Below are 72,089 nucleotides of genomic sequence, written 5' to 3'. Positions count from 1 at the left end.
TAAGCTTGCAGGGAACATAAAAGCTGACTGCAAAAGCTTCTATAGATATGTGAAGAGTAAAAAATTAGTGAAGACTAATGTAGGTCCCTTGCATTCAGAATCAGGTGAATTCATAATGGGGAACAAGGGAATGGCAGACCAATTGAACAAATACTTTGGTTCTGTCTTCACTAAGGAAGACACGAATAACCTCCCAAAAATACTAGGTTACCGAGGGTCTAGCAGGAAGGAGGAACTGAGGGAAATGCTTATTAATCAGGAAATGGTGTCAGGGAAACTGATGGGACTGAAGGCCGATAAATCCCCAGAGCCTGATAGTCTGCATCCCAGAGTACTTACGGAAGTGGCCCTAGAAATAGTAGATGCATTGGTGATCATTTTCCAAAATTCCAAGCACTCTGGATCAGTACCTATGGATTGGAAGGTAGCTAATGTAACCCCACTTTTAAAAAAAGGAGGGAGAGAGAAAACAGGGAATTATAAACCGGTTAGCCTGACATCGGTGGTGGGGAAAATGCTGGAATCAATTATTAAAGATGTAATAGCAGTGCATTTGGAAAGCAGTGACAGGATTGGTCCAAGTCAGCATGCTTAGACATGCATGGCTTAATTTTTGAGACATGCATATGCTACTGGCAGGAAAGAGAAATCATGCTTGACAAATCTTCTAGAGTTTTTTGAGGATGTAACTAGTAGTGGATAAGGGAGAACCAGTGGATGTGGTGTATTTGGATTTTCAAAAAACTTTTGACAAGGTCCCACACAAGAGATGAGTGTACAAAATTGAGGCATATGGTATTGGGGGTAATGTATTGAAGTTGATGGAGAACAGATTGGCAGAGAGGAAGCAAAGAGTGGGAATAAGCGAGTCCTTTTCAGAATGGCAAGCAGTAACTAGTGGGGTGCCGCAAGGTTCAGTGGTGGGACCCCAGCTATTTACAATATACATTAACGATTTAGATGAAGGAATTGAATGTAATATCTCCAAGTTTGCAGATGGCACTAAGCTGGGTGGTGGTGTGAGCTGTGAGGAGGATGCTAAGAGGCTGCAGGGTGACTTGGACAGGTTAGATGAATGGGCAAATGCATGGCAAATGCAGTATAATGTGGATAAATGTGAGATTATCCACTTTGGTGGCAAAGACAGGAAGGCAGATTATTATCTGAATGGTGACAGATTAGTAAAAGGGGAGATGCAACGAGAGCTGGGTGTCATGGTACATCAGTCACTGAAGGTAGGCATGCAGGTACAGCAGGTAGTAAAGAAAGAAAATGGCATGCTCACCTTCATAGTGAGAGGGTTTGAGTATAGGAGCAGGGAGGTCTTACTGCAGTTGTACAGGGCCTTGGTGAGACCACACCTTGAGTATTGTGTGCAGTTTTGGTCTCCTAATCTGAGGAAGGACGTGCTTGCTATTGAGGGAGTGAAGTGAAGGTTCATCAGACTAATTCCCGGGATGGCAGGACTGACATATGAAGAAAGACTGGATTGGCTAGGCTTATACTCACTGGAATTTAGAAGAATGGGAGTGGATCTCATAGAAACATATAAAATTATGATGGGACTGGACAGGTTAGATGCAGGAAGAATGTTCCCGATGTTGGGGAAGTCAAGAACCAGGGGTCACAGTCTAAGGGATAAGGGGTAAACCATATAGGACCGAGATGAGGAGAAACTTTTTCAACCAGGGAGTGGTGAACCTGTGGAATTCTCTACCACAGAAAATTGATGAGTCAAGTTCGTTGGATATATTCAGCAGGGAGTTAGATATGGCCCTTCCGGCTAAGGGGATCAGGAGGTATGGAGAGAAGGCAGGAGTGGGGTACTGAAGCTGCATGATCAGCCATTATCATATTGAAACGCGGTACAGGCTCGAAGTGCTGAATGGCCTGCTCCTGCACCTATTTTCTATGTTTTCCAAATCCTACTGTATCTCATTTGTCCCCTTCTCGTCCATGAATGGATTCAAATGTTGTTGATACTGGAGCTGCAATAATCCAGTGTTTACAATTTAATTGAGGAATTTGCTGAGAACTGCACTGGGTGCAATTAAATTGTCTCCTTTAGTCCTTCCATGTTAATGTCTTTTTTATTCGTTCTGGGATGTGGGTGCCACTGACAAGGCCAGCATTTATTGCCTTCACTAATTGCCCTTGATAAGGTTGTGGTGAGCCGTCTTCTGTAACTACTGCAGTCCTTGTGGTGAAGGTACTCCTACAGTACTGTTAAGGAGGGAGTTACATGATTTTGTCCCAGCAACGATGAAGGAACAGTGATATATTTCCCAGTCAGGATGGTGTGTAACTTGGAGGGGAACATGCAGGTGATGGTGTTCCCATGCGCGTGCTGCCCGTGCCGTTCTAGTTGGTAGAGCTCATGGGTTGGCTGAAGTAACCTTGGTGAGTTGCTGCAGTGCATCTTGTAGATGGTACAAACTGCAGCCATGTTGGCCGGTGATGGAGGCAGTGAACGTTGAAGGTGGTGGATGGGGTGCCAATCAAGCGGGCTACTTTGTTGTGGATGGTGTCGAGCTTCTTGAGAATTGTTGGAGCTGCACTGATCCAGGCAAGTGGAGAGTACTCCATCACACTCCTGACTTGTGCCTTGTAGATGGTGGAAAGGCTTTGGGGAGTCAGGAGCTGAGACATTCGGCACAGAATACCCAGCCTCTGACCCGCTCTTGTTACCACAGTATATATGTGGCTGGTCCAGTTTCTGGTCAATGGTGACCTCCAGGAGTTGATGGTGGGGGATTCCATGATGGTAATGCTGTTGACTGTCCAGGGGCAGGTGGTTAGACTTGTTGGAGATAGTCATTTCCTCGTACTTATGTGGCACAAATGTTACTTGCCACTTATTAGCCCAACCCTGAATGTCGTCCAGGTTTTGCTGCATGCGGGTGTGGACTGCTTCATTTTCTGAGGGGTTGCAAATGGAACTGAACACTGTGCGATCATCAGCGAACATCCTCACTTCTGACCTTATGATGCAGGGAAGGTCATTGATGAAGCAGCTGAAGATGGTTGGGCCTGGGTCACTGCCCTGAGGAACTCTTGGGGCTGAGAAGATTGACCTCCAACAATCCCAACTATCTTCCTGAGCTAAGTATTACTCCAGCTAGTGGACAGTTTCACCACTGATTTCCATTGACTTCAATTTTACTCGGGCTCCTTGACGCCACACCAGAAGGTACAGAATTAATGTGATTAGCAAAAGAACCAGAGGCGACATGACAAAAAACTTTTTAACTCAACGAGTGATTAGGATTTGGAATCACGGCCTGATAGGGTGGTGGAAACAGATTCAATAGTAGCCTTCAAAAGGGAAATTAATAAATATTTGAAGGGGAAAGAATTGCAAGGATTATGGGGAAAGAACCGGGGAGTGGGTCTTATTTGATTGCTCTTCGAATGAGCCGGCACAGACTCAATGGGCCGAATGGTCTCCTTGTATGCTGTACTATTCTGTGATTCTATATAAATCTGAGGAGACCAGAACTGTGCACAGCACTCCAAGTGTTGTCTAGCTAAGGTTCTATACAAATTTAACATGCTGAACACAGAAGTGGAACTGAGCACGAGATCAGATCAGCTATGATCTTATTAAATGGCAGAACAGGCTCGAGGGGCCAATGGCCTACTCCTGCTCTTATTTCTTATATTCTTATGTTATGTCCCTGGAGAGGGAGCATGTGGTGTCTGCTTGAGGCTTTCCATGACCAGCGGGCATCAGAGGAACTGGAGTGCAGCATGGATACAGGGAATTAAATTATAATTTGAAACGTTTTTATGTTCGTTTTGTCAGATTTGGAACATAGTTTATTCCCCCTCATAAAGGGGCACTTATAAGTTTTTCCCAATTGATTAGCCTAAAGAGTGGAGGATTCATTTAAATCTGTGATTCTGGATATTTAAACTGTGTTTGAGGAAAGTTAGGACAGTTGAGATCCTCATTGAGTTGTCAGCCAATGATGCTCATTCTTCAAAGATCCGACTGACTCTGGGAATCCATCTCCCCTCCTCCCTTTACTTGATTGGTGCTCTGAGAGGCTGCAACTTCTGATTGGATAATGAGGACTGTCACTCATTATCTAGATTGCCACGCCCTGGATTATCCCTCAGTATAAATACAAGAGTTTGCAATTAGTTAAATTTTAGTTTGTTGCTTCAACAAAGTTTAGATTTGCAAAAAATAAAGAATAAGGATGGCTTTGCAAGTGTGTCAGAACTACCACCAGGACTGTGAGGATGCTGTCAACAAGCAGATCAACATGGAGCTCTATTCCTCTTATGTTTATCTCTCTATGGTGAGTTTTGTATTGTTGACCACTTCACAATAGAGACTATGTAATGTGAATTTACTAAATTCTATGCTGTACACAGTCCACCTATTCTGAGTATCTTGAATCTAAATGACTCACTTTCCTGGGCTCTTTTGAGATTGTTGTTGGAATACATTCTGCACTCAATGCATCAATTCAGAATTCATATTCTCATTCTAAATCACTCTATGGACTTTCCCTATCTTTCCTTTGCAATGAGGGGATGTAATAAAATTAGAGCTAGGACATTCAGGAGGGAAGACATATTATTTCCTGCAAGTTTGTTGGCAGTCTGGAAATGCTTACTTTCCCATTCCCCACCCCCCAAAAAGGCATTGATATTGGGCCAAGATTTTTCATTCAGTAAGGGTATCAAAAGATTGTTTCTGTTGTGTATATGGAGAGAGTCAGACTGAACACTGACTTCAAATTAAATTGTGACCTTAGTCTTTTTTTGCAGGTCTTAAGAGTGCCTCTCCAACCTGTGATGCTTCCTTTAGCACCTGTGCTCCCAAGTGATTATGGGATCCCTTGGGACTGCAGGGAATGAGCCCTTTGGTGGCTGTACAGAGTAAATACAAGTCCACATACATAACACCCCCTGCCACCCCTGCCCCCCCTCCCACCAAAATCAATAGTGTAACTATTTACAATGTGAGTCGATCTGGGGCTCTTGCCCTGGTTGATCGTCTCGGTGTGAAAGCTGGTGGTATTGAATTATTTGGGCCTTCGCTGGGCTGCTGTGCAGCTGCTCTTGCTAGGCTACTTGGCGTGTTGGGCGCTGCAGGGCTGCTGTGGATAATGGGTTCTGCTTCGTGGGCAACAGTGGTGCCGGTTGCCACTGGTGTGTATGTTGGGATCAAAAAAGGTGGGTTGCTCAGGGTAGTCTGTGAATCTGAGTTTGATTTGGACCAAGTGCTTCCGGTGAAGGAGTCCATTTGAAAGTTTGACCCGAAACACCCTGCTCCCCTCTTTGGCCACGACAGTGCCGGGAAGCCACTTGGGACCTTGTCAATAATTTAATACAAATACAGGATCATTGACTTCAATTTCGCTTGACACATTTGCGCTATCATGGTATGCACTTTGTTCAAGCCGCCTGCTCTCTACCTGCTAGTGCACCCTGATCTTCATGAATGTGAGCCTTGTCTTAAGTGCTCTTTTCATGAGCAGTTCAGCAGGTAGGATCCCAGTGAGTGTGGTCTCGTGCAGTAGCTAACCAGGACTCTGGATAGGTGAGCCTTCAATTACCCTCTTCAAGCCGCCTTGATGGTTTGTACTGCTCTCTCTGCCTGACCATTGGACGCTGGCTTAAACGGGGTAGATGTGACATGTTTGATCCCGTTATGGGTCATGAATTCTTTGAACTCTGCACTAGTAAAACGTGGCCCATTGTCGCTCACCAGGACATCAGGTAAGCTGTGTGGCAAGCATGGCCCGCAGGCTTTCAGTAGTGGCAGCGGACGTGCTAGCCAACATCTCATTCAATCCGCTTGGAGTATGCGTCTACAACCATAAGGAACATTTTAACAAAGAAGGGTCCTGCATAGTCGATGTATACCACGGTTTGGAGGGCCAAGACCATAAGCTTAGCGGTGCCTCCCTGGGTACATTGCTTAACTGCGAGCATGTATTACATCTGTGAATGCAGGACTCTAAGTCTGCATCGATACCGGGCCACCAGATGTGGGATCTGGCAATCGCTTTCATCATTACGATGCCTGGGTGGGTACTATGGAGGTCAATGAAGCTGTCTCTGCCCTTCTTGGGACCACTACTCAATTGCCCCACAGAAGGCAGTCTGCCTGTATCGAGCTTTTATATTTGTGCTGCTGGAATGGCTTTATCTTCCTGCATTTTTACTGGGACACTGGACCAGCTCTGGTGAAGCGCACAGCTTTTGACTAGAGATAATAAGGGGTCCTGGCTTGTCCAGGTTTTGATCTGCTGGGCAGTGATGGGTGACTGCTCGCTCATGTTTCCATAACCATGCCTAGATCTGCGGGCTGTGCCATTCCCACCCCAGTGGTGGGCAATGGCAGCCTACTGAGAACATCGGTGCAGTTTTCTGTGGCGGATGGCGTAGTTGTATGCGGACAACGTGAGCGTCCATCTGTGGATGCGGGCCGATGCATTGGTGTTTATCCCTTTACACTCTGTAAACAGGGATATGAGGCTTATGGTCAGTTTCCAATTCGAATTTAGCCCAAACAGGTATTGATGCATTTTCTTTACCCCATAGCCACATGCTAATGCTGCTTTTTCAGTCATGCTGTAGGCTCTCTCGGCCTTAGACCGACTCCTGGATGCACAAGCAACCAGTTGCAGTTTCCTGAAATCATTAGCTTGTTGCAATGCACACCTGACTCCATATGACGATGCATCACCTGCTAGTACCAAATGCTTACATGGATCATACAACACAAGCAATTTGTTTGAGCAGAACAATTTTCTTGCTCTTACAAAGGCATTTTCTTGGCTTTTGCCCCAAACCCATTCTCCTCCTTTTCGTAGTAAGACATGTCGTGGTTCCAGCAGGGTGCTGAGACCTGGGAAGAAGTTACCAAAGTAGTTCTGTGGTCTTAGTGCATTCTCGATTGCCTCAGTCTTGGCATTGGTGGACCTGATGACATCTGCCACAATCCTCCTTCCCAAGAACTCTACTTCAGGCGCCAGGAAAATGCACTTCACGTATTTTAACCTGAGCCCCATGTGCTTGAGTCGACTAAGAACCTCCTCCAGGTTCTGCAGGTGCTCAACTGTGTTCCGACCTGTGACCAAGATGTCATCCTGGAAGACCACACTGGGCGGGACCGACTTCAGTAAACTTTCAATGTTTCTCTGGAATATCGTTGCTGCTGATCGGATTCCAAACGGGCATCTGTAATAAACAAAAAAGACCTTTGTGTGTTGCTGCAGGTAAGGGCCTTTGATGATTCCTCCAGTTCCTGCGTCATGTAGGCTGAAGTCAGATCCAGCTTAGTGAACGTCTTTCCTCCTGCCAGTGTTGCAAAGAGGTCGTCTGCCATTGGTAGTGAGTATTGGTCCTGCAGGGAGAAATGATTGATAGTTACTTTGTAATTACCACAGATTCTGATGGTGCCGTCTCCCTTGAGGACTGGGACAACAGGACTGGCCCACTCGCTGAACTTGATCTGTGAAATGATGCCCTTGCTTTGCAGCTGGTCTAGCTCTATCTCTACCCTTTCTCTCATGTACGCTACTGCTCTCACCTTGTGATGGATGGGTCTCACCCCTGGAACTAGGTGGATCTGCACTTTTCCTGATGCCTGGTTCGAACAGCAAAGTTTAAGACTTGAAGTGTCGTCAGCAGGTGATAGCGCTCCGGTGTCATCCCAGTTCCAGTGTATCTTTCCCAGCCAGTTCCTGCCAAGCATCATGGGACCATTGCCTGGTACCACTGAGTGGTAGCTTGTGCACTGTTCCATTGTCGGAGACCTTTACGGCAGCACCACTGATTACTGAAATCAGTTCTTTCGTGTAAGTTCTTAGTCTCGTGCAAACTGGAGTTAAGACAGGCCTTGCACCACAACCTTTCAAAAGTCTTTTTGGCCATGATGGACTGGCTTGTGCCTGTATCCAGCTCTATTGACACCAGGAGACCCTTTAGTTCAACATTCAGCAATATCTAGGGACAATTTGTGGTGAATGTGTGCATGCCATATACCTCTGCCTCCTATCTGAAGCTCTGGTTTGTTGTGATCTTCTGTGGATCTGTCCTCCTCTGCAACATGGTGGTTTGCAGGTTTTGCAACTCCTGCACACTTGTTGGTGTCCCACTGTTCCACAGCCCTTGCAAAAGTATTCTTTGAATCAGCATGAATGGAAATGATATGCCAACAAAGTGTTAATGGCCTTGCATTCATCACCCTTGATGGTGGACTCTGACATCTGTGGATGTGCAGCTGCAGGTATGTGTGACCTGCCCTGTACATTGTGATTCAAAAACATCACTTTGTTCACAGTACTTGTAGCAGCACTCGTGTGCTGAGATTTGCTTCATATGGTCATTGGTGGCAATGAACAACTGGGCTATTGCTATAGCCTTACTCAAGATTGGGGTCTCCAGTCAAAATGTGCAAAGTGTGGTTTCGTGGCCAATGCCAAGTACAAAAGTCTGAGAATGTGCTCCAAATGTCCTGCAAGGCATCTTAGCTCGGTGACATAACTCCCCACTTCCTGGCCTTGAGACCTTTTGTAGATATAGAACTGGTACCTTGCCATCAGAATGCTTTCCTTTGGGCTCAAATGCTCTCTGACTAATGTGCACAAATTGTTGTGATTTCTCCGTGGGTTTTGCTGGAGTGAGCAGTTTCTTGAGGCCATACGTTGATGCCCCACAGATGGTGAGGAGGCTCGTCCTGTGTTTGGCAGCTTTTTTTTTTTTTTTTTTCTTCCTCCCCATCTAGCTCATTGGCCACGAAGTATTGGTTGAGTTGTTCCACAAGTTTCCCATCTCCCCCAGAAAATTTCTCCATGATGCCCACTTCTCCCATCTTTGGGTTTGCTATCTGTATCTTGTCTCCAGCTGTTTATGGAGAACGAGTCAGACTGAACATTGAGCTCAAAGTAAAGTGTGACCTTGGTCTTTTATTGTAGGTCTCCAGAGTGTCTCCAACCTGTGAAGCCTCCTTAAATAGCTCTGCTCCAAGGGATTATGGGATCCCTTGGGACTCCAGGGGATGAGCCCTCTGGTGGCTGTACAGAATAAATACAAGTCCACATATATAACAGTTTCCATGATTTACATACCATTTCAGGTGAGACTTTGAACCCTTGAACGAAAGTGAAATTTTGATGTTGAATTTATGTACTTTACACATTATGATGGGGCTGTGATATAATACCCAAATACTCTTCTGATCTCTCCATAGTCCTTCTACTTTGACCGGGATGTTGCCCTGCGTCACTTTGCGGCCGCCTTTAAGGAGCAGTCACTAGGAACGTGAGCATGCTGAGACTGATGGAATTCCAGAATCGTAGTGGAGGATGGATCATCTTGGCGGACATAAAGGTTGGATTCAATAAAGGAGTGGCCTTCTGTCTCGGTCCCCTTAGACTGATTGTTCCCATATGTGCTAAAGCAATTATTTCCAATTTACATGACAAACCATTCAACAAACTAGTCTTTGCTGGTGTTTATACTCCACACGAGCCTCCTCCCACCTTACTTCACCTCACCCTCAACATATTGTTCTATTCCTGCCTCCCCTTAACTGCATCTCTGCTTTGTGCTTCATCAATATGACTGCAATGGTTGCGATAGAACATAAAATTGCCATTAACATAGATTCATGGTAAAGTAGACTTTTGATTGCACCCCTAATTTGCTTCAAATGTTTAGTTAATCCATTGTAAATGAACTGTTGGACTTTCCTTTCCAGAAACCAGAGCAGGATGAGTGGAGCAATGGTCTGGAGGCGATGCAGATGGAGAAGAATGTGAACGAGAGTCTGCTGGATCTGCACAAACTCCACTGAGGACAGACCCTCGTGAGTTCTTAATGATTTAATACGGGCTGAGATTGTGGAGCCTTGTTGTCCTTGAGCCTAATTATAATGATCTACATGCCCAATAGCTTTGTTTGTTTTGGGGAGCAGTGGGAAGGGATGGGGGAATTTGGCTTACTGTGGACAGTGACTAGTACATGTTTGTGATCCCAGGATCTATGCACCTGTTGTGCAGTAAGTTTAATCTAATGATGCAGTAATTCCATCAATCTCAATTGCACCACTTGACTATCCTCCAGTTCAAGAGGATTCAAATCCAAACTCCTGAAGGGGAAGCTGACATTGCTTGATGTCTGCTGCTGGACATAACTAGTTTCCCTCTTTCAGTTGTGTGACTTCCTGGAGACCCACTACTTGGATAAACAAGTGAAGATGATCAAGAAGCTTGGAGATCACATCACCAACCTGAAGAGACTGGGAGCCCCTGAGAATGGCCTGGGAGAGTACCTGTTTGACAAGCACACCCTGGGGGAGAGTGACTAAACTGACTGGGATCAAGCTTATTGTGTTTAGTATTTGTATTTATATAATTAGGATCCCTGTCCTGCAGGCAATGATGGCTTGTGACTTTGTACAGAGCTGTGAGACCCGGGCTCTTGATGTGACATGTAACATAACTGTAAATAAACTGTTCAATATTGGACTGGGATTTGTCTCCTTGTAAGTTTGGAGTGGTTGCTTATTTTCTATTAACACAACTTGATTTACATTGAGAATTGCACTGAGCTGTGCAACAGTTATGGGATACTGAAATTTAAGAACATCAGTACATAAGAAATTGGAGTAGGCCATTTGGCTCCTTGAGTCTGATGATCTGATCATGGATTCAACTCCACTTCCCTGGCCACTCCTCATACTCCTTTACTCCTTTTATTGTTTAAAAATCTGTATTTCTGCCTTAAATATATTCAATGACCCAGCCTCCACAGCTCAGGCAGAGAATAAGGGGCCATCTATTTAGAACTGAGATGAGGAGGAATTTTGATGCTGTTGTAAATCTAACACTCCGAGTTTTAGTTCCCCATGAGTGGCAATATTCTCCATCTACCTTGTCGTGCCCCCTCATTATCTTGTGTTTCAATAAATCACCATTCTTCTGCACTCTAATGATAGGTTGGGCATCTCTAGAATCAACCTAGTGAACCTTCTCTCCAGCCTCCAATGTAAGTCTATCTTTCCTTTTTTTAAATAGAGACCACAACTGCACACAGTACACTAGGTGTGGCCTCACCTCACCAATACCTGTACAATTGTAGCAGGATTTTTTTTTTTTCCCCTGCAATAAAGGTCGACATTCCATTTGCCTTCCTAATTATGTACTGTACCTGCATACTAACCGTGTGTGTTTCATACACAAGCACCCCCAGGTCCTGTCCTCTGTACTGCAACACTTTATATAAAAAAAAAAAAAAATTCTCCATTTAAATTATAATTTGCTTTTCTATTTCTGCCAAAGTGGATAACCCCACATTATGTTCCATCTGGCAAATTTTTGCCCACTCATTTAGCCTGTCTATAGACCTTGGCAGATTTTGTGTCCCCCTCTCAATTTGCTTTCCCACCCATCTTTATCAGCAAATGTGGCTACATTACACTCAGTCCCTTCATCCAAATGATTAATATAGATTGTAAATATTTGAGGACCCAGCACTGATCCCTGTGGCACCCCACTAGTCAGTTTGCAACTGGAAAATGACCCATTTCTCCTGACTGTTTTCTGTTAGTTAGCCAATCTTTTATCCATGCTAATATATTGCTCCCCAACCCCCTGACCTTTTATCTTGTACAGTAACATCTTATGTGGCACCTTTTCAAATGCCTTCTGGAAATCCAAATACACTACAATCCACTGGTTCACCCTCATCCACCCTGCTCATTACATCCTCAAAGAACTCCAGCAAATTTGTCAAATGTGATTTGCCTTTCACAAAATTATGCTGACTCTGCTTGATTTATGCTTTTCCAAATGTCCTACTACTGCTTCCTTAATGGACTCCTGCATTTTTCCAACAAATGTTTGGCTAACTGGTCTATAGTTTTCTGCTTTTATCTGCCTCCTTTTTTTTAAAAAATAGGAGTGTTATATTTGCAGTTTTCCAATCTGCTGGTACTGTCCCACAATACAGGGAATTTTGGTAGATTATAACCGATGCATCTACTTTCTCTGCAGCCACTGCTTTAAGATCCTAGGATGTAAGCTATCTGGTCCAGGGGACTTGACCACCTTTTAGTCCCATTGTTTTACTGAGTACTACTTCATTAGTGATTGTAATAAGTTGCTGCCTCCCTACAGCCCCTTGATTATTCACAATTGGGATGTTTTTAATGTCTTCTACTGTGAAGACTGATACAAAATATTTGTTCAACATCTCTGCCATTTCTCTATTCTCCATTATTCATTCCCTAGTCTCATCCTCTAGTGTATCAACATTTACTTTAGTCTCTTTTTTTTTTCCTTTTTGATGTACCTGTAGAAACTCTTAATTTTTACACCAGTTTACTTTCATAATCAATCTTTTGTTTTTATTTTGTTCTTTGCTGGCTTTATAAAAAAAAAAAAAAAAAAAAAATTCCCAATCCTCTGGCCTCTCTCCAGTGTGGGCCACATTGTATGTCCTGGTTTTCAATTTGTTATCCCTTATTTCCTTTAGTTAACCATGGATGGTTATCCCTTCTCTTAGTCTTTCCTGCTGTAGGTGTTTTTCCTTCTGTGGTTGCTGGTGACCGGGTGCAACCTTCAGACTATGGTGACTTGAGTTGCTATCACCAGTGGACTTTTTTCTTGTTTATACCCAATTACAGCTTTGATATGTTTGATACCTCCAATATGTCTGCGGCCACTTATATCCAATCGCAACCTTGATTGTTTTTGAGGTGTCCTGTACCCTCTATCTGGTTCTGACCTCAGAATTTAGGTGGATAGTGAGCTTCCCACAATAAAACACAGATGCAAAAGACAAGAAATGTTCCTGGGAAATTCAAGTAAGTCCTTTTTTTATTAAAACCCAGGTGAGAGTTTAAACAAGGTTACATTGCTAAAACAACACACAGGCTCATAAAAACATGTATATTTGGTACGAGCCCCCAAAGTGTGGACCAAGTGGAATACAAGGTTGACTCACTGGCTTGTTGAACCACCTTGAACTAAGAAAAGGTCTATGGGAGGAACGGACACATCGGAAGTTTTACACAAATTTAAAATCCTTACACCCACTCTATCACCTACCCCCTCCTTTACACCTAAGCTGCAGTTGAGAAAAGACCAGGGTGATACTCAGTTTCCCTTTTGACAGGTATAGTGGGTCCCATCTTAAATCGGGCTTCTCCAGTCGTTCTCGGAGGTTTTATCTGCTGCGAGGCTGAGTCCCTCTCTTTGCGGAGTTGTCTGTCCTTCTGTGCGTCTCCTTCTCCGCCAGTGTCCTACTTGCTCTTGCCTTTATATTCGGTTCAGTTCCGGCCCCTTTTGCGCCCAAACTGAATCAATGTTTCATTGTTTGAGTCGAGGTGGGGATGAGGTGTTAAATATAAAGCATTGTTTCTTGTGCACCTTGGTGCCCAATTGTCTGGCTGGCTATTGTCAGGGTTGCGATGTACTGAGGTGTGAGGCTTTCCTATTGTCTTTATGTACATGGGTAATGGGCTGGTAATAGGCCCATCTCCTTGATTAGATCCAGGTAAGCTGTTCTTTACAAAATGAGCTGGGTATTCCCCATTGGTCGATGATTTCCCTGCTTCTGACCCAGCACGATTCACTGGCTGGCCCAGGATGCACTTTCCCAGGATTGGCTGGCTTCTCAGCCTGCCTGTGGCCCTCAAATTCAAAGTGTCCACCCACAGACATCCTTCCCAGCCTGCCTTTCTTCCTGTGGCTTGCCTTGGCCAAAGTTCGATTAGAGGATGATCCCATGCTCTGTTTCCTTGTTACCGGGTGCACTTTTTTAAAAATAGTGTAGCACTGGATTTTTGACCCTTGCACTTCTCATTGTGATATATTTTTGTTGCGAGTTATGAAATATCTCCTTAAATGTCTGCCACTGCTCATCAACCGTCCCATACTTTAGTCTATTTTCCAATCCACTTTAGTCAACTATGCCCTCATACCTTTGCAGTCTCCTTTTTTATTTAAGCTTAGGACCCTATTTTGAGAACCAACTTTCTTAACCTCCAACTGCATTTGAAATTCAACCATGTTATGGTTACGCATTCTGAGGAGATCCTTTTATTATGAGATCATTTATTAATCCTGTCTCATTACACGGTACCAGATCTAATAACATGCTCCCTGATTGGTTCTGCAATATACTGTTGGAGGAAAGAATCCAGGATACATGCTATATATTCCTCAAGGCTATCCTGGCCAATTTGCTTTGACCAATAAGATTAAAATTGCCCATGATTATTACTGTTCCTTCATTACAAGCCTCCATAATTTCTTGATTTATACTCCATCCAACAATGTAAACTGCTGTTAGGGGCCTATAGATGATGTCCACCTGTGACTTTTCCCCTTATTCCTTATCTCCACCCAAACTGATTCAACATTGAGATCTGCTGAACCAATGTCGTTTCACTAATGCACTGATCCCATCCTTTATTAACAGTGCTACCCCACCTCATTTTCTTTTCTGTCTGTCCTTCCAAATTGTTAAATACCCCTGAATATTTACTTCCCAGTCCTGGTCACCTTGCAACCACATCTCTGTAATGGCTGTCAGATCATACCCATTTGTATCTAATTGTGCTGTCAACTCATCTATTTTATGAATGCTACGTGCATTTAGACCAAGAGCTTTTACATTTTTTTACCATTTTTTTTCCTGCTTGTTTCCTCTATCTACATTTTTGCTTTCCAATTCCAGCTTTATTCCCCTCCCTACTGACTCTCTTCTCGGGTTCCCATCCCCCTCCCCAACAGCACAAGCAACTACCCCGCCCCACACTGCGAAGATATTGGTCCCGGTGCTGTTGAGGTGCAACCGGTTTGGCTTGTACAGATCCCACCTCCCCCAGAAGCGGTCCCAGTGTCTCTGGAATCCAAAGCCCTCCCTCCTGCACCATCTCTCAAGCCAAGTATTCATCTGCTCTATCCTCTTATTTCTGTACTCACTAGCTTGTGGCACCGCAAGTAATCCGGAGATTGCTACCTTTTTGAGGTCCTGCTTTTTAATCTCTCTCCTAGCTCCCTAAACTCTGCCCACAGGACCTTATCCCTCTTTTTACCTATGTCATTGGTCCTGATATAGACCACGACCACTGGATGTTCACCCTCTCCCCTTAGAATTTTATGTTTCCTCCGGTGTAATGTTGGATATTCGGACACATGTTGTCAGATCTATAATGTTCAGACAATTGACTGCCACATGCGGTATTGAGGAGGGACAAAGCATGGTCAGAGGTAAGTTTTAAGAAGTGTATTAAAGGGGGTACTGAGGTTTAGAAAGGGAACCATAGAGCTTGCTCTTGACAGCTGAATAAAAATACCTGTTCCCACGAGTGAACATTCTCTCTGCTCTTACATAAATGTAAAATCCATATGACAAAATACAGGTTGCCATAACACGTGTTAAACACAGGAATGATTTACAGTTATGCCATTTTAGGCCTGTATTAGCATCCTATTTAATAAGGGTATCAGCCCTGAAATTAGCAGTTTGTATTCAGTAGCTGCTGCAGATCCTGTTCAGTAACTAAACTCACTACTGCTGCTGTAGACTTTCTGTTAAGCTTTGTAGGCAGAGCAGCAACTGCTGTACAGACCAGCAATATCCAAGTGCATTGAAACCCTGGGGACTACAATTGGGTGAGGGAAAGCAACAGGTGACATCAGCTTACTGTTAGTGTGGATACCCGACTGTGGTGGTTCTGGGACAGATTCTCTTCCATTCGCTCCCCTCATGGTTGAATAACTTACTAGCACAAGTTAGATTCACACATGAATAAGGAATTGGGTAAGGTATTGAAGGAATACTTGTGCAACTGTACTCCAACACATATTATCCTTCTGCAAGGAGTAAATGTATTTCATTCTGGAAGTAAAAAGATTTATGTAAATTATGCATTTAGGGTTAGGGTTATGTAAATGACCAAAGCAAAAGGCCCAAAATTTAAACACATTTATCTTGACAAGCATTCCCCCCTCCCCCAAAACCTGGGCCTAATCCCTCAATTCATCAACCCAATGTATCAATTTATATTTCGTCCCATTTTGTATTTCATACCAAATAGCAATTAATCTGTCCAAATCCTCCTGGATCTCCATTTCTCGCCTTCACCCCTATTCAGCTACAGCTGTAATAATCCAGCGTTTACAAGTTAGTTTTAGGAATTTAGTTGAGAAAATGAATTGGGTGCAATTAGATTGCCATCTTCAGCCATTCCATGTTAATGTCTTTGCAACTCTCAAGGGCACTTTTGGGTTGTTGATGTCACAAAATTTCATACATTGATGAGCCACAATTCCACGAGTCAGCCTGGTTTTGCGTGTTGATGGGTTTGACAATTTCATGTTTGACAGTCTTCAGCTCACTCAATGTGAAGCACTTCACAAGTGCCCGTGTTTTAAGAATTACATTGAATTTACAGCACAGAAAAAGACCATTTGGTCCAACTGGGCCATGCTGTGGTTTATGCTCCATGTGAGCCTCCTCATTCCCACTTCATCTAGACCTATCAGCATATCCTTCTGTACCTTTCTCCCTCGTGTTTATCTAGCTTTCCCTTAAATGCATCTGTGCTCTTGGCATTCACAGTTATTACTGCGGGTAGCTCAGTAAACCACTGCTGCTATAGACTTCCTGTTAAGCTGCGTGGGCAAAGAGCAAGTAACTGCCATACAGACCAGTAATGTCTGAGCTCAAGGCCAGCATTTATGACCCATATCTAATTGCCTTTGAAGGTGAACCGCCTTGTAGCACTGAGTGCCGTGCTGGGCCATTTCAGAGGGCCGTTAAGTGTGAACCACATTGCTGTGGGCCTTGAGTCAAATATAGGCCAGACCGGGTAAGGACAGTAGATTATCCCCGGATAAGGGGGCATAATCTTAAAATAATGGGCCGCCCATTTAAAACTGAGGAGGAATTTCTTCTCTCAGAGGCTTGTAATTCTATGGAATTCGCTGCCTCAAAGAGCTGTGGAAGCTGGGTCATTGAATAAATATAAGACAGGGATAGACAGTTTCTTAACCGATAAGGGAATAAGGGGTTATAGGGAGCGGGCAGGGAAGTGGACGAGTCCATGATCGGATCAGCCATGATCGTATTAAATGGCGGAGCAGGCTCGAGGGGCCTTGTGGCCTGCTTCTGCTTCTATTTCTTATGTTCTTATTTCCTTCCCTAAAGGAGATTAGTGAACCAGATGATCACCAGGACTAGCTTTTTATTCCAGATGTATTTAATTGATTAACTGAATTTAAATTCCCCAGCTGCTGTGCTGGGATTTTGTCTCTGGATCATTAGTCCAGGCCTTTGAATTATCCAGTAACATAACCACTATTCTATCGTACCCCACATAGGAAACCCTATTGGGCTTGGTTCTGTGACCCCTCCCACCTCATCTCATGGTTGACTAACTTGCCAATACTCACTGACTAGGCTCCCACATGAATAAGGAATTGGGCAAAGAATACACGTGGGACAGTAGTCCAACAAAGTATAATCCGCCTGGAATGAGAAAATGTATTTCATTAAATGCATAAAGGAAAACTCCCAAGTTAAATAGATACTTCTCCTGAAACTCTTCCCCTCCTCAACTACACCTTGCATGCCTTTTCCATCAATTTATAACCCAATACCAGCAGCTCCTTCATAAATATATCCATTTGTATTTTGTTCCATTGTACATTTCATACAAATAGCAATCATCCTTTCCAAATCCTACTGGATCTCCATTTGTCCCCTTCTCGTCCATGAATGGATTCAAATGTTGTTGATGCTGGAGCTTCAATAATCCATTGTTTACAAGTTAATTAAGGACTTTGTTGAGAACTGCACTGGGTGCAATTAAATCGTCTCCTTTAGTCTTTCCATGTTAATGTCTTTTTTATTTGTTGCGGAATGTGGGCACCACTGGCAAGGCCAGTATTTATTGCCCATCATTAATTGCCCTTGAGAAGGTTGTGGTGAGATACCTTCTTGAACCGCTGCAGTCTTTGTGGTGCAGGTACTCCCACAGTGCTGTTAGGGAGGGAGTTCCATGGTTTTGTCCCAGCGATGATGAAGGAATGGCGATATATTTCCAAGTCAGGATGGTGTGTAACTTGGAGGGGAACTTGCAGGTTATGCTGCCCGTGTCATTCTAGTTGGTAGAGCTCGCGGGTTGGCAGGTGTTGTTGAAGAACCTTGAAGAGTTGCTGCAGTACATCTTCGAGATGTTACACATTGCAGCCATGGTACGCCGGTAGTGGAGGCAGTGAATGTTGAAGGTGGTGGATGGGGTGCCCATCAAGCGGGCTGCTTTGTCCTTGATGGTGCCAACTTTCTCGAGGGTTGTTGGAGCTGCACTGATCCAGGCAAGTGGAGAGTATTCCATCACACTCCTGACTTGTGCTTTGTAGATGGTGGAAAGGCTTTGGGGAGTCAGGAGGTGAGATACTCGCCGCAGAATACCCAGCCTCTCACCCACTTTTGTTACCACTGTATTTATGTAGCTGGACCAGTTAAGGTTCTGGTCAATGGTGACCCCCAGGTGTTGATGGTGGGGGAATCAGCGATGGTAATGTTGTTGAATGTCAAGGGCAGGTGGTTAGACATTCGCTTGTTGGAGATAGTCATTGCCTGGCACTAGTGTGGCATAAATGTCGTCCAGGTTTTGCTGCATGTGGGCATAGACTGCTTCATTTTCTGAGGAGTTGCAAATCGAACTGAACACTGCAATCATCAGCGAACATCTCCACTTCTGACCTTATGATGCAGGGAAGCTCATTGATGAAGCAACTGAAGATGGTTGGGCCTAGGACACTGCCCTGGGGCGGAGATGATTGACCCCCAACAACCACAACTATCTTCCTGTGCTCGGTATGACTCCAGCTAGTGGGCATTTTCACCCCTGATTCCCATTGACTTCAATTGTACTAGGGCTCCTTGATGCCACACTCAGTCATATGCTGCTTTGATGTCAAGGACCACCACTCTCACCTTACCTCTGTAATTCAGCTCTTTTGTCCCTATTTGGACCAAGCTGTAAGGAGGTCTGGAGCCGAGTGGTCCTGGCTGAACCCAAACTGTCCACAATCCACCGATGAGCAGTTTCTTGGTGAATAAGTGCCACTTGATAGCACTGTCGACAACACCTTCCATCACTTTGCTGATGATTGGGAGTAGAGTGATGGGGTGGTAATTGTCCAGATTGGATTTGTCCTGCTTTTTGTGGACAGGACATACCTGGGCTGTTCTGGAGCACAAGTGTTCTGCACGAGAGCCGGGAAGTGAATGAGTCCCATGGCCTTTGCTGTATCCAGTGCGCTCAGCTGTTTCTTGATATCATGTGAAGTGAATTGAATTGGCTGAAGACTGGCTTCTGTGATGGTGGGGACCCCAGGAGGGGGCCGTGATGGATCATGAGGCACTTCTGGCTAGAGGTGTTTGCAAACGCTTCAGCCTTGTCTTTTGCACTGACGAGCTGGGCTCCTCCATCATTGAGGATGGGGATGTTCATGGAGCCTCTTCCTCCCGTTACTTGTTTAATGGTCCACCACCATTCACAACTAGATGTGGTAGTCTGCAGACCTTTGATCTGATCCGTTGTGGGATTGTTTTGCTCTTTCTATAGCATGCTGCTTCCGCTGTTTAGCATGCATGTAGTCCTGTGTTGCAGCTTCCCCAGTTTGGCACCTCATTTTTAGGTATGCCTGATGCTGTTCCTTTCATGCTCTTCTGCACTCCTCTTTGACCAGGGTTGCTCCCTTGGCTTGATGGTAATGCTAGAATGAGGGATATACTGGGCCATGCGGCTACAGATTGTGGTGGAATATATCATGTATTTCGACATCTTGCAATGACAATAGTTATGTAACTGTAACTCATGCTCACTCTACCTGTACCCTTGAAATGCACACCCTGACGACAGGGGGTGAGCTTGTGGGAGACAGTCCTCACCTGGGTTTCCAGGAATAAAAGGGGAGGTCCCACCCAGGGTCAGCAGTCTTTGGTCCTGGGAATAAAGTGAAGGTCACAGAGTGACCGTGTCTGATATATCCATGCCTCGTGTGAGTTTGTAACAAGGTGCAGAGACACTACATCTGGCGATGAGATACGGGAATCACCGAACCATGAGGATGGCCACCGGTGGCACAGAGGAACGCTACTGTGTGTGTGAGGACTGGGACGACTTTGTGGAAAGACTACAGCAGAGCTTTGTCACAAAGGACTGGCTGGAAGAGACAGCGGCTGACAAGTGGAGGGCGCATCTACTGACCAGCTGTGGTCCACAGACGTATGCGTTGATGAAAGACCTGCTGGCACCCCAAAAGCCAGCGGACAAGTCCTTCGAAGAGATCAGCCAGCTGATCAGTGAGCATCTCAAGCCGGCAAGTAGCGTACACATGGCCCGGCATCGGTTCTACTCTCACCGACGTCGGGAGGGTCAAACTGTCTCGGACTTCGTGGCCGAACTGAAGCAATTGGCCAGTCTCTGTAAGTTCTCCGATGCCTGCAGCGGGGAGATGTTAAGGGACTTTTTCATCGAGGGCATTAATCATGCTGGCATTTTCAGGAAGCTTATAAAGACCAAGGACCTAACCTTAGAAGGGGCGGCGTTGATAGCTGAGACCGTTATGGGAGGAGAAGAGTAGACCAAGCTACTTTACGCACGCAGCCCTGGTTTTAACGTTGCGATGAACCATGGAGTTACTGTTGTAAAAGTGATACAGAACCCCGCAGGCAGGCAAGGGCAATTCGACACCGCCCAGGCAGGCAGGCAAGGGCAATTCGACACCGCCCAGGCAGCAACAAACTCCAGGGTGTGCCCGCAACAGGGACAATGGAAAGGAGATCGGCAATTCACGCCATCATGAGGAACAATGCATCCCGTGATGGGACCATTCAGAGTGCTTAGAAACAGCCAAACGGGCCATCAGAGAGGAATGCCTGGGAATAGTCCTTTTGTTACTAGCAATCTCAGCTCATGCTGGAGATGTGGGGGAAGACACACTTCCAAAAGGTGCAGGTTCCCGCTTTATAGCTGTAGGATTTGTAATGTCAGTGGACACTTGACCAGGATGTGCAAAAAGGCAATAGCGAGGCTAGTCTGCGAGACAGAGGAACCAGACGATGGGTCTGCAATGCAGGATGAGGCTAGGGGAATAACCGTGGATGCTGAGGTTCAGAGAGTTCATCAGAACATAAGAACATAAGAATTAGGAACAGGAGTAGGCCATCTAGCCCCTCGAGCCTGCTCCGCCATTCAACAAGATCATGGCTGATCTGGCCGTGGACTCAGTTCCACTTACCTGCCCGCTCCCCGTATCCCTTAATTCCCTTATTGGTTAAAAATCTATCTATCTGTGATTTTAATACATTCAATAAACTAGCCTCAACTGCTTCCTTGGGCAGAGAATTCCACAGATTCACAACCCTTTGGGAGAAGGAATTCCTTCTCAAACTCGGTTTTAAATTGGCTCCCCCGTATTTTGAGGCTGTGCCCCCTAGTTCTAGTCTCCCTGACCAGTGGAAACAACCTCTCTGCCTCGATCTTGTCTATCCCTTTCATTATTTTAAATGTTTCTATAAGATCACGCCTCATCCTTCTGAACTCCAACGAGTAAAGACCCAGTCTACTCAATCTATCATCATAAGGTAACCCCCTCATCTCCGGAATCAGCCTAGTGAATCGTCTCTGTATCCCCTCCAAAGCTAGTATATCCTTCCTTAAGTAAGGTGACCAAAACTGCATGCAGTACTCTCGGTGCAGCCTCACTGATACCCGATATAGTTGCAGCAGGACCTCCCTGCTTTTGTACTCCATCCCTCTCGCAATGAAGGCCAACATTCCATTTGCCTTCCTGATTACCTGCTGCACCTGCAAACTAACTTTTTGGGATTCATGCACAAGGACCCCCAGGTCCCTCTGCACCGCAGCATGTTGTAATTTCTCCCCATTCAAATAATATTCCCTTTTACTGTTTTTTTTCTCCAAGGTGGATGACCTCACATTTTCCGACATTGTATTTCATCTGCCAAACCTTAGCCCATTCGCTTAACCTACCTAAATCTCTTTGCAGCCTCTCTGTGTCCTCTACACAACCCGCTTTCCCACTAATCTTTGTGTCATCTTCAAATTTTGTTACACTACACTCTGTCCCCTCTTCCAGGTCATCTATGTATATTGGAAACAGTTGTGGTCCCAGCACCGATCCCTGTGGCACACCACTAACCACCGATTTCCAACCCGAAAAGGACGCATTTATTCCGACTCTCTGCTTTCTGTTAGCCAGCCAATTCTCTATCCATGCTAATACATTTCCTCTGACTCCGCGTACATTTATCTTTTGCAGTAACCTTTTGTGTGGCACCTTATCGAATGCCTTTTGGAAATCTAAACACACCACATCCATCGGTACACCTCTATCCACCAAGCTCGTTATATCTTCAAAGAATTCCAGTAAATTAGTTAAACATGATTTCCCCTTCATGAATCCATGTTGCGTCTGCTTGATTGCACTATTCCTATCTAGATGTCCCGCTATTTCTTCCTTAATTATAGCTTCAAGCATTTTCCCCACTACAGATGTTAAACTAACCGGCCTATAGTTACCTGCCTTTTGTCTGCCCCTTTTTTAAACAGAGGCGTTACATTAGCTGCTTTCCAATCCGATGGTACCTCCCCAGAATCCATGAGAATTTTGGTAGATTATAACGACTGCATCTGCTATAACTTCCGCCATCTCTTTTAATACCCTGGGATGCATTTCTTCTGGACCAGGGGACTTGTCTACCTTGAGTCCCATTAGCCTATCTAGCACTACCCCCCTAGTGATAGTGATTATCTCAAGGTCCTCCCTTCCCACATTCCCGTGACCAGCAATTTTTTGGCATGGTTTTTGTGTGTTCCACTGTGAAGACCGAAGCAAAATAATTGTTTAAGGTCACAGCCATTTCCACATTTCCCATTATTAAATCCCCCTTCTCATCTTCTAAGGGACCAACATTTACTTTAGTCACTCTTTTCCGTTTTATATATCGGTAAAAGCTTTTACTATCTGTTTTTATGTTTTGCGCAAGTTTACTTTCGTAATCTATCTTTCCTTTCTTTATTGCTTTCTTAGTAATTTTTTGCCATTGTTTAAAATTTTCCCAATCTTCTAGTTTCCCACTAACCTTGGCCACCTTATACGCATTGGTTTTTAATTTGATACTCTCCCTTATTTCCTTGGTTATCCACGGCTGGTTATCCCTTCTCTTACCGCCCTTCTTTTTCACTGGAATATATTTTTGTTGAGCACTATGAAAGAGCTCCTTAAAAATCCTCCACTGTTCCTCAATTGTGCCACCGTTTAGTCTGTGTTTCCAGTCTACTTTAGCCAACTCTGCCCTCATCCTACTGTAGTCCCCTTTGTTTAAGCATAGTGCGCTCGTTTGAGACACTACTTCCTCACCCTCAATCTGTATTACAAATTCAACCATACTGTGATCACTCATTCCGAGAGGATCTTTTACTGGGAGATCGTTTATTATTCCTGTATCATTACACAGGACCAGATCGAAGATAGCTTGCTCCCTTGTAGGTTCTGTAACATACTGTTCTAAGAAACAATCCCGTATGCATTCTATGAATTCCTCCTCAAGGCTACCCCGTGCGATTTGATTTGACCAATCGTTATGTAGGTTAAAATCCCCCATGATTACTGCCGTTCCTTTTTCACATGCCTCCATTATTCCCTTGATTATTGCCCGCCCCACCGTGAAGTTATTATTTGGGGGCCTATAAACTACGCCCACCAGTGACTTTTTCCCCTTACTATCTCTAATCTCCACCCCCAATGATTCAACATTTTGTTCATTAGAGCCAATATCGTCTCTCACAACTGCCCTGATATCATCGTTTATTAACAGAGCTACCTCACCTCCTTTCCCTTCTTGTCTATCTTTCCGAATTGTCAGATACCCCTGTATGTTTAATTCCCAGTCTTGGCACCCCTGCAGCCACGTATCTGTAATGGACACCAAATCATACCCATTTGTAATGATTTGTGCCGTCAACTCATTTACTTTATTTCGAATGCTGCGTGCGTTTAGGTAGAGTGTTTTAATCGTAGTTTTTAAACCATGATTTTTAGTTTTGACCCCTCCTGCAGCCCCTTTATATTCATACATATTGTCCCTTCATGTCACCTTGTGGTTTACACTTACCCCAGTGCTACTCTGCTCTGTTGCCTCGTATCTTTTGCATTCTTTCTTGGGGTCCTGTTCATCTGAGTTCTCACCCACTCTAACTAGCTCAGAGCCCTCTCCTGGGTTCTGAATACTCCTTGCCTTGAGGCACCAAGCTTTCATGCTTGCCTTTTTGTTACACTTTAACCCTTTAGAATTTTGCTGTACAGTGGCCCTTTTTGTTTTTTGCCTTGGGTTTCTCTGCCCCTCACTTTTACTAATTTCCTTTCTGTCTTTTCCTTTTGTCTCCATTTTGTTTCCCTCTGTCTTCCTGCATTGGTTCCCATCCCCCTGCCATATTAGTTTAACTCCTCCCTAACAGCACGAGCAAACACTCCCCCTTGGACATTGGTTCCGGTCCTGCCCAGGTGCAGACCGTCCACAGCTCATACACTAAAACGCCACCCATGATGATGAAAGTCTTACTGAATGGCACATAGAGCTGGATACGGGAGCTAGCCAGTCACTCATGATCGCCCAACAATTTGAGAGACTATGGCCACACAGAGCTAGCAGGTCCAAACTGGAACGCATTGAGTTGCAGCTACGTACGTACACCAAACAGATCATCCCAGTGCTAGGCAGTGCAAACTTGGTGGTAACGCATAATGGATTACAGAACTGTCTGCCACTCTGGATTGTTCCGGGAAATGGCCCCGCACTTTTGGGGAGGAGTTGGCTAGCTGAGATGAATTGGAAATGGGAGGATGTGCACACCATTTCATCCGTGGAGCGCAGTTCGTGCTCGCAGGTATTGCAAAAATTCGAGTCACTCTTTCAACCCGGTGTCGGAACATTCAAAGGCACTAAAGTAGTGATACACATCACTCCGGATGCCAGACCAGTGCACCACAAAGCCAGAGTGGTGCCGTACGTGATGCGTGAGAAAATTGAAAGTGAACTGGACAGGCTGCTCAGAGAGGGCATAATTTCGGCAGTTGAATTCAGCGACTGGGCAAGTCCCATCGTTCCCGTCCTCAAAGCAGATGGCTCGGTGAGGATTTGTGGCGACTACAAAGTCACCATCAACCGAGTGTCGCTGCAAGACCAATACCCGCTTCCGAGAGTGGAGGACCTCTTTGCCACGCTGGCAGGTGGAAAGCTGTTCACGAAGCTGGACCTCACTTCGGCCTACATGACTCGGGAACTGGCGGAAGATTCCAAGCTTCTGACCACCATCACGACGCACAAAGGATTATTTGTCTACAACAGGTGTCCGTTTGGCATTCGTTCGTCAGCGGCTATCTTTCAGCGAAACATGGAAAGCTTGCTCAAGTCCATCCCTGGAACGGTCGTATTCCAAGACGACATCCTTATAACGGGTGAGACACCGCGGAACACTTCCGCAACCTGAAGGAGGTGCTACGCCGATTGGATCGGGTACGCTTGCGGCTGAAAAAGGCCAAGTGTGTGTTTTTGGCCCCAGAGGTCGAGTTCCTGGGCAGGAGGGTTGTCGCAGACGGCATCTGGCCCACTGAATCAAAAACTGAGGCGATTCGCTGGACGCCCAGGCCCGGCAACACGTCGGAGTTCCGATCATTCCTGGGACTTTTGAACTATTTTGGGAACTTTCTGCTGAACTTAAACACAGTTTTGGAGCCATTACACATGCACCTCCGTAAAGGTTGTAAATGGTTTTGGGGGGATTGTCAAGAATGGGCTTTCAATAAGGCGAGGAACCTGCTGTGTTCCAACAAACTGTTGACTTTGTATGACCCCTGTAAAAAACTGGTTTTAACATGCGATGCATCATCCTACGGGGTTGGGTGTGTATTGCAGCAGGATAATGATGACGGCCAACTCCAACCGGTGGCTTACGCCTCCAGGTCGCTCTCCCAGGCAGTGCGTGGATATGGCATGGTCGAGAAGGAGGCACTCGCGTGTGTGTACGGCGTGAAAAAGATGCAACAGTACCTTTTCGGTAGACAGTTAGAGCTAGAGACGGACCACAAGCCATTAACATCCCTGTTGTCCGACAGCAAGGCTGACAACGCTAATGCATCAGCTCGCATACAGCGATGGGCCCTCACGCTGGCTGTGTATGACTACACCATACGGCACTGGCCAGGCACCGAAAATTGCGCTGACGTACTCAGCAGGCTCCCACTGGCCACCACCGAGGGGGCGTCGGAGCAGAGCGCCGAGATGGTCATGGCCGTTGAGGCTTTTGACACTGCGGGCTCCCCCATCACAGCCCGACAGATCAACCTCTGGACCAAGAGGGACACCCTCCTATCCATGATAAAGAAATGTGTCCTGACTGGGAATTGGGCGCCCTTACACAGTGCGTGCCCCGAGGAAGTCAGGCCATTTCAGAGACGGATGGACGAACTCTCCATCCAACCCGACTGCCTGTTATGGGGCAGCCGGGTAGTCATGCCCCAGAAAGGAAGGTAAGCGTTCATCAGGGAACTCCACAGCGAGCACCCTGGCATCATGTTAATGAAGGCCATTGCCCGGACACATGAATAGTGGCCGGGGATTGACTCAGACCTGGAACACTGGGTTCGCAGGTGCACCATGTGTGCCCAGCTGGGCAATGCCCCCAGGGAGGCTCCACTCAGCCCGTAGCCCTGGCCCACCAGGCCATGGTCACGTATTCACATAGACTATGCGGGCCCGTTCATGGGGAAAATGTTCCTGATCGTTGTCGATGCATACTCGAAGTGGATCGAGTGCATCATATTGAACTCGTGCACGACATCCATCACAGTGGAGAGTCTGCGTACGGTTTTCGTGACCCATGGCTTGCTGGACTTCCTGGTCAGCGACAATAGCCCATATTTTACCAGTCAAGAATTCCAGGAGTTTATGTCGAGCAATGGGATCAAGCACGCCCGGACAGCGCCGTTCAAGCTGGCTTCTAATGGCCAGGCGGAATGGGTGGTCCAAGTCATAAAGCAGGACCCTCCCTTCAGTACCGCCTATCGCGCCTCCTACTGCCCTTCAGGTCCCGGCCGCACTCGCTGACGGGAGTCCCGCTAGGGAACTCCTCATGAAACGCACACTGAAGACGCGGCTGTCCCTCATTCACCCAGACCTGGCAGACATTGTTGAGGGCAAGCGCCAGTCCCAAACCGAGTTCCATGATCGAGGTTCAAGGGGGAGGTGTATAGAAATAGGTGACCTGGTATTTGTTCTTAACCATGCTTTGGGACCCAAGCGGCTTGAGGGCACCGTAATTGGCAAAGAAGGAAACAGGGTCATGGTGCTCAGACTAAACAATGGGCAGATATGCCGCAAAAACTTGGACCAAGTAAAGACAAGGTTCAGCATAGCCACGGAGGAACCGGAAGAAGAGCATGATGAGATAGCACCCATACCACTACCAGCGTATGAGCAACAAAGACAGCCCTCAGCATGCACAGTTCCTGTGGCCAGCCCGGACAGGCTGGAATCACCTCAAGTGACAGAGATGCGTACTGAGGCTCAGCCACCAGAGCCACAACTGCGGCGCTCCACGAGAGAGCGTCGACCACCCGATAGACTTAATCTATGAAACTAAAAGACTTAAGGGGGGAGGTGATGTCATGTATTTCACCATCTTGCAATGACAATAGTTTTGTAACTGTAACTGTACCCTTGAAATGCATACCCTGACCACAGGGGGGTGAGCTTGCGGAAGACACTCCTCACCTGGATTTCCAGGTATAAAAGGGGAGGTCCCACCCAGGGTCAGCACTCTGGTACTGGGAATAAAGTGAAGGTCACAGAGTGACCGTGTCTGATATATACATGCCTCGTGTGAGTTTGTAACAAGGTGCAGAATACAATTCTGCAGCTACTGATGGCCTATAGCACCTCATGGATACTCAGATTTGAGATGATAAATCTGTTCTGAATCTATCCCATTTAGCATGGTAGTAGTGCCTCACAACACGATGGAGGGTGTTCTCAATGTGAAGTTGGGACTTCTTCTCCACAACGACTGTGTGGTGGTCACTGCTACTAATGCTGTCATGGACAGATGTGTCTGTGACAGGTAGATTGGTGAGGACGAGGTCATGTAGGTTTTTCCCTTCTGTTGGTTCTCTCACCATCTGTCGCAGGCCCAATCTGGCAGCCCATTCCTTCAGGACTCGGTCAGCTCGGTCAGTAGTGGTGCTTCTGAGCCTCTCTTGGTGATGGACATTGAAGTCTCCCAACCAGAGTACATTCTGTGCCCTTGCTACTATCAGTGCTTCCTCCAAGTGATGTTCATCATGGAGCAGTACTGATTCATCAGCTGAGGGAGGGAAGTAGGTGGTAATCAGCAGGAGGTTTCCTTGCCCATGCTTGACTTGAAGCCATGAGACTTAATGGGGTCCGGAGTCAATGTTGACTCCCAGGGCCACTCCCTCCCGATTGTATACCACTGTGCTGTCACCCCTGGTGGGTCTGGCCAGCCTTACCGTACTCCTGGTGTCTCTCAATGGCAGTTTTTGACGATCGATGTCACCACATTTCAAACGTTGATGAGTCACACTTCTACAAGTCAGGTTGGGTTTGCGTGCTGATGGGTTTGACGGCTTCATGTTTCAGACAAAACAAATTCTTCAACTCACTCGATGTGAAAAACTTTACAGGTGGCCATGTTTTAAGAAATACATTGAATTTACAGCACAGAAAAAGGCCATTCAGCCCATGCCGGAGTTTATATTCCACATGAGCCGCCTCCCACCCATCATCTTCTAACCCGATCAGCATATCCTTCCAATCCTTACTCCTTCATGTATTTATCCAGCTTCCCCTTAAATGCATCTATGCTCTGTGCCTCAACTATTCCTTTTGAAACCGAGTTCCACATTCTAACCTCTGAAGAAGTTTCTCTTGAAGTCCCTCTTAGATATATTTGTGACTATCTTATATTGATCGGCCTTAGTTTTGGATTCCCCCACAAGTGGAAACATTTTATCTACGCCTATGTTATCAAAACACCTTTATATAATTTTAAAGATCTCTATCAGGTCACCCTTCTGCCTTCCCTTTTCTAAAGAAAAGAGTTCCATCCTGTCCAATCACACCTAATGGGTATAACCTCTCAGTTCTGGTATCATCCTTGTAAATCATTTTTGCAGCTTCGTCAATACTCTACATCCTATTTATAATATTCTGCTTAGAGCAGAGAAGGATAAGATGAGATTTGATCGATTTGGTGGAGGTGTTTAAAACCATGAAGGTTAAATCAAGAGAAACTGTTTCCAAAAGCTGAAGCGTCAAGAACCAGAGGGCACAGAATTAATGTGATGAGCAAAAGAACCAGAGGCGACATAACGAAAAACTTTAAAACTCAACAAGTGGTTAGGATTTGGAATGCACAGCCTGATAGGGTGATGGAAACAGATTCAATAGTAGCCTTCAAAAGGGAAATGGATAAATACTTGAAGGGGAAAAATTGCAGGGATTTTGCGGAAAGAACCTCAGCGTGGGACTAACTGGATTGCTCTTCGAATGACACAGCATATACTCGATGGGCTGAATGGTCTCCTTGTGTGCTGTACTGTTCTGTGATTCTATATGATTCTGTGGAGACCAGAACTGTACACAGCACTCCAAGTGTTGTCTAGCCAAGGTTCTATACAAATTTAACATGCTGAACATGGATGTAATTCAGCTGGAGGCATTCCTCACTCTGAGCTCAGAGATCAGATGAAGGGGTTGACTTATGAAGAAAGGTTGAGCAGATTGGGCCTATTCTCATTGGAGTTTAGAAGAATGAGAGGTGATCTTATTGAAATATATAAGATACTGATGGGGCTTGACAAGGTAGATGCAGAGAGGATGTTTCTACTCATTGGGGAATCTAGAACTAGAGGGCACAGTTTCAGAAAAAGTGGTCGCCAATTAAAATGGAGATGAGGAGGAATTTCTTCTCTCAGAGGGTCATAAATCTATGGAATTCTCTGCCCCAGAGAGCAGCGGAGACTGGGACATTGAATATATTTAAGTTGGAGACAGATATTTGAACGATAAAGGAGTCAAGGGTAATGGGGAGCGGGCGGGGAATTGGAACTGGTCCTAAGATCAGATCAGCCATGATCTTATTAAATGGCGGAGCATGCTCGAGGGATCATGGCCTACTCCTGCTCTTATGTCTTATGTTCTTATGTTATGTCCTTGGAGAGGGAGTACACGGTGTCTGCCGGTGTGATTGAGGCTTTCTGTGACCGGTGGGCACCAGAGGGACTGGAGTGCAGCGTGGACACAGGGATCTAAATTATAATTTGAAAAGTTTTTTTATTCGTTTTGTGCGATTTGGAACGTATTGTTTATTCCCCCTCATAAAGGGGCACTGATAAGTTTTTCCCAATTGATTAGCCTAAAGTGTAGAGGATTCATTTCAACCTGGGATTCTGGATATTTCAACTTTGTTTGAGGAAAGTTAGAACCATTGAGATCCTCATTGAGTTGTCAGCCAATGATGCTCATTCTTCAAAGATCTGACTGGCTCTGAGAGTCCATCCCCCCTCCTCCCTTTAGTTGATTGGTGCTCTGAGAATCTGCAACTTCTGATTGGGTATTGAGGACTGTCACTCATCCTCTAGGCTGCCACGCCCTGGATTATCCCTCAGTATAAATACAGGATTTTGAGGTTGCTGACATCTTAGTTTGTTGCTTCAACAAAGTTTAGATTTGGAAAAAAAAAAGAATAAAGATGGTTTCTCAAGTGCGTCAGAACTACCAGCAGGATTGTGAGGATGCTGTCAACAAGCAGATCAACATGGAGCTCTATTCCTCCTATGTTTATCTCTCTATGGTGAGTTTTATATTTTTGACCACTTCACGATGGAGACTGTGTAATGTGAATTTACTAAATTCTGTGCTGTATCTAGCCCACCTATTCTGAGTATCTTGAATCTAAATACTCACCTTTCCTGGGCTCTTTTGAGGTTGTTGTTGAAGTTTATTTGGAATACATTCTGCATTCCATGCATGGAATTCAGAGTTCATATCCTCATTCTAAATCACTCCATGGACTTTCTCCCTTGCCTTTGCAATGAGGGGATGTAATAAAATTAGAGCCAGGACATTTTAGGAGGGAAGTCAGGAAGTATTCTTTCCTGTAAGTGTGGTGGAAATCTGGTACACTTTCTTTCCCATTCTCCTTCAGGCAATCCCCCCCCCAGCCCAAATAAAAGGCATTGATGTTTGTCCGATGAAAAACCTTGGACCAGAGTATCGAAAGATTGTTTACATAACTATTTACATACAAGTTCAGTGATACTTGTATGTAATCAACCTTAAAATGTTTTGATTCCTTCATGTACTGTACACTTGATGGGTCTGCCATGCAATACCCAACTACTCTTCTGATCTCTCCATAGTCCTCCTTCTGTGACTAGGATGATGTTGCCCTGCGTCACTTTGCTGAGTTCTTCAAGGAGCAGTCACATGAGGAACGTGAGCATGCTGAGAAACTGATGAAATTCCAGAATCGGCATGGAGGATGGATCATCTTGGCAGACATCAAGGTTGGATTCAATAAGGAGTGGCCTTCATTCTGGCTCCCCTTAAACTGATTGCTCCTAATACATTCCAAAGCAATTGGTTCCAATTTACAGCACACAGGCCATTAGGCCAAACTGATCATTGTGGTTTTTATATTCCACGTGACCCTCTCTTACCTTGCTTTATCTCGCCTCTTCTATTTCTTTCTCCCCATGCTTCCCCTTAAATACATCTATGCTTTTTGCCTCATCAATATGACTCCAGTGGTTGTGGTAAAATATAAAATTGCCATTAAGCTAACACATGAGTTGATGGTAAAGTAGACTTTTGTTTGCTCTCCTAATTTCCTTCAAATGTTTATTTAATCCATTGTAAGTGAACTGTTAGAATTTCCTTTCCAGAAACCAGAGCAGGATGAGTGGAGCAATGGTCTGGTTGTGATGCAGAGAGCTCTGCAGATGGAGAAGAATGTGAACCAGAGACTGCTAGATCTGCACAAACTCTCCACTGAGAGCACTGACCCTCATGTAAGTTCCTCATGCCTTCATGTGTACTGAGATTGTGGAACCTTATTGTCCTTGAGCCTAATTAAAAGATCTCCATGCCCAATAGCTTTGTGTTGGTGTCAATGTTTTTTTTTTTGGGGGGGGAGCAATGGGCAGGGATGGGGTAAGTTTGCCTAATATTGACAGTGACTAATAAATGTGTCTGTGATCCCAGGATCTGAGCACTTATTGTGCAGTAAGGTTAATCTAATGATGCAGTAATTCCATCAATCTCTGTTGCATCACTTGACTATCCTCCAGTTCATGAGGATTAAAATCAGACTCTGAAGGGGAAGCTGACATTCCTTGATATCTGCTGCTGGACATAACTAGTTTCCCTCCTTTTTCAGTTGTGACTTCCTGGAGACCCACTACTTGGATGAACAAGTGAAGATGATCAAGAAACTTGGAGATCACATCACCAACCTGAAGAGACTGGGAGCCCTTGAGAATGGCCTGGGAGAGTAACTGTTTGACAAGCACACCCTGAGGGAGTGACTAAACTGATTGATGGCATCAAGCTTATTGTGTTTAGTACTTTGTATTTATATAATTAGGATCCCTGTCCTGCAAAGAATGATGGCATGTGACCTTGTACAAAGAGCTGTGAAACCTGGGCTCTGGATATGACTTGTAACATAACTGTAATAAACTGCTCAATATTGGACTGGAATTTGGCTCCTTGTAAATTTTGGAGTGGTTGCTTATTTTCTGTTAACATAACTTGGTTTACATCAATCAAGCATTACATTGAGCTTTGCAACAGTTAAGGGATCATGAAATTGAGTATGGGATCAATCTAGATGCTTATTCAACCCCTCATCTCTGGAATCCACCCAGTGAACCTTCTCTACAGCCTAAAATGCAAGTGTATATACTTTTTTAAATATGGAGACCAAAACTTGTGTATGTAAACTTTAGTGTTTAAGACTTTCCACCAGGGGGCACACCTGTTGCAGACCCAAGGGTCACTTGCATACCCTGGGCAAGGAAGTATAAAAGGCAGTCTACCATGCTGCTTCCTCACCTGAAGTTACATTAAAGTGACCAAGGTCACAACAGTTTGAGCTTACAGCATAGTCTCATGGAGTTATTCTGACCATAACAAACAATATGCAGTACTCCAGATGTGGCCTTACCACTACCTATATAGTTGTAGCAGGATTTCTCTGCTTTTGTACTCTTTCCTCCTTCTCCTCTTCCCCCCCCCCCCCCCATCCCCCCCAGCAATAAAGGCGAACATTTCATTTGCCTTCCTGATTAATTGCTGTAGCTGCATACTAATTTTGTTTCATGCACAAGGACCCCAGGTCCCTTCCTCTGTACTGCAGCATTTCTCCATTTTAAATTAGAATTTGCTTTTCTATTTCTGCCACAATGGATAACCTCACATTTTCCCACATTATACCCCAGCTGCCAAAGTTTTGCCCATTCATTTAGCTTGCCTATATCCCTTTACAGATTTTGTGTTTTCCCCTCAATTTGCTTTACCACCCATCTTTGTATCAATAAACTGGACTACATAGAAACACAGAAAATAGGTGCAGGAGTAGGCCATTCGGCCCTTCACGCCTGCACCACCATTCAATGAGTTCATGGCTGAACATGCAACTTCAGTACCCTATTCCTGTTTTCTCGTCATACCCCTTGATTCCCCTGAGGAGTAGGGACTATATCTAATTGCTTTTTGAATATATTTAGTGAATTGGCCTCAACTACTTTCTGTGGTAGAGAATACCACAAGTTCACCACTCTCTGGGTGAAGAAGTTTCTCCTCATCTCGGCCCTAAATGGCTTACCCCTTATCCTTAGACTGTGACTCCTGGTTCTGGACTTCCCCAACCTTGGGAACATTCTTCCTGCATCTAACCTGTCCAAACCCATCAGAATTTTAAATGTTTCTATGAGATCCCCTCTCATTCTTCTGAACTCCATACAAGCCCAGTTGATTCAGTCTTTCTTGATATGTCAGTCCCGCCATCCTGGGAATCAGTCTGGTGAACCTTCGCTGCACTCCCTCAATAGTAAGAATGTCCTTCCTCAAGTTAGGAGACCAAAACTGTATACAATACTCCAGGTGTCGCCTCACCAAGACCCTGTACAACTGTAGTAACACCTCCCTGCCCCTGTACTCAAATCCCCTCGCTATGAAGGCCAACATGCCATTTGCTTTCTTAACCGCCTGCTGTACCTATATGCCAACCTTCAATGACTGATGTACCATGACACCAAGGTCTCGTTGCACCTCCCCTTTTCCTCATCTGTCACCATTCAAATAATAGTCTGTCTCTCTGTTTTTACCACCAAAGTGGATAACCTCACATTTATCCACATTATACTTCATCTGCCATGCATTTGCCCACTCACCTAACCTATTCACGTCACTCTGCACCTCATAGCATCCTCCTCGCAGCTCACACTGCCACCTAACTTAGTGTCATCTGCAAATTTGGAGATACTACATTTAATCCCCTCGTCTAAATCATTAATGTACAATGTAAACAGCTGGGGCCCCAGCACAGAACCTTGCGGTACCCCACTAGTCACTGCCTGCCATTCTGAAAAGTACCCATTTACTCCTACTCTTTGCTTCCTGTCTGCCAACCAGTTCTCAATCCACGTCAGCACACTACCCCCAATCCCATGTGCTTTAACTTTGCACATTAATCTCTTGTGTGGGATTTTGACGAAAGCCTTCTGAAAGTCCAAATACACCACATCAACTGGTTCTCCCTTGTCCACTCTACTGGAAACATCCTAAAAAAATTCCAGAAAATTTGTCAAGCATGATTTCTCTTTCACAAATCCATGTTGACTTGGACCTATCATGTCACCTCTTTCCAAATGCGCTGCTATGACATCCTTAATAATTGATTCCATCATTTTACCCACTACTGATGTCAGGCTGACCGGTCTATAATTCCCTGTTTTCTCTGTCCCTCCTTTTTTAAAAAGTGGGGTTACATTGACTACCCTCCAATCCATAGGAACTGATCCAGAGTCAATGGAATGTTGGAAAATGTCTGTCAATGCATCCGCTATTTTCAAGGCCACCTCCTTAAGTACTCTGGGATTCAGACCATCAGGCCCTGGGGATTTATCGGCCTTCAATCCCATCAATTTCCCCAACACAATTTCCTGACTAATAAGGATTTCCCTCAGTTCCTCCTCCTTCCTAGACCCTCTGACCCCTTTTATATCCGGAAGGTTGTTTGTGTCCTCCTTAGTGAATACCGAACCAAAGTACTTGTTCAATTGGTCTGCCATTTCTTTGTTCCCCGTTATGACTTCCCCTGATTCTGACTGCAGGGGACATTGTTTGGAGGTCTGTACACAACTCCCACTAGTGTTTTCTGCCCTTTGGTATTCTGTAGCTCCACCCATACCGATTCCAGATCATCCAAGCTAATGTCTTTTCTTACAATTGCATTAATTTCCTCTTTAACCAGCAATGCCACCCCGCCTCCTTTTTCTTTCTGTCTAACCTTCCTAAATGTTGAATACTCTTGGATGTTGAGGTCACCTTGGTCACCCTGGAGCCATGTCTCCGTGATGCCAACCACATCGTATCCGTTCACTGCTATCTGCGCTGTTAATTCATCCACCTTATTCCGAATATTCCTCGCATTGAGGCACAGAGCCTTCAGTCTTGCCTTTTTAACACACTTTGACCCTTTAAAATTTTGCTGCAAAGTGGCCCTTTTTGTTTTTTGCCTTGGGTTTCTCTGCCCTCCACTTTTACTCATCTCCTTTCTGTCTTTTGCTTCTGTCTCCTCTGTCTCCATTTTGTTTCCCTCTGTCTCCCTGCATCAGTTCCCATCCCCCTGCCATATTAGTTTAACTCCTCCCCAACAGCACTAGCAAACACTCCTCCTAGGACATTGGTTCCAGTCCTGCCCAGGTGCAGATCATCCGGTTTGTACTGGTCCCACCTCCCCCAGAACCGGTTCCAATGCCCCAAGAATTTGAATCCCTCCCTGCTGCACCACTGCTCAAGACACGTATTCATCTGAGCTATCCTCTGATTCCTACTCTGACTAGCATGTTGCACTGGTAGCAATCCTGAGATTACTACTTTTGAGGTCCTACTTTTTAATTTAGCCTCTAGCTCCTTAAATTCATCTCGTAGAACCTCATCCCTTTTTTTACCTATATCGTTGGTACCAATGTGCACCACGACAACTGGCTGTTCACCCTCCCTTTTCAGAATGTCCTGCACCTGCTGTGAGACATCCTTGACCCTTGCACCAGGGAGGCAACATATCATCCGAGAGTCTCGGTTGCGACCGCAGAAACGCCTATCTATTCCCCTTACAATTGAATCCCCTCTCACTATCGCTCTCCCACTCTTTATCCTGCCCTCCTGTGCAGCAGAGCCAGCCAGCTACAGGTGGTTCCTTCATCTTAGTCATTAATATAGATTTGTGAATAGTGCAGGACCCAGCACCAAGCCCTGTGGCACCCCACTTGTCTCTATTTGCCAACCGGAAAATGACCCACTTCTCTTGACACTGTCTTTTCTGTTAGTTAGCCAATCTTCTATCCATGCTAATATATTAACCCTAACCCCGTGAACTTTTATCTTGTGCAGTAACCTCTTAAGTGGCACCTTTTGAATGCCTTCTGGAAGTCCAAATACACCACGTCTGCTGGTTCCCACTTATCCATCCGTTGCATTCTCAAAGGACTCCAGCAAATTTGTGAAATGTGCTTTCCCTTTCATAAAATCATACTGACTCTGCTTGATTTAATTATGCTTTTCCAAATGTCCACCTACTGCTTCCTTAACAATGAACTCCGCCATTTTCCCAATGTAAGATGTTTGGCTAACTTGTCTATAGTTTCCACCCCAGTCTCATCCTCTAGTGTACCAACATTTGCTTTCATCATTCTTTTCCTTTTGATGTACCTATCGAAACTGTTTTTACATTTCGTGTTAGTTTACTTTCATAATCTATCTTCCCTCTCTTTATCATTTTTTTAGTTGTTCTTTGCTGATTTTTAAAACTTTCCCAATCCTCTGGCCTCTCACTAGTTTTGGCCACAATGTATGCCTTTGTTTTCAATTTGATACTATCCCTTATTTCCTTAGTTAGCCATGGATGGTTATCTCTTCTCTCACAGTCTTTCCTTCTCATTAGGATATATTTTTGTTGCGAGTTATGAAGTATCTCCTTAAATGTCTGCCACTCCTTATTATCCTATCGTCCCATATTTTAGTCTATTTTCCCAATCCACTTTAGCCAACTCTGCCTTCATACCTTTGTAGTCTCCTTTATTTAAGCTTCGGATCCTGGTTTGAGAACCAACTTTCTCACCCTCCAACCCAAAAGCACAAGCAATCCCCCCCTCCCCCTCCCGCTGCGAGGTTATTGGTCCCGGTGCTGTTAAGGTGCAACCAGTCCGGCTTGTACTGGTCCCAGTTCCCCGAGAAGCCATCGCAGTTTCTCAGGAATCCAAAGCCCTCCCTCCTGCACCATCTCTCCAGCCATGCATTCATCTGCTCTATTCATCTATTTCTGTACTCAGGAGCTTTTGGCACTGGGAGTAATTTGGAGATTATTTCCTTTAATCTCTCTCCTAGCTCCCTAAACTCTGCCTGCAGGTCCGCATCCCTCTTTCTACCTATGTCATTGGTCCCAATATGGACCATGACCTCTGGCTGTTCACCCACTCCCCTCAGAATTTTGTGTTTCTTCTGGTGTATTGTTGTAAGGTCTATAATTCAGGCAATTGAGGCAGTTAAGTGTGAATCACATTGCAGTGGGTCTTGAGTCAAATATAGGCCAGACCGGGTAAGGACGGCAGATTACCCCCAGCGGCATAATCTTAGAATAAGGGGCCGCCCCTTTAAAACTGAGATGAGGAGGAATTTCTTCTCTCAGAGGGTTGTAAATCTGTGGAATTCGCTGCCTCAAAGAGCTGCGGAAGCTGGGTCATTGACTTAATTTAAGACAGAGATAGACAGTTTCTTAACCAATAAGGGAATAAGGGTTTATGGGGAGCAGGCAGGGAAGTGGACCTGAGTCCATGATCGGATCAGCCATGAATATATTAAATTGCAGTGCAGGCTCGAGAGGCCGTAGGGCCTACTCCTGCTCCTATTCCTTATGTTCTTACTTCCTTTGCTAAAGGAGATTAGTGAACCAGATGGGTTTTTATGACAATCTGGAAGTTAAATAGATACTTCTCCTGAAACTGCACCCCCCCTCCACCCCTTCATGCCTTTTCCATCAAATTATAAACCCAATACCAGCAGCTCCTTCAAAAATGTATCTATTTGTATTCAATCCCGTTGTGCATTTCATATCAAATAGCAATCAACCTTTCCAAATCCTACTGGATCTCATTTGTCTCCTTCTCGTCTATGAATGGATTCAAATGTTGTTGATGCTGGAACTGCAATAATCCATTGTTTACAAGTTAATTAAGGACTTTGCTGAGAACTGCACTGGGTGCAATTAAATTGTCTCCTTTAGTCTTTCCATGTTAATGTCGTTTTTATTCGTTCTGGGATGTGGGCGCCACTGGCAAGGCCAGCTTTTATTGCTAATCACTAATTGCCCTTGAGAAGGTTGTGATGCGCCATCTTCTGCAGTGCTGTTAAGGAGGGAGTTCCATGATTTTGACCCAGCGATGACGAAGAAATGGCAATATATTTCCAATTCAGGATGGTGTGTAACTTGGAGGGGAACTTGCAGGTGATGGTGTTCCCATGTGCCTGCTGCCCGTATCCTTCTAGTTGGTAGAGCTCGTGTGTTGGCAGGTGCTGCCAAAGAACCTTGGCGAGTTGCTGCAGTGCCTCTTGTAGATGGTACACACTGCCGCCATGGTACGCTGGTGGTGGAGGCAGTGAACGTTGAAGGTGGTGGTGAAGGGTTGCAAAATTCGTGGGAAAACTCCCCCAGTGTTTGGACTCATTTGAAAGGAAATTCAATTTAGAACTGTCTACCAGAAATTTTGAGATCCTAAAGTGCACAAGGAAGAAACTACGAACTTTAACCCAATTTGGGATTTTACAAGGCAGTTTGAGTTTGTGTGGGCAGGGCTAAGAACTAAAGGAACTATTCTTCAAAGAAGCCAGTTTGAATATTGAAGCTGTCTGGGGTATTGAAACTAATGCAAATTGTCTAGAGAATTGTGGATACTCGAAAATCCTTCTCCCCAGGAGACATTAACATAGCAACAAATCACCCAGAGATAGCTAACCATTCCAGCCCATACATAATAAGAATGGCACATCCAGCTCGCATGAAAAATCCCAAGCACAGACAGATATTGTAAATACCAAAGCTAATATTTGCATCAAGAAACAGAATTAGAAGATCGACACATCCGAGATAGGTTAACATTTAATGAGCCCGCCAAAATATGACAAAGAAATATCAAGCCCGCCAAAATTAAACAAAGAATCCGGGCTGATTTGGCGCGAAGATTAGAACAGCTGAAAACGTATAACTGGGCCCTGCTTTAACAAAGAGGATGCTTAGACTTGCTATGCATCCGATAAAGAGAGCGAGACCACTGCAGCAGTTTTAACTAACTTCTCCAGCCTCGACATCCTGTAATCGGAAAAGAAGGAAGAACATCACCATCGTGGCAGCAACCGACCACAGCCAACGTGGTACCACCAAAAGCACCTAGATCGACCAACTTCGAAACAAAACTCCACAAAGAAGAAACCGAAGAATTGAAAGTTTCCACTCTACAACCAAGTCCTGACTACCAACAGGTGAAAACATTATCTAAAAGGACTTTGAAACCTATTTCTAACGAAAGAAAACTTACCCCATAAGTCCAAAACGCACCCTACCGCATCAGCGGACACCACCCAACTGAAGATTGCGCAGTAAGAAGTCTTGTCCGATGTTCGGGGTACAGCAAGCAGAACCTACAGAATCCAATGAACCCCAAAATCACGAACTACCTCTAACTGACCATAAAGGATTGGTAAGCATAGTTCCATGTTTGCCCTGGAGTCTAATCTAGTTAGTGTTAGGTATTGAGAGGTGGGAGGTGTATTATTCACTGTAACCCATTTGAATGTGTGATGTGCTGTTCTTTAATTGAGTAATTATAAGTTTGACATTGTATTTTTCTTGTCTTTAATAAAACCAAAGTTCTTTTGCACCAAACCAGTTGTCTCTTGCATTTTATCACATCCCCCAAATAAATCCAGAGTCTAGAACCCAGGGAGTGGGAGCGATTCGAACCGCTCAGAAGGTCAGAGGTGAACCTGACCAAGACACCACCTCCTACAATGGATGGGGTGCCTGTTAGCGTTAGTGTTTTCTCTGAAGAATCACTCAACACTCAGAGTCGGTTCCAACGCCTGGCGGCCTTTAATAACGCTCAGCGGGGAGGAAACACTCAGGACCGTATCCAGGTTTCTCTCCTCAGAACAAAGGGTTACATGCACCTTTATATGTTTCACAACAGTTACAAAACAGTTTACTACAGCTACACAGCCCATCACGGCTGGACACAAGCCAATCACAATGATTATAGATTACATATAGGTTCTTTTAACCCAATAGAATTCCCCTAGTATCCAGGGAACCATATGTTCAGTTATTGTCAGCTTGGGCTGATCGATGACTTTATAGGTTCTCTCCCTAGTTCTTTCATCTGGGAGAAATAATTGGTTTATAACCTTGTTTACAACAAATGGTCTCCCTCTTATCTGTCTTCCTGGGGAAATAATTGGTTTATGACCTTGTTCACAGGAGATGGTTTCCTTCTTATCTCTGTCTTCCCGCATCCCAGGCATTCCTACAGTGGGCCTCACAGGGTTATTGCTCGGTCAGTGAACGTTCAACAGTTCACAGCTTGACTACCTGATTTCCCATCATGCCTGGGCAGCCATTTTATGTGTGTGTCCATTTAAGCTTATGTGAGTTTTAAATATCCAGCAGGTGCCTAATGCCTAGGTCTATATATATATTTCTACTCTCTACAACAATTCCCCCTTTCGGTAAAGGGACTAGTCCTAGTCCCCTTTTAACCGACCGTACTGCCTTTATCAGATATTTGTGCACGGCCCGGTATTCCTTGCCTCAACGTGCTGGCCAGTCACGCGGTTTCAGGAGTCCCGGTTGCTTAGATCAAATTAACAAAGGCTAGCTCCTCCCGTCCCCTTATCAAACAGGTTTGTTTAATATCCAGGGAATGGTGATTGGTCCGTTTCCGCCGTTTGTGGCGCCTGCATACCTGGCAGGCCATCACGCCCCATGTTATTGCTAAGATCAATTGTATTCCGACCAGTATGTGTGAAATAATTCGGATCCATGGGTGGATGTTCACATTTATTCCCCAGTCCCAGACCTTTCTCCACCAACTCTGACTTTGTAAGTCTACCTCGGTATCTTCTTCCAGTTCTTTGATTTTAGTTTGTAGCTGGTGATAGAGTTTTACGGATTGCCCCACTCTGAGCCTCAACTCCCGTAATACCTCGGTTAGATGTGGGATAGGGACCTGCTCTGGCTCGTCATAATCCTGTAAATGATCATGGAGCTGATCAGTTACTTCAATAACTTCGGACTTCCGGCGCCTAACCTGGGTGATATGTGCTTGCCCGATCGCGACAGGTCGTAGTGGTGTAAAGCAAAAGTTTGGCTGCGGTATAGGGCACTGCAGGTCATTATACTGGTATGAACGCTCTGTGGTAGAGACGCAGTATCTTCCCCTCCCTCCGTAGCCTGCCCTCGCGAAGTGCATGTGTGCGGGCACTATTTCTAGTACACACCCGTTGGTTCGGTTAAACCCGCACTCGTCTAGTTCACCTCGGCCCACCGGGTGAGGGCATACTGTGATTTCCCCCCTTTGCTTGCAATCTGCTAGGGAAATCCCAGTAAGTATGTTGTTTCGATGAACGGCAGAGGTGGTGGTTAGGTAGTAGCGTATGGAGACATTTTCCCGTATTACTCCGATATTCTCTAGTTGGTATAAGGGGAACGGCCCTGAGTCCGGCGTTGCTATAGGGATCAACAGGACTATCCCTATCCCGGTAGTCCTACCCATCTGGCAATCTGGAATTGCGGGGTATACTCGGGTCAGTCCCTTCAGAGTACAATTATCCAGTGTCCCCCTTTGGTTCGCCAACTGAGCTAAATGTGAACTGTCTATCCAATCGGGTACTTCCCCGCGTTGGATCTGGTCGAGATTGTGGCAGATCTGTCCCACCATCCACAGACCATAAGCATGACAGAGTTGCCCCTGTCTTTGCTTTATTGTATCTTCTTGTTCTCTATCAATGAGGTGATTGATGGTTTTGGCGTGAGCTTCCAGGACTGAGATGCCATCCAACTGGATTTCGGCACCCTCCTTTCCTAGGTTGGCTTGGTCTTCCTGGTTTTGCTCCACCCTCTCCAATAACCCCTTCATCACCCCTTTAAGCTGTTCCACCCTCTCATTTAACCCTTGTATGTCTATCGAGTTCACTACGGAGGTCCCTGTATTGAAAACGGTAGCAACATCATTAACTATTTCCCTCTTCACCCTGGGGGCTAACCCCTGTCCCCGGAACTTACTGGCACCCATGGCATCGGCAGCCTGCTGCATTACGACTTTACTTAATACATTGTACATCTTCCTTGACTGTTCGGTACAATATTCCGGCATCTGGATGCCTGAAATATTGATCAGAACAGGCACAATTTCATGTTTAACATTATCATACAATAATTCCCCTTCGTTGTACATTGCAATCCCATTTTCTGGTCCCTTAGTAGTTATGGGACAAGGCAGTTCCTCGGGCAATGTAGTGGTTCTTATGGGGCGCGGTGTTGCAGGGGGTGAGAAACATACATACAATGATATAGCAGCCGCCCCCACCTCCTCGTAGTACCCACACAGCCCCATGCCCTTTTTGCGGATGACTGTTTGCTGGGATTGTCCTGGAGGCGCGCAAATTATGCCGAAAGTGCATTCATCGGGCCCTTTGACATCCCTCCGTTTAATGCAGCTGCTCCTTATACCCGTGGAGCACTGTACGCATACCCGGTCCTTATTAGGATTCACTTGTAACCATGCATTAAAATAAGTTCTGTCCTTGCTCCAATCCTTAGTCGCTGGAACACATATTCCGTCCGTCAAATTGAACAACACTCCATAGTTCATGTAATTGTTTATTTCCAGCGTGCTCTGCTGTCCGTCGGTGTTGCCCAGGGTTCGTGTATGTCGCAGGGCTATCCATATTACGAGTAGCGTCGTCCGTATTCCCATTTCGGTACGTATTATCTGTAATTTTAAACAGACTGCCTGGTCGTCACCAGGGGTTAAAGTTTTTGCTCTACGAGTGTCCCGGTCACCCTGTAAAATCAGAAGCACAGGGTTACAATTGAACCATTTCGAATTGAATCTGTGGGGCATTCGCCCGTGTCTTTACCCACTTAAATATTACCCAAACTCCTATTAACATTAAAGCTAAAGCTATTTCTCCGAACACCCCTTCCGAAAGGGTGTCTAACCACTCCTGGTACTTTACAGCATACCATTCCGTCTCGTCTAGGCGTATCACCCTTGGTTCGGCCATTATTCTTTTGGGTTATACCTTTTATGTTGTGACCAGTGCTTCCACCGGCCTTTTCCTTTCATATCGACACATGCACACGTGTCGCTTGTCAAAATGATGTCATACGGTCCGGTCCACCTCGGGGCAAACCCCGTCCTGCCTGGAGTGACCTGTACTAATACTTTGTCGCCTACCTGTGGAAGGGATGCGTCAGCCTTCCCGTTGTTTTGGGTCTCCAAGTCCCGTAGGGCCTGTTGCTCTACCACCTCTTTCCTTAGTTCCTTTAGCTGTGAATCTAATTGTTTTACATATTGTTTAATCCGATCTCGTAGAGGCCCCATTTCCTCCCCCCCTGTTATGATGCCTTCAGGAAGTCTCATGGCCCTTCCTGTCATTAATTCAAAGGGGGTCAGTCCTGTGGTTCGGTTAGGGGTAGCCCTAAGTCTCATTAATATGCAGGGCAAAACGTCTACCCATCCCTTCCCGGTCTCCGTTATAGCTTTGGCAATTGCTGTCTTAAGGGTACGGTTCATTCGCTCCACCATTCCTGAGCTCTGGGGGTGGTACGGGATGTGGAACCGTTGTCGGATTCCAAGCAGACCGCATGCCCGCTTCATGACCTGTCCTGTGAAGTGCGTCCCCTGGTCCGAGTCAATTTGAAGGGGCACTCCCCACCTTGGGATTATGTCGAATGCGAGAATCTGCGCTACCGTGGATGCTCCGCAATCCCGGGTGGGAAAAACCTCAACCCACCTGGTAAACTGATCGATAATGACCAGGCAGTATTTCTTTCCCCGACTGGTGGGTAGGGGCCCTGTGAAATCAATTTGTAGATTCTCCCACGGGCCCCTGGGACGTGTCTGATGTGCCATTCTGACCTTTATGGGTCTGCCTGGATTATGCTGTGCGCATACTATACAGCGCTGGCAATGCTTGGCTACGTCTCGTCCTACCCCGGCCCACCACCAGTCTTTGAGCAGACGGCTCAGCATTCCGTCTCGCCCAGTGTGGTCCGGCTCATGGTGTAGCCGGAGTAGTTCGGTCTGGATTGAGGACGGGGCGACTACTTGTAATCCCTTCCTCCATACCCCGTCCTCCCCAATGCTAGCCCCTTGACTTTCCCATTGTGACCGTTCCTCCGAGCTACTTTCTTCCTGTATCTTACGGACACTTAGCTCTCCTGGTCCTATCATGGCCACTTTAATTATCTGGGGCTCATCTTCTTCTGCCGCGCTCCTAGCTGCTTGATCTGCCAACATGTTTCCCCGTTGTTCCCTGGTCTCTACCTTTTGATGTGCCTTGATCTTTATTACTGCTGCCGTCGTAGGCCTTTTGACGGCTTCGCCCAGCTCCCGAACTATATTCTCGTGTTTAATGTGTCCCCCCCCCGAGGTTATATATCCACGTCTACTCCAGGCTATCATGTAGTCGTGTACTACCCCGAATGCATACCGGCTGTCAGTATAAACATTTACACGCTTCCCCTGTGCCCATTTGAGGGCTTTGGCCAGCGCTACCAACTCCGCCACTTGGGCGGCCACTGTTCCTTCCAGTGCTCCTCGCAGGAGGGTGGCACCATCCTGATCTACCACGCCCCACCCGGTGCGGAATTTTCCGTCGATATATCGTCGGGACCCATCAACGTAAAGGGTTAAATCGGGGTCCCTCAGAGGTTCATCGGCTATTCCCCCTTCTGTTCCTTCGTCTATCTCAGTCTTGCAGCTATGGGGTTCACCTTCGGTCACTATTCCCTCCGCGGGATTAAAACCTATATCCCTGATTATTTGTATGGACTGGTCTTTGGGTAATAGTACTGCCTCCCAGGTAGCTCGTCGCGCATCTGACACTGTTTTTAACCTCCCGGTATTTAGCAATTCCACTATGGTGTGCTTCGTGTGTAAGATTATCTGCCCCGACATCGTGACTGGTTCGCATATTCTGGCAGCCCAAGCGGCACAGTCGAGGGCAGCCACACACCGATGGAGTCCCTTCACTACCGGGGACTCTTGTGTTGAGTAATACGCTACTGGTCTCATTACCCCCCCTTTCTCCTGGGTTACGACGGCGCTATAAAAACCTCCATCGAGATCATAATATACATGGAACGGCTTTGTCATATCCGGTAGCTTCAGCGCTGGGGCTGCTACCAATTCGGCTTTTAATTTCCCATAGGCTTCCTCTTGCTCCGATCCCCAGTCTACCTGCTCTGTTCCTGGTCTTCCTCCCTTCACTAGTTGCTGAATGGGTTCGGCTATGTTTGCAAATTGAGGAATGAAATTCCTGCAATAGTTGAACAAACCCATCACCCGCCGCACTGCCCGGACCGTAGTTGGTCGGGGCATATCAGCGATGGCTGTCTTTCGGAAGAGTCTTTTTTCCCTGACTGATATCGTGTCCCAGATATCGAACCGTGGCTTGTCCGATCTGCGCCTTTTTGGATTTATTTTAAACCCTGCCTTATCTAGAGTCCTTAGAACCATGGCTACGGCCCCTAAATGCTCTCGGTCACTTGATGAGGCTATCAGGATGTCGTCCACGTACTGAAGGATTGTGCTATTATACGGGGTTAGGTTACATGATTCCAAAGCGTTACTCATGACTCGGTGGAAAATGTTCGGGCTGTTATGGAATCCCTGAGGGAGTCGGGTCCATGTGTATTGTCTATCTCTGGATGTAAATGCGAATCTCTCCTGAGACTCCGGGTCCAGCGGGATTGACCAAAATCCGTTAGCAATATCTAAAATGGTGAAAATCCTGTGTTCCGGATTCAGACCGTTGAAGATAGTCGCTGGGCTGGCCACAATCGGGTGTTCCCTGGGTGTAACTTTATTCAGGGCTGTGTAATCTATCGTTAGTCGGTAACTTTCATCCGGCTTTTTAACTGGCCACATCGGGGAGTTCGTGACTGACACGGTCTGTCGTAATATGCCCTGTTCTACCAGGGCTTCTATTATCCCCTCAGTGGCCCGCATGGCCTCTGGTTTGATAGGGTACTGCTTGTGGGGAGGGTGTACCGGTCCCGTGACCTTCTCCGGTGTCATGTCAACAAGTCCGCAGTCCTGTTTGCTTTTTGCCCAAACTCCCGGAATAGCCTGACACAGTAATCCCAACATCCCGTCCTTAGACCAGTCTCTCGTCAGAGTATCCGTTTTACCCAATGTGGCTATGTTCTTTACTAGTGCCCATTTCCTGGCCACTTTATCCTTGTACCCTTTCGTAGTTTTCCAGGTTACCCGTCTTCGCTGCGCATCCACTATCGTTCCTAATTCGCGGAGTAGGTCCATCCCTAGTATAGTGCCCTCTGAGTTTTTACATACCCAGAACTGGACCGGCATCATTATACCGTCCACCTCTAGCACTTGGGTTTCACTTTGATATGCGGTGGTCCTGTCCCCCCCTACCCCTTGGATCGTGATGGATCTTCGGGTAGTAGGTAAGTCGATGTTCGTTATTGATACCGACGCCCCGGTGTCTATCAACATATCGCATCGCCGGCCCCCTAACGATGCGTTGATCCACATACGGGGATCGGGTTCTTGGCCGGGGGCCGATGCGATTCATTGGGGACTCGCCTGCTTCTGGGTCAGCTGCTGTATGATGTCCAGCAGCTGCTGGTTCCCGAGGGCACTAACGTCCGGGGCTCTTTCATTGATCGTTTTTCCCGATCTAGGTCCCTTCCCTTCTTTGCCACCTCCCTTGGCCCAACAGTCCTTTGCCTCATGGCCTAGTCGGTCACAATTACTACACTTTTTTCGTCCGTTGTGTTTTGGGGCTCTACACTCGGCGCGGCGATGCCCCGTCTTGTTACAATTATAGCATGTCTCAGCCGCCTTTTTGTCAGTGGCTGCACAGACCTCCGCTGTACTTGCGGCTACTTTGGATCTTTGTTGATTATCTACCGAGGTCGCCCATCTTTCCAGGTCATCAAAATTATTGTATATCACCAAGCCTGTTTTTAAGATGGCTTGGTGTGCAGGGCTTAGTCCGTCCTTATACAATTGTATGAAAGCCGGGTTCTGCCGGTCGGCTCCGGGTATTCCGCCATGTGCTAAGAACGCCTCAAATTTCCTTGCCCCGTATTCTGGTGCTCGTTCATCCTTCTTTTGTACTACTCCCACTATAGCGTTCCAGTTTACGGGGACCTGGCCTAAAACGCGTATCACGTTCGCTTTAAATTCTATCATGGAATCCTCCTGCTCCTCTTTTGTAGAGGACAGGTCGGCACACCAGGTACCGTCTTGGTGATCATTATCTAGTCTGTCCCAGTAACTCTCTGGCATTTTAATCCTAACTATACCGGCGATATCTCGGTTATGGAGCTGGTGGCAAATTGTCATTTCTTTGAGCTTCTGCCAGAAGGTTGCGTTGTTATGGCGGGGCACTAGGGGTGGCAGTTTCTCTAACAACTGCATCGTGTCCCCCGGGGTCAGCGATAAGTATGTTACTCGTGTCTGCGCGGGTATAGCGGGACTGTCATGACGTCTTGTCCCGGCTGGGATCCTGGGTATATGTTCTACCTTTAGCGGGGCAACCGGAGCCGAGTTAATCGTATTATATGGGGGTGGTAAGACGTCCCCTTTAATGGAGTTGCAACTATCCGTTTCATTCTCTAGGCTTTCCCAGTCTTCCTCACTAGGTGGTGCACTTGGGCTATTTATTGCCAGGACTGGCAAAACTGTCTGTCCGTTATCAACCTCTACTTGCTTCCTTTTTATTTGCACATACCGGTTAACCTTTTCTGTTAACTTTACATGCACTCGCAATATCAAAATTACTGCCTTTTCCTCTTTATCTTTCTTTTCCTTCTCCCACCATTCCCTTTGCTTTGCTGGTAGTTCCTGAGGATTCCACCCTGCTTTGATCATTTTTTCGATTAGCTTCTTTTGTTTTTCCGCCAGGTGGCGGGTAAGTGACCCTTCTGGTCCCCACTCGAGTTTATTCGTTTCCATGGCCATTCCTGGGTAGGACTAGTACCGTTAGGAATCTACTCTCAGAGGTCCGCTTTCTTTCTAGCGCGACTTGTAGTAAACTGTCTCTTGGCTACTGTCAGGTCACAAGTTCTGCTGTTACACACACTTATACAATTCTTAAAAACGCGTTTAAGCAATTCCCGCAGTGCTCTACGTATCCTTAACGACTACCTACCACCGCTCGGCCCGTTGGTCCGACCCTGTTCACAGGTTTGGATTCCGTTAGCCGCTGCACACTGCTTGGTTCTACCCCGGGGTTTATCTCCAATTACACTACTGGGTCCGGAAGGTGTCTTTCGGTATCACGATCCCACGGTCCAAGTGTGTTCCCGGCACCTACTTAATTCCTGGCCGTTACGTGGGACTACTGTCCTCTTAATTCAGGCTCAGGCTAGGTGTTTGAGATATTGGACCGTTCCCTCGTGTTGATCAACCAGCATCCACCTTCCGCACTTTTATAATTTAAAAATCGTCTGTGTTTATACTCACCCGGGTTTACTCCAAGTGCGTTCAGCGACTTCGGGAAATCCTGCCGACTACGCCAATGTTAGCGTTAGTGTTTTCTCTGAAGAATCACTCAACACTCAGAGTCGGTTCCAACGCCTGGCGGCCTTTAATAACGCTCAGCGGGGAGGAAACACTCAGGACCGTATCCAGGTTTCTCTCCTCAGAACAAAGGGTTACATGCACCTTTATATGTTTCACAACAGTTACAAAACAGTTTACTACAGCTACACAGCCCATCACGGCTGGACACAAGCCAATCACAACGATTATAGATTACATATAGGTTCTTTTAACCCAATAGAATTCCCCTAGTATCCAGGGAACCATATGTTCGGTTATTGTCAGCTTGGGCTGATCGATGACTTTATAGGTTCTCTCCCTAGTTCTTTCATCTGGGAGAAATAATTGGTTTATAACCTTGTTTACAACAAATGGTCTCCCTCTTATCTGTCTTCCTGGGGAAATAATTGGTTTATGACCTTGTTCACAGGAGATGGTTTCCTTCTTATCTCTGTCTTCCCGCATCCCAGGCATTCCTACAGTGGGCCTCACAGGGTTATTGCTCAGTCAGTGAACGTTCAACAGTTCACAGCTTGACTACCTGATTTCCCATCATGCCTGGGCAGCCATTTTATGTGTGTGTCCATTTAAGCTTATGTGAGTTTTAAATATCCAGCAGGTGCCTAATGCCTAGGTCTATATATATATTTCTACTCTCTACAACAGTGCCAATCAAGTGGCCTGCTTTGTCCTGGATGGTGTCAAGCTTGTTGAGTATTATTGGAGCTGCACTGATCGAGACAAGTGGAGAGTATTCTGCCACACTCCTGACTTGTGCCTTGTAGATGATGGAAAGGCTTTGGGAGTCAGGAGCTTAGACATTTGACACAGAATACCCAGCCTCTTACCCACCTTTGTTGCCACAGTATTTATGTAGCTGGTCCAGTAAGTTTCTGGTGAATGATGACCCCCAAGTGTTGATGGTGGGGGATTCAGCGATGGTAATGCTGTGGACTTTCCAGGGGCGGGTGGTTAGACTTTCGCTTGTTGGAGATAGTCATTACCTGGCACTTGTGTGGCGCAAATGTTACTTGCCACTTATTAGCCCAATCCTGAATGTCGTCCAGGTCTTGCTGCATGCGGGCATGGACTGCTTCATCTTTTAAGGAGTTTCAAATGGAACTGAACACTGTGCAATCATCAGCGAACATCCTCACTTCTGACCTTATGATGCAGGGAAGGTCATTGACAAAGCAACTGAAGATGGTTGGTCCTAGGACACTGCCTTAATGGAACTCTTGGGGCTGAGAAGATTGACCTCCAACAACCACAACCATCTTCCTGTGCTAGGTATGACTCCAGCTAGTGGACATTTTCACCCCTGATTCTCATTGACTTCAATTTTATTAGGGATCGTTGACACCACACCAGAGGACACAGAATAAAGGTGATTAGCAAAAGAACCAGAGGCGACATGACGAAAAACTTTTTAACTCAACGAGTGATGAGGATTTGGAATGCACGGCCTGATGGGGTGGTGGAAATAGATTCAATAGTAGCCTTCAAAAGGGAAATGAATAAATACTTGAAGGGGAAAAATTGCAGGGATTTTGGGGAAAGAACCTCGGAGTGGGACTAACTGGATTGCTCTTCGAATGACACGGCACAGACTCGATGGGCCGAATGGTCTCCTTGTGTGCTGTACTATTCTGTGATTCTATATGATTCTGTGGAGACCAGAACTGTGCACAGCACTCCAAGTGTTGTCTAGCCAAGGTTCTACACAAATTTAACATGCTGAACACGGATGTGGTTCAGCTGCAGGCATTCCTCACTCTGAGATCAGAGATCAGATGACAGGGTTGAATTATGAAGAAAGGTTGAGCAGTTTGGCCCATACTAATTGGAGTTTAGAAGAATGAGAGGTGATCGTATTGAAACATGTAAGATACTGAGGGGGCTTGATAAGGTAGATGCAGAGAGGATGTTTCCACTTGTGGGGGAATCTAGAACGAGGGAGCATAGTTTAAGAATAAAGGGTCGCCCATTTAAAATGGAGATGAGGAGGAATGTCTTCTCTCAGAGAGTCGTAAATCTGTGGAATTCTCTGCCCCAGTAAGGTGGAGATCGACAGATTTTTGAACGGTAAGGGAGTCAAGGGTTATGGGGAGCGGGCTGGGAAGTGGAACTGAGCCTAAGATCAGATCAGCCATGAACTTAATAGATGGTGTAGCAGGCTCTAGGGGCCAATGGCCCACTCCTGCTCTTATTTCTTATGTTCTTATGTTATGTCCCTGGAGAGGGAGCATGCGGTGTCTGCCGGTATGCTTGAGGCTTTCCGTGACCGTTGGGCAAGAGAGGGACTGGAGTGCAGCGTGGTTACAGGAAATAAATTATAATTTGTAAAGTTTTTATGTTAGTTTTGTGAGATTTGGAATGTATTGTTTATTCCCCCTCATAAAGGGGCACTTATAATAAGTTTTTCCCAATTGATTAGCCTAAAGAGTAGAGGATTTATTTAAATCTGTGATTCTGGACATTTGAACTGTCTTTGAGGAAAGTCAGGACAATTGAGATCCTCAATGAGTTGTCAGCCAATGATGCTCATTCTTCAAAGATCTGATTGGCTCTGGGAGTCCATCTCCCCTCCTCCCTTTACTTGATTGGCTCTCAGAGGTTGCAATTTCTGATTGGATAATGAGGACGATCACTCATTATCTAGATTGCCACTCCCTGGATTATCCCTCAGTATAAATACAGGAGTTTGAGGTTGATTAAATTTCAGTTTATTGTTTCAACAAAGTTTAGATATTTAAAAAAAAATAAGGATGGCTTTGCAAGTGTGTCAGAATTACCACCAGGACTGCGAGGATGCTGTCAACAAGCAGATCAACATAGAGCTCTATTCCTCCTATGTTTATTTCTCTATGGTGAGTTGACCACTTCACAATGGAGACTATGTAATGTGAATTTACTAAATTCTGTGCTGTAATCAGCCCACCTTCTGAGTATCTTGAATCTAAATGACTCAATTTCATGGGCTCTTTTGAGCTTGTTGTTGAAGTTTACTTGGAATACGTTCTGCACTCAATGCATGGAATTCAGAATTCATATCCTAATTCTAAATTACTCCCTGGACTTTCCCTACATTGCCTCTGCAATGAGGGGATCTAATCTTAAAATTAGAGCTTGGACATTTTAGACGGGAAGTCAGGAAGTATTCTTTCCTGCAAGTGTGGTGGAAATCTGGAAATACTTACTTTCCCATCCTCCAACAGGCCCCCATCCCCCCAAAAGGCATTGGTGTAAGGCCAAGGTTTTTCATTGGGTAAGGGTATCAAGATTGTTTCCATGACCATGTACATACAAGTTCAGTGAGACTTTGAACTCTTGAACAAAAGTGAAATTTTGAGGTTGAATTTATGTAATGTACACATGCCAATGAGTCTGCCATTCAATACCCAACTATTCTTCTGATTCCACTGTAGTCCTTCTACTTTGACCGGGATGATGTTGCCCTGCGTCACTTTGTTGAGTTCTTCAAGGAGCAGTCAGATGAGGACCATGAGCATGCTGAGAAACTGATGTAATTCCAGAATCGGCGTGGAGGACGGATCATTTTTTGCGGACAGCAAGGTTGAATTCAATAAAGGAGTGGCCTTCTGTCTGGTTCCCCTTAGACTGAATGTTCCCAATACATTTTAAAGCAACTAGTTCCAATTTACAGGACACTGGTCATTGGGCCAAACTGGTTTTGCCGGTTTTCATATTCCACATGAGCCTCCTCCCACCTTGTTCATCTTGCCCTGTCAGCATATCGTTCTATTCCTTTCTCCCCATGCACTTGCCTAGCTTCCCCTTTAATACATCTATGCTATTTGCCTCAACAATATGACTGCAGTGGTTGCGTTGCTTAATGGCAATTTTAATTTCTCGCACATAGGTTCATGGTAAAGTAGACTTTTGATTGCACCCCTAATTTCCTTCAAATGTTTATTTAGTCCACTTTGAAATGAACTGTTAGACTTTCCTTTCCAGAAACCAGAGCAGGATGAGTGGAACAATGGTCTGGAGGTGATGCAGAGAGCGTTGCAGATGGAGAAGAATGTGAATCAGCGTCTTTTGGATCTGCACAAACTCTCCACTGAGAGGACAGACCCTCATGTAAGTTCTTAATATGGGCTGAGATTGTGGAACCTTGATGTCCTTGAGCCTTAATTAAACATTCTCCATGCCCAAAGGCTTTGTGTTGTTATCTTTCTCTGTTTTATTTGGGGGAGCAGTGGGAAGGGATGGGGTAAGTTGACTTACTGTAGACAGAGACTCGTAAATGTGTCCCAGGTTCTGAGCACCTATTGTGCAGTAAGTTTAATCTAATGATGCAGTAATTCCATCAATCTCAATTGCATCACTTGACTATCCTCCAGTTCAAGAGGATTAAAATCCAAATTCTCAAATGGAAGCTGACATTCCTTGATATCTGCTGCTGGACATAACTAGTTTCCCTCTTTCAGTTGTGTGACTTCCTGGAGACCCACTACTTGGATGAACAAGTGAAGATGATCAAGAAGCTTGGAGATCACATCACCAACCTGAAGAGACTGGGAGCCCCTGAGAATGGCCTGGGAGAGTACCTGTTTGACAAGCACATGCTGGGGGAGAGTGACTCGACTGACTGATGGCGTCAAGCTTATTGTGTTTAGGACTTGTATTTACATAATTAGGACCCCTGTCTTGTAGATAATGATTGCTTGTGACTTTGTACAAAGAGCTGAGACCTGAGCTCTTGACGTGACATGTAACATTACTGCAAATAAACTGTTGAATATTGGACTGGGTTTTGTCTCCTTGTAAGTTGCTTAGTTTCTATGATGCAAACTTAGTTATGTTAAATCAGGAATTGCATTGAGCTGTGCAACAGTTATGTTAAAATTTCAGAATCCTCTAAGAAATTGAGCAGGAGTAGGCCATTTGGCCCCTTGAGCCTGCTGATCTGATCATGGACTCCACTCCACTTCCCTGTCTGCTCCTCAAAACTCTTGCTTTCTTCAAAAATCTGTCCATTTCTGCTATAAATATGTTCAATGACCCAGCCTCCACAGCTCACTGGGGTAGAGAATCCATAGGTTTGCTACAGTCTGAGAAGCAATTCCCCTCTCAGTTCTAAAGAGGTGTCCCCTAGTTTTAGTTTTCTGCTGAGTGGAAATATTCTCTCTACATCTACCTGGTGGAGCCCCCTCTTTATCTTGTATGTTTCAATAAGATCACCTCATTCTTCTGAACTCCCAGTGCGTATAGGCACAACGTATCTTAAGCCAACCTGCTCATCTCTGGAATCAACCTAGTTAATAGACTCCAATGCAAGTATATCTTTCCTTTTTTTAAATATGGAGACCAAAACTTATGCAGTACTCCAGGTGTGGCCTCATTTCACCAATACTCTACAGTTGTAGATGGACATCTCTGCTTTAATACTGTAGTCCCCTTGAAATAAATGCCAACATTGCATTTGCCGCCTTGATTACTTGCTTTATCAGCATACTAACTTTGTGTGTTTCATGCAGGAGGACCCCCAGGTCCGTTCCTCTGAACTGTAGCACTTTGCAATTTTTCTCCATTTAAACTATAATTTGCTTTTCTATTATTTCTGCCAGAGTAGATAACCTCACATTTTCCCACAATATATTGCATCTGCCAAATTTTTGCACAGTCCCTTAGCCTGTCTATATCCCTTGGCAGATTTTTTTTGTCCTTCTCACAATTTACGTTCCCACGCATCTGTGTATTTTCAGCAAACGTGGCTACATTACATTTGGTCCCTTCATCCAAGTCGTTAATATAGATTGTGAATAGTTGAGGACCCAATACCGATCCCTGTGGCACCCGACTAGTCACTGTTTGGCAACTGGAAAATGACCCATTTCTCCTGGCTCTCTGTTTTCTGTTAGTTAGCCGATCTTCTATTGATGCTAATATATTACCCCCAACCCCGTGAGCTTTTATTTTGTGAAGTAATATCTTATGTGGCACGTTTCCGAATGCCTTCTGGAAATCCAAATACACTACATCTACTGGTTATCCCTTATCCATCCTGCTCGTTACACCTCAAAGAACTCCAGCAAATTTATCAAACATGATTTCCCTGTCGTAAAACCATGCTGACTCTGCTTGATTGAATTATGCTTTTCTAAATGTCCCGCTACTGCTTCCTTAATAATGTACTCCAGCATTTTCCTAATGACAGGTGTTAAGCTAACTGGTCTATAGTTTCCTGCTTTTTGTCTGTGTAATGTCTCTAATAAAGCAATGTGATTGAGTACTGTAGACTTGAGTAAGTGTGACCTTAGTCACTTTATTCTGACTCCAGTGTGCTGGCACAGCGTAGGAGGCTAGCTTCTGTGCAGTGCTCCCAAGGGATGTTGGGTTCCCTTGGGACTCTGACAGACGCGCCCTCTGGTGTCGGTAGAATACTGGTTACACGGTGTTGCATACAAAACATCACTTCCCCCTCCCCGATCCCGGCCTCGCCCCAAAGATAATAGTACACTTATTTACAGGGGAGACGATCTGGGGCTTTCCGCTCCCTTGTCGATCATCTCGGTACAAACACAGGTGCAGGTGAGTTAGTTGGGCTTTCGTTGGGCTGTTGCGCAGCTGGGCTGTTGCGCAGCTGGCCTTGCTGGGCTGCTGGTGATGAGTTCATCTTCGTGGTCAACTGTGATGTCGGTTGCCACTTGTGTGTGTATTGGAGGGTCGAAGTTGATGGTGTCCTCTTCAGGTTGCTCGTGGCATGCCAGAGCTTCTTTTTCAATCATGCTGTAGGCCCTTTCCTCCTTGGACAAACTCCTGGATGCATAAGCACTGGTTGCTATGTTCCCAATTCGTTTGCTTGTAACACACACCCGACCCCGTACGAAGACGCATCGTGATAGAGAATTCAAACAGGCTGCATTTAGACAGACTGTGAAAATTCACAGACCCCCAAGTCAAGGCTGCTATGTGCAGTTCAGCATGTTGCATTAAGTCATCAATCAACTTGACATTTTAGGACTTTGGGTAGCGAGCCAATTAAAAGGTTAAAAGACTATTAATTGAGCCAATAAGGTCAAAGAAGGCGAGTTCTTTTTTGTAAATTGATCCAGGTATAAGTACAGCCATTTTGACCATGTGGTCTCAGAAGGACAAAGACCTGGCTTAAAGCCAAGAGCTTTTTACAGCTGCCAAAAATAAAGACATTAAAGCTACAATCAGAGTTTGTATTTCATTGGGAATTAAGAGATCTAACAATTTTGGCGTCACGAACAGGATCGCTGAGGAAAGAAACTGAATTTTGGACATCGGACCTACATACTGAGGTAAGGACTCCTCTTTATAAAAAAGTCCTCGGTCAAAAGTCTAAATTTGCCTCTCCTTCTACGCGATTCTGATTTGCGATTTGCGAACCCTCCGGTTGGTAGTCGGCTCGAGGTCCCATAGACGTCTAAACTTCGGCGGTGTGTTAGTTAATTAATCACCGACCTATTGATCGGCTGGAAAGCCTACGACTCGAGACCCCAGTAAAGAAATCAGTATTTTGGCAGCAGGAGATAATAGCAAAGAATTGCCTACAACTATTAAAGGTGGGCAGGCACCACCTGAAGTTTCGCTAGATTTAATTCTCGAACAGTTCAAAGAATACATAGAGCAACAATTCAACTTATCTAAAACCTGTATTAAGATCGAACAAAAGTACGGAACCTCCAAAGGACAATGGTCGTTGGACGAGATTAAAAGGGTCTGGGGAAAAACGACCCGTATGAAAAATAAAGAGCGAACTAGATGGTCCCTAGCCGTTATGGGAATGATCCGAAACCGGAATGAAATTATAATGCGTTCCCAACATGATCGAGAACTGACCAGTACAAAGGATCAATTGCAAGCTGTTTGTGCACAGCTGCGACAGAAAAAACTTGAACTTGAAAAGCTGGAAGCGGGAGTTAAAGATCTTAAAGGTGAAATTAAAAAATGGAAAAAATCATTAGGTCAAGAGACAGTAATAGGAAAAGGAAAATGTATCGGTCAATTCCCAGGGTACCCATGTTTGGATAAATTAAAAGCGCAAACCCGAAGACACGACCGAGGAATAGATACGGATTCTGAATCCTCTGACGATACAGGGTCGGAGGATGAAGAATTAGGGGTGCGCTTTGCCCCGTTTAAAAAAAGACGAGTTGTAGTCAAATCAGAAGAGACTGCGGATGAAGGCGGAACCAAAAAAATGAGGAAAAGGGTGTATGCAGAATACTTATTTCATGATCTGGCAGACCCAGAGAAAATTGATAAATGGTCCAAGGAATTGCCCAATCCAAAGAAAGGAGGAGTAAAAACGTGGGACCAATTGGACCGCTTAAGAAATATATATCAACTTCATCCCTGGGACGGAGTGCAAATTTTGACCATAATGGTGCCAAAAACACAGGGAAGAAAATTGCACGACAAGGTAGAAGAAGCTTTGGGGCAGGATGAGCAAGAATTAGACGCAGGATGGGAGGCGATTAAACACTGGCTGCAAGCCTTCAGTCCAGCTAAGACAGACTGGGGAAAAATTGCAGCCTGCCAACAGAAAGGAACAGAGGAGGCCCTGGAGTACGACGAGCGGTTTAGATGCACGTGGCTAGAACATTCGGGTATGAATAATACGGATGAGGAAATGGATGAACAAGTGTTTGGACCCCTGAAAGCAGCTTTCGTGGCAGGTCGAAAGCCAGAACTGTCCAAAATGCTTAAGGTAGTGTTACCGGACTGGGAAGGTAGAGGAACTACCTTTGCAGCATTGGTGGATCGATGCAACCAATTAGATCGGGATATGGGAGCTAAAGTCCGAGCTGTACAGGCTATGGGATGGAAATCCCAGGATTCCGATAAATAGTCATTAGGAAAATTACCTGGAAAATGTCATTACTATGGGAAAGAAGATCACTGGGCCAAGACGTGCAGGGCAAAACAGCAAGTTCGTGGCTGGGGAAGAGGATGCAGCCAGGGATACAATTCAGCCAACAAGCCAGGCTTGTCACAAGATAATGACCTCATAGAAGCATTTAAGCAACTGACAATACAACAACAAAAGGAGTTACTTGGGATAGCAAAAAACGATTAGAGCCCACCCTGGCCCCCCTCCTCGCACGAATACAACAAAGGGGAGATGGGCTATATATAACTGTGAGGGTGGGCGATAAGGATGTGGACTGTCTTTTAGACACAGGGGTGGAATTAACATGCTTACCCCTACAATATGGAGACTTTTTGCCATTGGATGGTAGGCCACGTACAGCCTACGGAGTTGGGGGCCATAAAATGGAAATTAAAAGGACAACACCGGTACTTATAGGGCTGGATCCACATGAACTAACCATGCCGGTCTGGATAGGCCCAGTAGATCAACCCCTTTTGGGAATGGACGTTCTAATCCAAATAGATTCATCGTTGCATTTTGAGGATGGTCGGGTGACATGGTCAATTAGAACTTTGAAGAAAGAAGAATTGAAGGAACACCCGAAATGGGCTAAAGATAAGAACGATTGTGGCCTACTCCAGATGGAGCCTGCGTCATTTACCGGGACCAAGCCTCCATGCACTAAACAGTATCCCATCAGTCCAACTGCCATCGCGGGAATCTTATCGGTTATTCAGCAATTGGAGAAACAAGGGGTGCTTATTAAAATGCATAGCTCCTCCAATAGCCCCATGTGGCCGGTACAGAAATCTAATGAGACTTGGCTTTTGACTGTCGATTATAGGAAAGCTAACCAGTGTATTGATCAAAAAGCTCCTTTGGTCGCAGATCCCTCCACCATTTTTAATGCCCTCAAACCGGAACATAAATATTTCTCGGTTATAGATATGGCCAACGGATTTTGGTCGGTGCCTCTGGCACCGGAGGTTCGACAGTGGTTTGCTTTCACGGTCCAATGACAACAGTATACTTGGACCCGGTTACTGCAGGGTTTCCACAACAGCCCTACGGTATTCCACATGGCTTTACAAAGCCATTTGCGAGAATTACCTCCCCTGTCATCCACAGTCATCCAATATGCAGACGATATCTTGCTAGCTTCAAACACGGAGGAACAGCATGAACAAGATTTACGAGCTTTGCTGGACCACCTTCGGCTGAAAGGACATAAAGCCAGCATCGACAAAGCACAAATATCCCAAGAAGAGGTTGTATACCTGGGACAAAAGATTTCACAAGGAAAGAGAGAACTTACCCAGGATAGAACTGCAGCCATTCGGGCTGCTAAAAACCCACCACTATTCAGGAACTAAGGTCTTTTTTGGGATTGTGTAACTTTAACAGAAATTGGATTGACTCCTTCACACAGCTTGCTCAGCCATTGAATGATATTTTAAAGGGGAAACGTGCCTCTAAAGAAGCCATCACCCTCACGAAGGAACAGCAAGAGGCCTTCCTGAGTTTGAAAAAGGCTTTGTGATCGGCACCGGCTCTGGGAATCCCCGACAGTGGTAAGCCATTTACCCTGTTTGTCCATGAGAAAGAAGGATATATGACAGCTACACTGACACAAGAACATGGGGATCGGCAAAGACCTATTGGCTCTTATTCGGCAAAACTGGATGCGGTAGCCCTCGGATGGGGAAGTTGCCTAAGGGCCATGGAAGCTACATGTCGAGCGGTAATGACCACTGCGGGTCTAGTCCTCGACCAAAAGCTGATTGTCAAGTGTCCCCACACTGTACATGCTTTGCTGTCTATGGCTAGAATGTCTCAGGTGACGGCAGCTAGATGGACCCGCTGGACAGCAGTTTTGGAAGCTCCTAATCTCCATATCGTCCGGGCCAGCCCGGTTAATCCCACAACTATGCTCCTGATGTCAGAATCGAGGGAGCATGAAGGGGAAGAATGTGAAAAGCATGACTGCGTGGAGATTTTAAAAGAAACAGAAGAAGCAGCCTTAGCAGCAGAGGAGCCTCTGCACAACCCAGACCTCATCCTGTTTACAGATGGTTCCTCCTTTGTTGACAATAGTACCAGAAAAGCTGGTGGGGTCGGGGATTTAAAAAACATGCCCAGCTGGTAACAGACCGCTGTGTGGTGTGCCAGAAAAATAATTCTAGACCCATCACGGTAATGCCCCAACTGAGGCCCCCTGCCCCTGTCGGACCATTCCAGCATCTGCAGGTTGATTATATATCTCTTCTTTCATGCCAAGGATATACTAACATTCTTGTCATGGTCGACAGATTCTCTAGATGGGTAGAAGCTGTCCCAACTAAAAGAGCCACAGCCAATCACACTGCAAAGATCTTGTGTAAGGATTACATTCCCCGATGGGGAGTCCCGAGTAGCACTGACTCAGATCAGGGAACACACTTCACAGGTGCTGTCTGCCAAGAAGTCTGTAGGTTACTGAACATTACGTGGGATTTACACTGTCCTTATCATCCACAATCATCAGAACAAGTAGAACGAATGAATCGAACTCTGAAACAACGGCTTGCCAAATATCACCAAGAAGGAACACCATGGCCCCAGGCACTACCAATAGTGCTATGTAGCATTAGGGCAACCCCGAACAGAACTACAGGTCTAAGCCCATTTGAAATTATAACAGGAAGACCCATGTCACTGCCAAGAACTATCGATTTACGGAAAGCTGATGTTCACTTCATGAGTGACACTTTGTTATCATACTGTCAGAATCTAACCAATGCTATTAGTTCTGTTTCCCGACAGGTATCGGCAGCTTGGGGTAATCCACCCAAAGGAGGACATGACATCATCCCGGGTGTATGTGAAAACGTTGCATAAAGAACCTTTGGGTGCCAAGTGGGAGGGACCTTATCAAGTGTTATTGACCACCCAGGCAGCTGTTAAAGTACAAGGAAAGAAAGCCTGGATCCACGCTTCACACGTTAAACGAGCACCCGTAACTGAAGCTGAAATCTAACAAGGACAATTACTTTTTGCGAAAATGTATAAATTTACTGTATTATTGATTTTAGGTATTCTAGGCATAGGCCTACTTCTTACTAGCCGACCTTCTGCACCAAAGGGAAATAGTAGGGTAGCAAGGGAATTACATGTAAATACCTTTTTATATATGTCATACATTTATGCCAAACAAGGTAACATTTCTAGTTGTTGGGTGTGTGCACATATTCCTATTCACTCAAAGGGAGGGATTCCCTTGAGGCCAGATCCCTTGAATATCTCGGAAATGGCTGAGTGGATAATTAATCAAAACAAAACAGGCAATGCGTTTCAGGATACGGAAAACTGGGCACGTAAATGGAAGTCAGCAGGTTGCAATCTGACTACCTTTGAAGGGGTATACCAACCGTGCTGCAATAATTCCAAACGGCCCCCATTTGTTGTTATCACTAATACAACGGGAATAGGAAGACCGGGGGAATCAGTCTGTCTGATTAGAAACACCAAAGAAGGCCAAAATATGGGGTATAGTAACTGCTCCCGGAATTATAACATAATCAAGCCACGGAACCGTCCAAACTGGGCTGATGTGGGAATTCTTAACGTAACGGGGATTCTGAATAAAACAGATGGAAAGGCCTGGACAGGCCCCGGAGTGTTGCTGACAAAGAAACAGCTAACATTCATTGCATATAATGGCACCTATTGGGTGTGTGGCCACAAGGCCTACCCTTGGCTTCCCCAGAATTGGATGGGATCCTGCTATTTAGCCTATATTGTGCTATATATGCATCATATAAAGTCACTGTCGGAACATTTACACCGTCCTAAGAGAGCTATCACAGAAACAGAGAGGTTCTTTGCCATTCTGATCCCCAGGTATGGGACCGCCAGACTGGCAAGGGAATCCATTAACATGGCATCCGTTGTGGAATGGGTAGCCAATGATACCTCAGAGGCCCTAGTTCAAATCAATGCAGAAATGGTAGCAATCCGCACAGTAGCCCTACAGAATAGACTGGCCCTTGATTACATCCTGGCTGAAAAGGGAGGTACTTGCGCCCTACTCGGAACTAAGTGTTGCACATATATCCCAGATAGCTCCGAAGAAATTACCCACTTAGCGGAGCATATCCAAAAGAAGGTAGAAACACTTAAGCAACCCCCATCATTCACTTTGTGGAGTGGAGCCACTGAATGGCTAGGTGCAATAGGAACTTCATTGGTGGAAGGTTTAATTCTATTTGTTGTAATTGTTTTACTTTTATATTGTTTGTTTATGTTGATTAAATGTTGTTGCAACCAGGCGGCTATAGCTGCTGTCCCGCAGGTGGGACACCTTGCAGGTCCCAGCAGACCGTTTGTACGTGGCACAGGGGTATGTTATGCTGGTTGAACTAAGATATTGATTTGGATTAAATTGGAATAAGGTTAATTAACCTACTAAAACCAGACTTCCATTGTGGCCACGATGGAACTCGGGTTGGCGTAAATTTGTGTGGAAGCTACTAGTCCGGACATGTGGCGAAACACATCAACAAATTTTTGAAGGAAACTCTATTAACATGTATGAAATTATTTTGTAGAATGTTTAACCAGTGATACCTGATGTTTTATGATTCAGTTTGTGAAAGAATCAAAGGGGGGATTGATAGAGAATTCAAACAGGCTGTATTTAGACAGACTGTGAAAATTCACAGACCCCCAAGTCAAGGCTGCTACGTGCAGTTCAGCATGTTGCATTAAGTCATCAATCAACTTGACATTTTAGGACTTTGGGTAGCGAGCCAATTAAAAGGTTAAAAGACTATTAATTGAGCCAATAAGGTCAAAGAAGGCAAGTTCTTTTCTGTAAATTGATCTAGGTATAAGTACAGCCATTTTAACCACGTGGTCTCAGAAGGACAAAGACCTGGCTTAAAGCCAAGAGCTTTTTACAGCTGCCAAAAATAAAGACATTAAAACTACAATCGGAGTTCATATTTCATTGGGAATTAAGAGATCCAACACATTGCAAGCTGGCACTAAACGTTTACATGGGTCATACAGAACAAGCAGTTTGTTGGAATATAACAGATTTCGGGCTTTCTCAAAAGCAGTCTTTTGTGATTTCCCCCATACCCAGTCATCTCTCTTGTGGAGCAACAAATGTAGAAGTTCTGGCAATGTGCTTAACCGGGTAGGTAATTAACAAAATAATTGAGGAATCCCGGGAACGACCGCAGCTCCGTCACATTCTGTGGTCTCAGCGTGTTCTTGATGGCCTCCGCCTTGGCGTCGATGGGTCTGATGCCGTCTGCAGCGATTCTTTTCCTAAGTACGCGACCTCTGGTGCCAGGAAGACACACTTCGAGTGTTTCAACCTGAGTCCCACACGATCTAGCCGACTTAGAACCTCTTCCCGGTTCTGCAAGTGTTCGAAGGTTGTTTTGGAAAACTACGGTTCCATGTTCCTTTGAAAAATAGCCGTGGCCGATCGAATCCCAAACTGGCATCTATTGTAGATGAACAGACCTTTGTGTGTGTTGATACAGGTGAGTCCTTTCGAAGATTCCGCCAGCTTCTGCATCATGTAGGCCGGGGTCAGGTCCAACTTGCTGAATGTCTTCCCTCCTGCCAGCGTCACAAATAGGTCATCTGCCTTGGGTAGCGGGTACTGGCCCTGCAGCGAAAGATGGTTAATCGTTACTTTATAGACCCCACAAATTCTGACCATGCCATCGCCCGACCGGAACAATCGGAATGGCCCACTCGTTGAACTCAACCGGTGCGATGATGCCCTCTCGTTGCAACCCGTCCAGCTCGGTCTCCACTTTCTCTGGCATCATGTATGGCACCACAAGTGCCTTGTGGTTGATGGGTCGTGTACCGGGAACCAAGTGGATCTGCACCTTCGCCTCAGAGAAATTTCCGATGCCTGGCTCAAACAACGACGGGAACTTGCTCAAAATCTGGGAACATGAGGTGCGTTGACGGACGAAAGCGCTTGGATGTTGTCCAGTGGATTTTTCACAGCCAGCTTCTATCGAACAGTGTGGGGCCATCTCCTGGTACAATCTACAGTGGTAGTTCCTGCGCCGCTCCATCATAGGAGACTTTTACTGCTGCACTGCCAATTACAGAGATCAGTTCTCTCGTGTAAGTTCTCAGCTTGGTATGAATAGTGCTCAGCTTAGGCCTTTGTGCCTTGTTGCACCACAGCCTCTTGAAGGCCTTTTTGCTCATGATGGACTGACTCGCACCCGTGTCCAATTCTATGGATGCTGGAATTCCGTTCAGTTCAAATCTTAACATGATCGGTGGACATTTCGTGGTGAAGATGTGTACCCCGTACACTTCTGCCTCTTCGGTTTGATTCTCGAGTTCAGTTTGATCCGCCATGGATCGGTCTTCCTCTGCAACGTGGTGATTTGCAGGGTTTGCAGCTCGTCTGCACATTTGCTGGAGGTGACCCATTGTTCCATAGTCTTTGCACACATAGTGTTTGAACCGGCATTGATGGGCTCGATGATCAGCTCCGCAGCATCAATAAGGTGTTGATTGCTTCGCATTCACACTTGATGGCGGACTCTGAGTCATCTGAGGTCATGCAACTGCAGGCGTGTACGTTCTGCCATATGCATTCCTGTCTATCAACGATGTTACTTTGTGTACAGTACTTGCCGAAGCATATTTATACTGCGAAATTTGTTTGGTGTTATCGCTGGTGGACATAAATGCCTGGGCTATCGTTATGGCTTTGCTCAGATTCGGTATTTCAACAGTCAATAGTTTGTGAAGAATAACCTCATGGTCAATGCCAAGCACAAAAAAGTCTCTCAGCATTTGGTCCAGGAATCCACCAAATTCACAATGTCCTGCAAGGCGCCTTAGTTTGGCGACGTAGCTCGCCACTTCCTGGCCTTCAGACTGTTGACATGTATAAAATCGATACCTTGCCATCAGAATGCTCTCCTTCGGATCTAGGTGCTCCTGGGCCAGCGTACACAGTTCTTCATACGATTTGGCTGTTGTTTTCACCTGAGCAAGAAGATTCTTCATGAGGCCATAGGTTGTTGCCCCGCAAACAGTGAGGAGGATCGCCCATCGTTTGGCAGCGTTCTCATTCCCTTCGAGCTCGTTGGCCATGAATTATTGGTCAAGTTGCTCCATGAAGGCTTCCCAATCTTCACCTTCTGAGAATTTCTCCAGGATACCAACAGTTCTCTGCATTCTCGCGTGATGGTTCGTTATCTATTACTCATCACCCAGTTGTTATGTGACTGACTACTGTGGACTTGAGTAAGTGTAACCTTAGTCTCTTTATTCTGACTCCAGAGTGCTAGCACAGCATGGGAGGCCTGCTTATATGCAGTTCTCCCAAGGGATGTTGGGATCCCTTGGGCTTCCAAAAGATGCGCCCTCTGGTGGCAGTAGAATGCTGGTTACAAGGTGTTACATAACAGTCTGCCTCCTTTTTTAAATAGGGGTATTACATTTGTAGTTTTCCAATCTGATGGTACTGCCTCAGAATCCAGGGAATTTTGTTAGATTACAACCAATGCATCTACTTTCTCTGCAGACACTTATTTTAAGACCCTCGGATATAAGCCGTTGTGACCGGGGTCTTATCCACCTTTAGTTCCATTATTTTACCGAGTACTACTTCATTAGTGATAGTGATTGGTCCCTTGATTATCCACTATTGGGATGTTTTTAGTTTCTTCTACCGTGAAGACCGATACAAAATATTTGTTCAACATCTCTGCCATTTCCCTGCTCTCCATTATTAATTCCTGTAAGGGGGTGGTCTCGATGATGGGGTCAGGTTCCCTTCTGACCAACTTGAGCGGCTCGAATCGCTCTCACTCCCTTGGGTTCTGTACTCTGGATTTATTTGGGGGTGGAGTGTGACAAAGTGCAAAGGACAATGTTTGATGCAAAGAACTTTGTTTTTATTACAGTCAGGGAAATACAAGCGTATTATTCTAGTAAGACAATACAAGGTCAAACTTACAATCACTCTAATAAAGGACAATACAAGGAAAGGTACAAGGTTAAACTTATAATCACTCTAATAAAGAACCATACACTACATATTCAAAGGAGGTTACAGTAAAATTATACCTCCCACCTCCCAATACCTAATTCTAGGTAGGTTGGACTCCAGGGCATGCAGGGCCTATGCTTACTAATCCATTGACAGTTAACGGTAGATCGCGGTTGTTTTTCCGTTGATAACACGTTGACTGAGGTCGGTCGCTCCCGCAATGGTGATGTTCTTCCTTCCTTCAGGACTTTGAGGTTGGAGAAGTTAGTTTACAACTGTTGCGATGGTTTCTCTCCTTGTCTTGATGACACAGCATAGTGTGGTACTAGTCTGTCAGTCAAAGTGTCATCTGAGGTAGTTGCAGCCTTGTAGCTACCTAGCAACCCAGTGTAGTGTGGCATCTGAGGTAGTAGCAGCCTTGTAGCTACCTAGCAACCTGGTGTAGTATGGCACACCATCTGTTGAAACAGGGGGCCAGTTATACGATATTGGCGCCAAATCTGTTCAAAATCCTTTGTATAATTTTGGCGGGCTTGGTTCTTCTTTGTAGTATTTTGGTGGGCTCGTTAACAGTTGATATGTTTTGGGTGAGTTGATGTTCGAAAACTGTTTCCTGATGGAAATATTAGTTTGGTAATTGCAATGTCCTTTTGTGCTTAGTTTTTCGCATACAGGCTGGATTGGGCCTCTTTGTGATGTATATGCTGAAATGGTTGTCCAGACGCATGTTGATGGGTAGCTACCTCTGTGTGATTTTGTGAAGTTAACGTCTCTTGTGGAGAAGGATTTTTGAATACTCATCCCTCCAAATAGGTTAACTTAGTCCTCACACCCAGGTAGCTTCACTTAATCAGATTGTCTCCTGCTAGTTCCTTGGGTCCGCCCTCAGCCTTGAGTTTGTTTTTTAAAATCCAAAATTCTATTAAAGTTCGTAGTTTCTTTCATAAGCACTTTCGAGTTCCAAACTTTTCAGTAGATAGTCCCAAAGTGAATTTCCTTTCGAATGAGCCCAAACACTGGGGTGGGGAGGGGGGGGGGGGGTTTCTGGTGAATTTTGCACCTGCTTCATTCCCCAGTCTCATCTTCTACTGTACCAAAATTTACTTTCGCCACTCTTTCCCTTTTGAAGTACCTGTAGAAACTTTTACTGTTTGTTTTTATTTTTCATGTTAGTTTACTTTCATAATCTATCTTCCCTCTTTTTATCATTTCTTTGTCGTTCTTTGCTGGCTTAAAAAAAGTTTCCCAATCCTCTGGCCTCCCACTAGTTTTGGCCACACTGTATGCCCTTCTTTTCAATTTGATACCATCCCTTATTTTCTTAGTTAGCCACGGATGGTTATCCCTTCACTTTCTACATTTTTGCTTTCCACTTCTAGCTTTACTCCCCTCCCTACTGACTCTATTCTCAGGTTCCCATCCCCCTGCCAAGCTAGTTTAAACCTTCTCCAACAGCACTAGCAACCACCAACCAGCACCACCTGCTCCCCCACCCCGCCGCCATCCTCCCCACGAGGATTTTGGTCCCGGTGCTGTTGAGGTGCAACCGGTCTGGCTTGGACAGATCCCAGCGGTCCCAGAAGCGGTCCCAGTGTCTCAGGAATACAAAGCCCTCCCTGCTGCACCATCTCTCCAGCCACGCATTCATCTGCTCTATCCTCCTATTTCTGTACTCACTAACTCGTGGAATCATGAGTAATCCAGAGATTAATACCTTTGAGGTCCTGCTTTTCAATCTCTCTCCCAGCTCCCTAAACTCATCCCTCTTTCTAAGTATGTCATTGGTCCCGATATGGACCCCGACCAGTGGCTGTTGATCCTCTCCCCTCAGAATTTTGTGTTTCCTCTGGAGTAATGTTGAATATTCGGACACATGTTGTAAGATCTATAATGTTCAGACAATTGACCACCACATGTGTTATTGACGAGGGACAAAGCATGGTCAGAGTTACGTTTAAGAAGTGTCTTAAAGGAGGTCCTGAGGTTTAGGAAGGGAACTCCAGAGCTTGCTCGAGACAGCTGAATAAAAATACCTGTTCCCACTAGTGAACATTCTCTCTGCTCTTACATAAATGAAAACTCCATACGACAAAATACAAGTTGCCGTAATATGTGTTAAACACAGGGAATGATTTACAGTTACACCATTTCTGCAGTAGTGTTTCTGTTAAGCTTTGTAGGCAGAGCAGCAATTGCTGTACAGACCAGCAATGTCTGAGTGCATTGAACCCCGGGGACTACAATTGGGTGAGGAGGGAAAGCAACAGGTGGCATCAGCTTACTGTCACAGCTTCATTGGTTAGTGTGGATACCCGAGTCTGGTGGTTCTGGGACAGATTCTTTTCCGTCCGCTCCCCTCATGGTTGAATAACTTACTAACAGAAGTTAGGTTCACACATGAATAAGGAATTAGGTAAGTTATTGAAGGAATACTTGTGCAACTGCACGCCAACACATATCCTTCTGGAAGGAGTAAATGTATTTCATTAAATGACCAAAACAAAATGTTCAAGAAGTTAAACACATTTATCTTGAAAAGCATTCCCCCCTCTCCAAAACCCGGGCCCCAATGCCTAATCCCTCAATTCATCAACCCAATGTATCAATTTATATTTAGTCCCATTTTGTATTTCATACTAAATAGCAATTAATCTGTCCAAATCCTGCTGGATCTGCATTTCTCCTTCACCCCTATTCAGCTACAGCTGTAATAATCCAGTGTTTACAGATTAGTTTTAGGAATTTAGTTGAGAAAATAAATTGGGTGCAATTAAATTGCCTTCTTCAGCCATTCCAGGTTAATGTCTTTGCCACTCTCAAGGGCACTTTTGGTGTGTTGATGTCACAAAATTTCATACATTGATGAGCCACAACTCCACGAGTCTGCCTGGGTTTGCGTGTTGATGGGTTTGACAACTTCATGTTTCTGACAATGTCTTCAGCTCACTCAATGTGAAGAACAGGTGCCCGCGTTTTAAGAATTACATCGGAATTTACGGCACAGAAAAGGACCATTCGGCCCACCTGGTCCATGCTATGATTTATGCTCCATGTGAGCCTTCTCACTCCCCACTTCATCGAGATCTATCAGCATATCCTTCGATACCTTTCTGCCTCATGTGTTTATCTAGCTTCGCCTTAAATGCATCTGTGCTTTTTGCATTCAGAGTTATTACTGCAGGTCGCTCAGTAAACCGCTGCTGCTATAGACTTCCTGTTGAGCTGTCTGGGCAAAGAAGCAAGTAACTGCCATACAGACCAGTAATGTCTGAGCTTAAGGCCAGCATTTATTGCCCATCTTTAATTGCCCTTGAAGGTGAAAAGCCTTGTAGCACTGAGTGCTTTGCTGGGCCATTTCAGTGCGCAGTAAAGAGTGAACCACATTGCAGTGGGCCTTGAGTCAAATATAGGCCAGACCGGGTAAGGACAGCAGATTACACATGGGTAAGGGGGCAAATCTTAAAATAATGTGCCGCCCATTTAAATCTGAGATGAGGAGGAATTTCTTCTCTCAGAGGGTTGTAAATCTGTGGATTTCGCTGCCTCAAAGAGCTGTGGAAGCTGGGTCATTTAAGAGAGAGACAGACAGTTTCTTAACTGATAAGGGAATAACGGATTATGGGGAGTGGGCAGGGAAGTGGACCTGAGTCCATGATCGGATCAGCCATGATCGTATTAAATGGCAGAGCAGGCTCAAGGGGCCGTATGGCCTACTCCTGCTCCTATTTCTTCTGTTCTTAATGTTCTTATTTCCTTCCCTAAAGGAGATTAGTGAATCAGGTGGGTTTTTATGACAATCCGGTAGTTTCATGATCACCAGGGTTAGCTTTTTATTCCAGATGTATTTAATTGATTAACTGAATTTAAATTCCCCAGCTGCTGTGCTGGGATTTTGTCTCTGGATCATTAGTCCAGGCCTTTGAATTATCCAGTAACATAACCACTATAATATCATACCACACATAGGATACCCTATTGGGTTTGGTTTTGGGACCCCTCCCACCTCATCTCATGCTTGACTAACTTGCCAACACTCACTGACTAAGCTGCCACATGAATAAGGAATTGGGCAAAGAACACATGTGGGACTGTACTCCAACAAAGTATAATCCACTTGGAATGAGAAAATGTATTTCATTAAATGCATAAAGGAAATCTCCCAAGTTAAATAGATACTTCTCCTGAAACTCTTCCCCTCCCCACCTACACTCTGCATGCCTTTTCCATCAATTTATCAACTAATAACAGCAGCTCCTTCATAAATGTACCCATTTGTATTTTGTTCCATTGTGCATTTCATACAAATAGCAATCATCCTTTCCAAATCCTACCGGATCTCCATTTGTCCACTTCTTGTCCATGAATGGATTCAAATGTTGTTGATGCTGGAGCTGCAATGATCCAGTGTTTATAAGTTAATTAAGTACTTTGCTGAGAACTACACTGGGTGCAATTAAATTGTTTCCTTTAGTCTTTCCATGTTAATGTCGTTTTTATTTGTTGCGGAACTTGGGCACCACAGTCAAGGCCAGCAATTATTGCCCATCACTAATTGCCCTTGAGAAGCCTTCTTGAACTGCTGCAGTCCTTGTGGTGAAGGTACTCCCACAGTACTGTTAGGGAGGGGGTTGCATGATTTTGATCCAGCGACGATGAAGGAATGGCGATATATTTCCAAGTCAGGATGGTGTGTAACTTGGAGGGGAACTTGCAGGTGATGATTTCCCATGTGCCTGTTGCCTGTGTCCTTCTAGTTGGTAGAGCTCGTAGGTTGGCAGGGTGCTGCTGAAAATCCTTGACGAGTTGCTGCAGTGCATCTTGTAGATGTTACACACTGCAGCCATGGAGCCTGGTGGTGAAGGCAGTGAATGTTGAAGGTGGTGGATGGGGTGCCCATCAAGCGGGCTGCTTTGTCCTTGATGGTGTCAAGCTACTCGAGGGTTGTTGGAGCTGCACTGATCCAGGCAAGTGGTGAGTATTCCATCACACTCCTGACTTGTGCTTTGTAGATGGTGGAAAAGCTGTGGGGAGTCAGGAGGTGAGACACTCGCCGCAGAATACCCAGCCTCTCCCCCACTTTTGTTACCACTGCATTTATGTAGCTGGACCAGTTAAGGTTCTGGTCAATGGTGACCCCCAGGTGTTGATGGTGGGGGAATCAGCGATGGTAATGCTGTTGAATGTCAAGAGCAGGTGGTTAGACACTCGCTTGTTGGAGATAGTTATTTCCTGGCACTTGTGTGGTGCAAATGTCGTGCGGGCATAGAGTGATTCATTTTCTGAGGAGTTGCAAATCGAACTGAACACTGCAATCATCAGTGAACATCCCCACTTCTGACCTTATGATGAAGGGAAGGTCATTGATGAAGCGGCTGAAGATGGTTGGGCCTAGGACACTGCCCTGAGGAACTCCTGGGGCGGAGATGATTAACCTCCAAGAAGCACAACCATATTCCTGTGCTAGGTATGACTCCAGCTAGTGGGCAGTTTTCCCCCTGATTCCCATTGACTTCAATTCTACTAGGGCTCCTTGATGCCACACTCGCTCAAATGCTGTTTTGATGTCAAGGGCAGTCACTCTCACTTTACCTCTGTAATTCAGCCCTTTTGTCCCTATTAGGACAAAGCTGTAAGGAGGTCTGGAGCCGAGTGGTCCTGGCTGAACCCAAACTGTCCACAGTCTGTAAGTGAGCAGTTTCTTGGTGAATAAGTGCCGCTTGATAGCACTGTCGACAACACCTTCCATCACTTTGCTGATGATTGGGAGTAGACTGATGGGGCGGTAATTGTCCAGATTGGATTTGTCCTGCTTTTTATGGACAGGACATACCTGGGCAGTTCTGGACCACAAGTATTTTGCATGAGAGCCAGGAAGTGAACGGGTCCCATAGTCTTTGCTATATCCAGTGCGCTCAGCTGTTTCTTGATATCACGTGAAGTGAATTGAATT

General features: G+C 45.4%; 1 protein-coding gene across 1 annotated transcript; it reads left to right on the top strand.

The window, feature by feature from the left end:
• The first annotated feature begins 30,850 nt into the window (after nucleotides 1-30,850).
• Nucleotides 30,851-32,657, top strand: LOC139262683 (ferritin heavy chain, oocyte isoform-like). The gene is made up of 5 exons (XM_070877834.1): nucleotides 30,851-30,952; nucleotides 31,539-31,667; nucleotides 32,046-32,171; nucleotides 32,365-32,390; nucleotides 32,540-32,657. The coding sequence occupies exons 1-5, from the start codon at nucleotides 30,851-30,853 to the stop codon at nucleotides 32,655-32,657; spliced, it is 501 nt and encodes a 166-aa protein (XP_070733935.1).
• Nucleotides 32,658-72,089: the final 39,432 nt, after the last annotated feature.

This window comes from Pristiophorus japonicus, chromosome 4 (genome assembly GCF_044704955.1).
Source record: "Pristiophorus japonicus isolate sPriJap1 chromosome 4, sPriJap1.hap1, whole genome shotgun sequence".
NCBI classification, from domain to species: Eukaryota; Metazoa; Chordata; class Chondrichthyes; family Pristiophoridae; genus Pristiophorus; species Pristiophorus japonicus.
Note: the sequence above shows the minus strand (reverse complement) of the source record. Positions and strands in the feature narration are given on the sequence as shown.

What these genes read in the sequence shown, in the direction of transcription:
- LOC139262683 (XM_070877834.1), top strand. Translation starts at nt 30,851, where the DNA reads ATGGTTTCTCAAGTGCGTCAGAACTACCAGCAGGATTGTGAGGATGCT. An exon ending in TCATCTTGGCAGACATCAAG is followed by an intron (nt 31,668 to 32,045) that starts GTTGGATTCAAT and finishes TTTCCTTTCCAG; the next exon opens with AAACCAGAGCAGGATGAGTG. An exon ending in AGCACTTATTGTGCAGTAAG is followed by an intron (nt 32,391 to 32,539) that starts GTTAATCTAATG and finishes CTCCTTTTTCAG; the next exon opens with TTGTGACTTCCTGGAGACCC.